At 37.7% G+C, this 72089-nt stretch overlaps 3 protein-coding genes across 3 annotated transcripts in view; 2 read left to right on the top strand and 1 right to left on the bottom strand.

Moving 5' to 3' along the window:
• The window catches only part of LOC140230202 (uncharacterized), a 71883-nt gene extending 62547 nt beyond the window's left edge, over positions 1 to 9336 (top strand). The window contains exons 2-3 of the mRNA XM_072310383.1: positions 5253 to 5475; positions 8700 to 9336. Of these exons, the coding sequence (XP_072166484.1) occupies positions 5253 to 5475; positions 8700 to 9336 (860 nt within the window). The remainder of the gene's footprint in view (positions 1 to 5252; positions 5476 to 8699) is intronic.
• A 15897-nt stretch (positions 9337 to 25233) lies between these two features.
• Positions 25234 to 40642, bottom strand: LOC140230263 (transmembrane protein 192-like). Its single transcript, XM_072310441.1, has 6 exons — positions 40513 to 40642; positions 34121 to 34267; positions 32188 to 32416; positions 31212 to 31352; positions 30661 to 30769; positions 25234 to 25387 (listed from the first exon to the last, which is right to left on the bottom strand). Exons 1-6 carry the CDS (start codon positions 40546 to 40548, stop codon positions 25234 to 25236), a joined length of 816 nt encoding a protein of 271 aa, XP_072166542.1. The 5' UTR covers positions 40549 to 40642.
• Positions 40643 to 52825: 12183 nt separating this feature from the next.
• On the top strand, positions 52826 to 71697 carry LOC140230201 (sodium-coupled monocarboxylate transporter 1-like). Its single transcript, XM_072310382.1, has 16 exons — positions 52826 to 53158; positions 57860 to 57925; positions 58698 to 58749; positions 59628 to 59695; positions 59926 to 60080; positions 61400 to 61540; positions 62170 to 62299; positions 63216 to 63304; positions 63653 to 63765; positions 64486 to 64553; positions 65279 to 65365; positions 66444 to 66655; positions 68305 to 68420; positions 69013 to 69143; positions 69676 to 69732; positions 71596 to 71697. The coding sequence occupies exons 1-16, from the start codon at positions 52826 to 52828 to the stop codon at positions 71695 to 71697; spliced, it is 1920 nt and encodes a 639-aa protein (XP_072166483.1).
• Positions 71698 to 72089: the final 392 nt, after the last annotated feature.

Genomic DNA, 72089 nt, shown 5'->3' with positions numbered 1-72089 from the left:
AATGACTCATATAATTAGGAATATATAGATTCATCGAATCCTTTTCATGTTTCTTTTTTGTATATTCTGGTTGTTGTTTTCGTTCGGTCAATTTCAATTTGTTACTCATGGAATAATAGTGCGGGTCTGTAATCTATTGCTGTACTTTTTAACCCCCGACTAATTTGTGGTAATGAATTAGATTCGCACGCCATTCCTTCAGCTAGTACCCCTGTAAAGTGGTATGAACATGATACTTAATATTGTCAGTATTGACCTTGCAGAATAAAGCTGTTCCTAGGCAATATATCTGTATCACGTCATATACCTCATTAGTTTTCCTAATCTACCCATCCCCCATTCCCTTGGTTTTGCTCATACCACATTTTTGCGTGATTGTAAGTTATGTGTGTGTGTGCGTGTATGTGCGTGTGTGTACGAAAATGTGTAGATGTGTGTTTGTGTGTTTGCTTGTTTTTAGTGTTATACGGGAATTGCATGTATCGTCAAATTGTCTAAAACCAAAACGAGATAATCACATTAACAAAAATGGCATTTTGGCCCAATTATAACAAGTGATCTCGAGTCCTATCATAAAACTATAGGCCCTGGAAGACTACACTTTGGCCCGAATTCACGAAGGTGGTACAAATAAAACCATGGTTTAAACCATGGACAAAAACCATGGAGCGCCAAGTGTCGCATGGAATAAATCGTTACGAAATCAGTCATTTTGTCGATGAAATGATTATTTTGTAATGAAATGACAACATTTTGTAACTAAATGAACATTTCGTCCGTCGACATGATAATTTCGTTAACGAAACGGTCATTTTGCCAACGAAATGACCAATTTCGTAACGAAATATTCCATGCGACACTTGGCGCTCCATGGTTTTTGTCCATGGTTTAAACCATGGTTTAATTTGTACCACCTTCGTGAATCCGGGCCTTTGAGTGATTTTTCAGATCATGCTATAAGATGTACATGATAAGACAATGTAATTCAGTTCTGAGTGAATAATTGTTGATTATTCCATTTGTTAGGGCCTATACAACTATAATAGAGGACATGTTTCTATACGTTGCGTTAGATAACCCGATTGTGTCTTCAAATCGCCTGTCATAGGTTAGATTGCAGAACTTCAACGTTAAACCAAAGGTTCTCAAAACTGTGCGTCAGTGTCAGGTTCCTTGAAGTAAAAGATAGAAATAGATAAATGAAATAAAATAGGAAAAAATAGAAATTAATGGAAAGCTTAATGTTTGTGGAATGAAGTAACCTAACTTGGCACAAATTAGCCATATTAGCCAAATTGGCCAAATTAGTAAACTTTCATTGTGACTGGGAGGTACAAACTAAGTAATTACATCAAGCAGTACAGACAATATACCTTACTACTACACCTATCCTATTCATTATGTATTTGCTTGCTTTTAAGCGGGATTTCTGGTGACGTGGGTGGTGCAGACTGCATGAAATTACATTAAATCTGTAACGTATTTTGTTTTAAATTTTTCAATTAACCTCTTGAGAAGAGATGACATATGTTGAGTACAAAAGAGTACAATAGACTGGCAGTGCAAAACAGAATGAAATGAATAATCATGTTTCGTGTTTGATGGAAGAATCAGCCTAAAAAGCAATTGGATTGATATCAAAGATCAAGGCTGATCCTCACTTAAAATGATTACAAAATCTGTTCCTTTCTCTCTCTTTCTCTCTCTCTCTCTCTCTCTCTCTCTCTCTCTCTTCATCGACGTCAGCATCATTAGATTGTTGAAAAACAAGATAGGCACTTATAGATACCCTATCGGAAGGAACAGTGTCCCACAGTGTGTTCACAGTGTGTATAGTCGACTATGTGAAAACGCTCGAATTTAATTGTGTATGGATAATTTCACACTGTGGTGTGGTTTTCAAAGAGTGCTGACACAGTAATGCTTTGTTTCACACTGTGAATTGACGACTCACTTTGTGTTCACACTGTAAAAACGTCACAATTTAACAGTGTGAGGAGATCTCACACTGTTTTCACAATGTTTTCACACTGTGGTTCTCACAATGTGGGACATTGTGTTCTTTCCAGCAGGGTAAAAAAACATCCTTTAAGAAGATAACATCATGCGTGTGCATGACATCCTCTTGTCTAAAGTGCTGTTCGAAGGACTGGTTCATTAAAAAGGGCGTTCATTACAATATTTACTCCGCTTATTAGCTGCTTATCTCTTTTCCTGTGATGTTCACGACACCTCAGCTGGATTAACCTTCAGACACGCATTCCTGTGGCCATGGCTACAAAGTGTGTTTCGTTAGAGGGTGAGAGAGTGAGAGAGAGATGGAGAGAGAGAGAGAGAGAGAGAGAGAGATTGGGAAGTATAAAGAATGAGAGAAATATTATTATAGAAAGGTTGGGAATATCATGTATTATAGATATTGTGATTATGTGTGTGTGTGTGTGTGTGTGTGTGTGCGTGTGAATATATGTTTGTGTGTGTGTCGGTGCTTTTGTGTGTGTCAGACAATCTGCTCTAAACTTGAAATGTAATGTGAAATTACTTTGTTTTGTTTGTGGTTGTTTTTCGAGCGATAGACGTAAGAGAACATAATATGGGCGTAAAAGTTTTCGACATTATCATGTAGAACTATTGTGGAAAACATGTTCTTTTACATTAAATTCATTACAAGACATTATTCTTTTGTGCGATACTCGGTCAAAGCTATAGTTAAGAGATTGAGGAAAATAAACAACTCTCTATCCTTCATACGGGCTTTAGATGCTTAAGAAGTTAAATTTGGTTATATCACCTTCTTCTGGTTTACATTCGCTTCTATTCACTAATACGATTCTGTCGGCACACGTGATAAACAGCTCTCACGTATGTCATATGGGAACAGATGAACGAAAAGATGCGCACTCGTTCATTCTATTCTTTTGTTACAATGTAAGTTTCCACATCTCAACTTCAGTTTTTGATGCTATACATGAGCTCAGCATTGGGTACGAATTTTGCGTATATACCATACATCCCTTTGTACAATTGTCTCGAATGAGCAAAAGAGGTAACACTCACTTGACGGGAACTAACCGCACATAGTATCCAGTACGGCTAACATTGGCTGAATGTATAGCCTGCAAAAATGCAGAGGCGCACACACATCGAAGAGTCATCCGAGTTGTGGATATGGGGCGCCAAAGACAGTGTAGCATGGTGTATTTCGTTTCGAAATGACTTTACTTCTGAACGAAATAGACCATGCGACACTTGGCGTCCCATAGGTGGAAGTCGGCGACAAACTGTATGGCTCAGTTAGCAGAGTTTGATGATCGAGTGTCACAATAATATTATACTTAGCAGCCATGCAACAGTCCCTTTGCAAGAATTTACAATTTATTACTGCATATTGAAGGCAAAGCCAGAGACAATAATAAGAGCGTGCCACAAAACGTTTACTCAATCATGGTATACAAAAAAACCAATTTTGGCACTACCTCTGCAGATAAGGGAGTAACACATCTTGGCCCGTGTGTGTGTGTGTATTTTTCCGTATATACAAAGATATATATATATATATATATATATATATATATATATATATATATATATACATATAAACTTTGTTTGCGAAAAGAATTAACGTCATTGTTGTCAATTTGAGACATTTTTAGTAAACCTGCAAAACAAAAACAGAGAAGAATTATGAGAAAATATGGGATGTTTTAGGTTGTATCATATAGCTTCAAGAATTATTTATTGCTACGTAACGAGTGAGGTATCATTGTAATGTTTTTATGTGCATTATTATGCGTATATATTTTATGGTGTACATTCTAAAGGTATTCTCCCTGTTAAGAACGCGGCTATACTTCTCCATTTGCAACGTTTTCCTGACGATTTCCTGGAATTTGCGATGCAATGGCAACAGGAAGCAAACTGACACGAGACCGAGAGCTGTTTCTCGGAAAACAAAATGATAAACACGCAGAGGCCGTCTTGATATTTCAAGGGTATAATCACAACTTATGTAAGCGAACGAAAATGAAACGCGGGATACAGCGATCATGTTCTGTAAGCAGATTTTCTTCACAAGCCCACCCATCATTATTGACGATGCTTCATCCCCACTTGTAATGATCTCTCCGGCTGGTTATAATTTCTCGAGAACTGATGTAATTGATTTATCTTCACTTTAACAGTGAAGATATATGATTCCTATGATGATATTGTTATGCACTCCCTGTCTTTTTTCTCATACCCACTCTGAATTGAAGGGATGGTACAGTATTGGTGGAAGTGAAAATTGGGCTTCAACTGTTTTGTGAGATACCAAGAAAACACTTATGAAAGTACAGAGTATACCATTTAAAGAGAAATTCCAAGTTTATTTGATGAAAAACGGGTTTGGAATAGCTGAAATATCCAAAAAACAAAGTAAAACAAAAAGATCGTAATAAAGTGTGGGTTCCACACTATATTAGGATCACTCTGTTTTTGAAATCTCAGTCATTTCAAAATCAATTTTCATCAAATAAACGTTGAAATCGTCATGGAATTACATGCTCTTTCATATGTCATAAGAGGTTTCTCACTATCTCACCCCCAATAATGATGAAAACCTGAATTCAAGTCTCAACCAAAACTATACGATCCCTTTAAATATCCATGAAGGTGTGATGCAAGGTATGGGTCAAATCATTCCGTGTAGGATCGTCCTTACGGAAAGGCCATAACGTTCGTCTTTTGTCCTCCAGGGATAATTCGACATGTGAATTCAACAAAGAAAGTTCATTGATATCTGACAATGCAAAGTCGTTACTAGTGTCTTCCTTGACTCATCATAAAACCCACCAATCCCCATGTAATTTCATTCAATACATTTATTCATTGTGTGTGTGTGTGTGTGTGTGTGCGTGTGTGTGTGTGTGTGTGTGTGTGTGTGATGCACTATTATTTTCATGAGTAGGCCTACAAGATAGATGATGCAAAAGAGAGAGAAAAAAAGCAGTTGATTGCTAAAGTGTTTTATATCAACATGATAACAACTGAGGGATAATGATGATTCCGGGTGATAATGGAAACAAAAATTTAATGTTGGCTCTATTGTATTTTGTAGTAACGTTCCTGAACGAAACGTTCCTGCAAATAGGTTCCAGTCATAGAGGTACAGTTATAAAGGTACATTATTCTAGGATGCTTTATAACCAGCTGCTCGACATCCTTCGTTAAAATCTCGTCTGTCATAATTACGCCCTCCATTGTTCGTTCGACAGAAGCCAGAAGCGGACAGGAGCGAACGTACTCTATCGTCATCGAAGTCGAAGACAGTTCCTCGATACTCTACGTGATGCCTGGACTCGTGGGTCTTTCGCTGTTCCTACTCGGCTTCGCCGGTTACAAACGCTGCAAGGAGCATCGAAAGAGGGATCTCCTCCTCAAGATGCAGCCACGAAATTCAGGTTACCACACGTACAGCAGAGAATCGTCACTGAGAAGGTAAGCGCTTCGTGCAATGTGTAGCTTTCAGATTGCTTACTTTAATGGAACTGACCAATACAAATGCATGTTGACTCGTATCGATCTATGATCCTCTAATGATCATCACTTAATTGATATCTCGTTAATACGGGCTATATATATATATATATATATATTTTTTTTTTTTTACTATTTCTCTTCAAATTTAATACTTGCATACTCCCGTATTAAAGAAAACCTTCGAAACTAAACCTAGATTCTGTCACTGATATCATTGTTAATCATTTTTAAACCTCTCAATATGATTAAGAAAAGACACTGGAATTCACCTTACCTTAGATTGAGTATGAATTGTATGTTGCCTTGCAATATTATTACGTTCAAAAGGGGATCCCTAACTTAGAGGATAAGCTCGTTGTTAAGTATGGGGCGCCAAGTGTCGCATGTTCTTTTTCGTTACCAAAAATAACTGTTTCGAGGCGAAATTGTTTTTCATTTCGTTGACAAGTGACGTCAATTTCGTTACGAAATTGTCATTTCGTCGACAGAATTACTGTTTCGTAAACAAAACTGTGATTTCTTTGAGAGAATTTTTTATTTCGTTGACAAAATTGTCATTTCGTGACGGACTATTTTTTCGTCAACGAAATTGACGTTGTCGATTGTCAATGAAAACACAATTTCGTCAGAGAACTGTTATTTCGTAACGAAAGAAACCATGCAACATTTAGCGCCCCATACTTAACTATGAGCCTATCCTCGTAGTTAGCTTATCTTCGATGTTAAGGATCACCGTGTGAACGTGACTAATGTTAACCATATCAATAACATAGAAGTATATAAGTTATGGTCAGTCTAGGGAAAGACACATTCCAATGTTGTTGTTGTTGTTGTTGTTGTTGTTGTTGTTGTTGTTGTTGTTGTTGTTTTTTGGTTGTTGTTGATTATGATTATAAGTCACTTACAGTGATTGACAGATGATGTCACCAGTCAGGTAGCAGAATCTTGGTTTGGAAGCTCTTTGGATCCCGGTGTAGGCGTATCAAAGCAATCGCAAACACGTAGTATAAAAATAGTTTTAGTAATCATAAAAACAAGTATACATGCATACAATTTCTACAGCGCAATTTTCCATTTTGATTAATGCTCAAGGCGCATTACCCACCATGTAATAGTAATATTATAAGATATGATATGCATGTATTAAGATTCTTATTTGTACACGCAAGTGATGTTGAGGGTATCATGAATTAAAAAAAAAAATCAACATGCATTTGCATTATAGTTCTTTCAGTTACAATAGAACCTCTACCTATTCATGAGTCCTTGAAAATGTTAAACCTCAGAGGGTTCAGACTTTCGTATGTAGGAGACCGGTATGTACGGGTGCACCGTGTCACACCTCTCTGAGAGGTGAAATATTGAACTCAACTTCTTTATCAAATTGGCTGTTATTAAACAAGAACTGAAACTAATGACAGAAGTTTCATGAAAAGAAATTAATGTAAATCACATGATGGAAAAAATGTTTTCCTAGAATGTTTAGCATCTGCAACCCACATCCTTTAACCCTATTAAGCCAAAGCTATTTTGACCCCTCGCAGACCCAAGGGGGGGGGGGGGGCACATTGTGCCCCCCCCCCCTATATAACTTTTTTATTATTTGATGTATCATCGTCATATTTGGCACGTGGGTAGAGTAACTCATACTCTACATGACCATACATTTGAACTTTCACAAGGTCACCCATGGAGGGCGCTATTAACAAAAATATAAAGAAACACATAGGAAATATTCTAAAAACATGATTTTTCGGTATAATTTCTCTATCCCCATTATATATGTCTTATTATAGACCAATCATTTTCATATTTGCCACAAATGATAAGCAAGTGGAATTTTATTGTTTTTTATGTTAGAAATTTCTCAAGGTCACCACATGGGGGCGCTATTCATATCAACATAGTGATACATTATGAGACCTGAGATGAAGTGTTTGGGATGGGAACATGTATAGTTATGACATTTCATATTTGCATAATAGTGGAATTTTGAGATTACAAATTGATAATATGATAAACTAATGATATTAGAGGCATAACTTTGGTGAAGGAATCAAAATAACTCAAAATATAAGGGCAATCTGTAGAAAATATTATTGTTTTCAATTATCTCTATTATATATATTGTTTTATGCCTTTGTCACCTAAAAACAAAGGAAATAATAAGAAAAACTTTCCAGGACCATAATTACTTCAAATTTTGCTTCTTCAACAAATTTCAGCCAAGAAACACCCATTTCATACACTGTAATGCTGTTAAATGAAATGGGAACAGAAAAAAGATGCAAAATCTGACTGACATGGTTGTCAGTTTATGGTTGCCATGGCAACCAGCAACATCAAATATAGCTAAATTATATATCATAATGTTCGCAATAAGATTTTAGGAAAAGTCACCAAATTTGGTTGAAATCGGAATAAGGACGAAGGAGTGGCAAACGAAAATCTGGTAGGGGGGCACAATGTGCCCCCCCCCCCCCCTTGGGCTTTATAGGGTTAATGTTATTACTGCTGAGTTCTTAGAGCCCTACAATAATGTGATAGAGTGCAAACAACTAATTATTTGTTTTCTTCTGCCAAAATAAAATGAGAAGTTCATTAATATCAAATTGTGTATGCAGGTCAGTGACAGCAAATTTGGTACGATGACCTCATTATCACACTTAATTTGCATATGAAAATTCACGAACATTTCAGTCTATTCATTACATGTGTGTGCTTGATTGAGTATACCATGTAGATGCAGATGCAGATACATGCAGACATCTCTTCCTTATTAAATACAAACACAGTTTAATAGAGAGAGGAGGGGGTCGGGATGGGGTGGAGGTGAGTGTGGGGTGGGGGGGGGGGGAGAAAGTGAGGTAAAGGAGGAGACAGAACAGTTACTCGTCATTAGTTTACGGAGTATACTTTCCTCCCATAAAGCTGCGGGGAGATGGCTTTGTCGCCATTATAATGGCATTGCATGCTCTTCTCTTGTCCCCTACTGTTAGTGCCTTCCTGTCTAAAGTAAACGTTCTGTTTGTTAGTTGCTCTAATGATTTGAGTGTATGAATGTCTGGATACATTAACCTGACATTTAATGTGATATACGTTGTTTCGAGAAAGATTCTTGAGAGATGATTAAATGCCATTAATCTCGGTGTCTTATCTCCACCTATATAACACCCTTCTAGATCGCAAAAGGAAACCCAAGATCCAAACGTGGAGGGCAATACTGCAGATATACGCAACAACGAAGCCGCCACGCCCAAAATCGTCGTACACAGTAACGGAGGTCATTCACCTTTCACGGAGTCGCGCAGGTTCACTGACCTGAATTCAAACTTTGGCGACGCCTCGTCGCCCTCGAGCGGCAAGAGAACGCTGCACAATCCCACGCAGATGGGCACCACGACGGCGTTGATCACGGACGGCTCGAAGACTTCGCAAATCACCGTCTACGTTCACGGCCCGCGCTCGCATTCGTTGAACACGAGGCCAGGGGCGTCGACGTCGAAATTTCCGCTGGCGGGAGAACGTTCTCGCTCATGGCATATTCCCGACCGCCATGAATACGCGCTTGGCGAAATCAATCCCGTTTTCCAACCTGACGAAGTCGACGACGAGAACGAAGGGACAGTTGGTGCGGATATCTTTCGGGAGATCGACGAAGATGACAGCGATTCTAAAGTCGGGTGTGAGTTTGATGGGGAGTTAGCCTCGTTTCCGGACGTAGAACCACGTGTTGCCGATTTACCCAGTGCCTCTGCCGTACGCAAAGACGTTACAGACGTTGGCTGTAGAGTAAGGGACATAGTGACGAAATTATGACAACGACTCCCGTATTCTTACTTGTGTGCAGCGAACCTTTCGTCTTTTGTCGGTGATTTTATAATATTGGATCTAAATTAGATTCCATGGCATGTATTCTATTCATACTACCGTAGCTTTCAATCCATGCGATTGGATAGAAGTCTTATCCACTTACTGTCAAAAATTCGTTATCTACTCCTGTGGATGTTCCTGCGCTCACAACTATTGATATTACCATCATGTTAAACTTTGAGTCAAAGCCATAGATATGCCTATTTTAACCAATGTATTGTGCACCTTTCAAATATACAAACTTATCCGCCTTGATTTGCATTTCTTTTTCTTATTCATCACCTATTCTCTTTCCCCTATAGAAACAATAGTATTTCAGCGACATTGAAGATTATATTACCTTTGTCAGCCTAGAAACATACCACTCAACATGCTCAATACGATATATCTTTAATGTGTCAAAAATTTGGATTTAACAAACGCAAACAGAAAAACTGACCAGAAATGAATGCTATTTATTAGTGGAAAGTTGGATTCCATCATCCCATTTTCTTTGCTCAATTTTCAATTTATAAAATTTGGATTTACTAAAAAAAAAATGCAATGTTTTACATGAGGTTCAAAATAAAAAATGCGTCGATTTTCCCGTAGTTGATTGCATTGTAAGTCACAATACTTGTATTGGATATTGATTGCTGCAATAACTACTTTTCCATGAAAGCCTGGTGATTTTTGCAGACACTTTTCATTTTCCCTGACCACTTTTCAAAGTCGATAAAAATAATGAAAAACGGCATTTTCTATTCATCGCGTGCAATGAGCCAAATTTATGCTGAGGGTCCACCAAAGAGAGATTAAACATCTACATGTAGTATGCTTACAATATTGATTAAAATCAATTCACCCAAGAACTACACGTCTCAATCTTGGCAAGAAAAGTCAACATGTAATTCACTATCTGATGTTTCACTACCTCGTTATTTGTTTCTGAGTGGTCCTCTCTGATTTCCTCGAAATGAATAATATAGGGTTTTAACATTTCATTTTCGATAGGAAAAACTTAGTCTTATGCCATGAAATTTAGCATAGATGTAGAACACATATCAAAGATGCTGTTTTTACCAAAAAAAAAAAAAAATATGTTCAAAATCTTTGTACCCCGCCTAGGAGGGAATTTGCTCTTGCGACTTTTGCCTGAAACCGTTGTCGCGAATCACATAATTTATAAAATGAAGCCATTGATGATTTTCTTACTTTCAACAACAGGGGGCGTTATCACCATTAGGCTCGTTGACTCAGGTTGATTTGTATGTATCGTCCATAGCTAGCTGTGTATACAGTATAAGGCAGCCACTGTCGCCATGTGTGTGTGTGTGTGTGTGTGTGTGTGTGTGTGTGTGTGTATGACGACGAAAAGCTACAAGTATTTCTCTCCCTCTTTTCTACACCCCCCCCCCCCCCCCATCGTTAGCTGATCGTCTCGACTTTCTCTTTGCGATGATCTTGAGACAGTTCAGCCGTAGTTATTGAATGTTGTGTTCACCTCGAGCATCCGGCCCGCCAAAAACTCTATGAAAACAAACGAACTCCAAAGTATCATTCGTCATAGAAGAAGGAGCACCTGCGTCTCTTTCTTGAGTAATATCACGCAAGCATTTTATTTTTCGCTCCCACATATTGACAGGCCTGCCACCTCCGCTATCATCCTAACCATCCCCTCATCCCTCTATCAGTACACACAGATAGTACACCCACGTGCACGCAAACAAACGATCAAACACTCACTCATCACAATTATACACAAACAAACATGACACGTTAATAGATAACGACAGATCTATGTTTATCCAGTTATTCATTCATTTATTTTTAATTTATTTTTTTCCGTTTCATGTTGTTGGTCCCTAACGTGGTAACTGTAATTAAAGAAGCGAATACTTGAGCCAAGTTTCACGTTTGATTCGTTCGTGTTAAATTGCTTTTATTTTTCTTGATGGGGAAGAGGTATGTTCTTCTGCGCAAGTCTTGTTATAGAGACAATATATAATTGAAATATTGAACAGTCTTAGAGGCAATAGCAGACGATCGAAGTTACCAACAAATCTCAAGCTTCGATAGGGAGATGTAGTCCAGACCGGATCAACATTTGCCACCGAGCCGTCCCATAATGCATTTGAAACAGGGCAGGACGAGGGGTTTGCGTTCACTGCCGTATCTCATTATTGTGACCCCATACGTCACAGACTTTCGAACGACATGGACAGATCTTGTGATGAGGCATGCTTTGTTGTCGTTGTAGCACGCCATCCTTGTAAGCAATGTACAAGTGACGGCATGTGTATGGAGAGCTTTTGTTACACATTGTTGAAGAATCCCTTTCATGGGTACCATCCACCCAATGTCCTTTGTTTCGAAGGTGCTGAATCCGAATTTGGATGATGCAACTCTTGCATCCTTGAGTGTTTTGAGGTATTCAGAATGGCCGCCAAAATGACCCAAAACAATCTTCAATATCTACTAACCCTCAAGGATGCAGGAGTTGCATCATCAAGATTCGGATACAGTACCTTCGAAATAGGGCAAAACTATCAAAAAATAAACCAAACAAACAAACAAGCAAACCACTGGGCGGACTGTAAAGCATGGTTAGGTCCCAAATCTGACTTTGGCTCCCATACTATATGGGGTCATCCCATGAGGCCGACACCTACGAGTCATGTGGCCCATGAGTTCGCAACTCGGCAAATAATGTCATGAGTCCAAAACCAAGCAAACAAGGCCCAAGAGGTCGATGCTAAACATAAAAGGCCCACGCGTTCGACACGAGGTAAGAACCACTCACGAGTTCGATATCTTAATCACGGGACTTAATGTGTCGGTCTCTGTGCCTTGTTTGCTTTGTAGTGTCGAACTCGTGCATGGGCCTTGTTTGTTTAGTGTCGAACTCGTGGACCATACATTGCTTAGTGTCGGCCACATGGGCTGTATGATTCTTGGGTTATATAACTCCATAGGCTGCATGCCTCATGGCCTGTATGACTCGTGGACTGTATGACTTGTGGGTGTCAAACTCGTACTCCTGACGTGCTGCGCACCCGACTATAAGTACCTGGAATTATTGTTTAACCAATAGAAAATAAAATCTCAGCTTTCAACATTTTGATACACTGTAAAGATTTGAATAATTTTGTGTTGATACAATCTAAAAATTATTTTTCGTCGCAGATGAACAGATTCCTCAGATAAGTTACGATGACAATATGTAGCATCTTTGCTGAAAAATAAGCTTAAAAATTAACATAAACATAATAATTCGTTCTTATTTTAAACAAATGACAATAAAATTTCATACACGCGAGTCTAATTTATTTGCACACCTTGTGACATCGATGATAAAGAACTTTATCTATGCATATTATGTGTGTGGGTGTGGATGTGTGTTTGTGTGTGTGTTTGTTTGTTTGTGTCGTGTTGGTCTTGACTGACCAGCACGAAACCGCATTGTCTCTTCTTCGTTCTTCACACGCCATCGCAAACGCAGAAATGATAATTGCATATATTATATTCCATTTCAAGTTTATCCCATTCAACCGTTGATTTACCAACTAAAAACAGAAATTTGCATTGCAAACCTGCTATTAATGTTCACAGAGCCATCATCACCATCAAGGACCATAAAGGAGCCTCACGTCAGAAAAAAAAAGAAGAATTGTCATAAAATACCCAAATACACACCACAACACGTTGTTTGTTCTTTCAAACCGCCTTTGTCTCAATGCGTTTATATAATCTATCAGCCTTCTACAAAATTATTTTAAGTTATATCATAGATTTCAAAGCAGAATGACTAAAAAGAAAGAAAGAGGGAATGACATCAGCTATTTTTTTTTAATTATGTAAATATTTCTCTTAACGAATCGTCTGTGAATATACCACAATACACATGCATTGTAATAAACCCAGCTGTTCAATCATGGAGCTACACTAGATGGTTAACGGGATAATCCGTTGATGACGGTTTGATTTTACTACAACACGTATTTCCCATAGACACTTGCCCGAGTAATATTCAGGACTCGTCCTCAACAGGTTCACACTATAACGTAAAAAGAAAACATAATAAAGAGAGATGTAGGTATAATAGCGTCATAATGTGCCAGTTTTACACCCCGAGTCACTCATTGATGTATCATCCCTTCATCCTGTACGTATTACAAACAAACAAACAAACAAACAAACAAACAAACAAACAAACAAACAAACCTTGTTCACGATACTCAACTACATTGCATGACTGATTTGGAACGAACGTCAGTGATGATGTCTCCAGACGGCAGGAGACCTTGTGGTAACAACGATACATGTATCGTACAGCTATATAAGAAATGGTATATACGGAAGATTTGTTATTATAATCATAATCATAATCATAATCATAATAGTAATAATAATGATAATGATGATGATGATGATGATGATGATGATTATTATTATTATTAGTAGTAGTAGTAGTCATGGTAGTAGTAGTATTTCATTATTTTATTATTTGTATTATTATTCTATCGTTATCATTATTATTATTATTATTATTATTATCATTATTATTATAACTTATTATCATAACTTACTCCACTAGATATAGAGGGAATATTATCATAAACATTACAAACATAAATAACCTGCAGTGAACATTACAAAAGGATACACTGTTATGTTACACAAAACAATAGAGGTAAAGTAAAGACATCTACAATGCCTTTAGGCAAGTGAACCTACGCATGTTTCCCCAAGGAACATACTACATACTATAGAATACATATAATTGACAGCTAGACTTGTATTGGATATAAATTTGACCACAACGTATTGTACAGTATAAGTATATAAATAACCTATGTAAATTGCAAAATAACATGGATTAAAGAGCACAGACATCTCTAAGGATATTGACATGAGACTGAAGGAACGAGGTAGGGACGGTTGGATAACGACGAATTCTAAAGTATTATAACGCTATATAGTTTAATAGGGTGTTTCACAAATTATTCATAAACACGCACCTGGGCCCCATTTCATAAAAGATGTTAGGATGGCAACTCTTGCTGGAATGGCTTCTGCCAATAGCAACAGCCAATCAGAAAGCTAGATTCTTGTCATTGTCATGACAACTGCCATTCCAGCAAGAGTTGCTATCATATCAACTTTTTATGAATCGGGGCCCTGGACTACGCGCAACAATCTAAGAAGTTTTTAACACCAATCTCAAAAACATTTGAAGCGTTTCAGCTTAAAGATAACCACCCGGCGAAAACGGCGGTCGGTGATCATGCACAACATCGTATTCCACCACGTACTGCACATCAGCGTGAGTTTCACACACGTGATCAACGACCCCGACCTCGTGCCGACCATTTCCAGCACATCCCGTGCGATGAGCGGAACCCAGATGACGTAAAAGGTGGCCGTTACCACGGCAATGGTGCGAAGGGCTTTGGTGTCCCCGCGACGCGTCTGGTAGCCATGGTAACGACGCCCAACGGTTGGAGGTCCTCCACCAGTGCTGCCGCCGTTTCCTACTGCAGCAGTTGAAGTTTTAACAAGGGCGTGGCGTGATCGGTGTTCCAGAGGGGCGGGGGCTAAGTCAATGTGACTTCGAGACGGAGACTCCGAGAGAGTGTTCGACTCGGGCTGCAGGGAAGAAGACGGTTCCTTGGTGTCGGTCATTCTACCAGGATCCACGGATGGCTTTTCAATTGGGGGCTGCTCAACGGGAGGCTTCGGAAAACGATGAAGGAATGGTTCAGAGGAATCGCAACTTTTGGAGTATGGAGCAACCTGATTTTGAGACGATGGAGAAGGCGATGACGGAGACTCGGACCTTGAAGTGGTGGTCGGCGCCACGGGGGAAGGTGCCGAAGAGGACCACGAACTCGGTGGATTTGCGGTGGAGCTCGAAGAGGTTAACGGATAAGCACCCGGGCCAACAATCATTCTCTTGGCTCTGAATGATATCCTCAGCATCTTCATGTTGAGGGTTGTTGTCATGGCAATGACCGGCATTACGAAAAGAGCATCAAGGAGGAGCCAGAATCGCCCACCTTCTACGGTGTCCTCAATATCCGAAGAATATTCACTACAAAAAGTGTGTCTGCAAAAAGATAAATAAACAAATGATAATGATGCTTATGGCAATAATGATGATGATGATGATGATGATGATAATGATGATAATGATGATAATGATGATAATGATAATAATAATAATAATAATAATAATAATAATAATAATAATAATAATAAAAATACTAATAATAATGATAATGATAACGACAATAATGACAAATAAAAAAAAAAAAAAAAAAAATGTAATAACTCAGACCTGTCCTCAGCAATAGGTACCTGGAACTGCAGGTGCACGCAAAGTCATGAGAAGACCGTTCTGACAGATTTTTCCTTTACTGCACCTTTATTTTTACGAAGCTTCGAAAGACTCAACCCTTGAATTTTATGAAACTCACCAATTTGTGCTTTCGGATTAGAACCTATTGACCAAACGTATTTTCTTTTTAGTTGCAAGTCTTTGAATACAGTAATGTTATACGACGCACAGGTAAAGGTAATTACTCTTCTTCAGAGAGTTTCAGAGAGTTATCTCTGACCTTTGACCTTTTGTAGCCTATAAAAGTTGTTTTTACATGAAAAAGTTTAATCTAGTTTCATGATATTAAGAAAAACGGCTTCAATTCGTTGTTTATCACTGTCAGACAAAGTCAAAAACAGGTGATTACAGGTTCTCTGCGTATGCGAACAGTTCATGACATTAGCTCGTGGGACAATATTGCTCCCACAATTTATGAAATATCTGATCGCATTAGTAAAAGACGGATATAAGTTCTACCCACAGGCATATGCCAAAGCCTAACCCAATCCTAACCCTCACATCAAACTAAATCTAAAACCTTATCGCAACCCTAAGCTTAACCCTAAGTCCCTGGAGAAAATAAGACAGGAGTAATTGTCGAAGGAGCAAAATGTTGTGTCACCATACGAACAGGAAGTGCGTGCTCTTCTATTAAAGCTCTATGTAATTTACGTAGGAAATGGTCCAAGTAAGCTTCTACAGTGGAGTCCCGTTGTAACGAAGTCCTCAGGACCGGCAGTTTTCTTTCGTTGTGTCGACATTTCGTTATAACCAAACAGATAAACAATAAAAGTACATAGAGTTGATCATATTGCGGCCTGATATGTTGTTTTGAACATTCCATCTTCTTCAGAAAAAAAAATGTGTTGTTTTTTTTTTTCGTTTTGTTTGATTTTTTCTGTTTTGCTTTGTTGTTTTTTTTTTTGTATTGTTTTGTTTGTAAGTGAAGTGAAAGTTATTCAACCAAGTTTTGAAGAGCCCTTCAAATGAACGTAAAGCATTAAAAGTGTGATTAAATCCATAAACAGTTGATGAATTGTCATTGCCGGACGGAAAGGCTACAGCAAAAAACAAACAAACAAACAAACAAACAAACAAAGTATTTATAGTGGATTGGTACAAAGAAAATATAAACAGAATTTCACATTTTCCTTGATGAAAAAAATAATGTACATTCTCATAAAACTGTTATTGACATTCTAATCTTCAAGATTATTACACTATTCTCACTGTCATGCCTGTGTTCTGAACGAGGCAAATCAAGTATTCCCTCGTTAGGAAAAATATGTGAAATTTTCTCTGCATTTTCTTTATTCAGCTCCACTACAGTGACGTAATGAACTTTTGTTAGCTTCCTTCTCCGGCAAATGACGGCACATGAAATTAATCAAAACTTCCGTAATAATCCTATCATCATTGACCTATCATAAGCACCGTGCGATAAGAATCATATTTTCACGTGACAAACAATGGTTATTCGGCGGATGCAAATCGGGAAAGATCTATCAATGCAATTGACTTACTGGTATCTTGCAAAGGGTCCCCGACCGATAGGTGCAAATAGGGCGAAGAAGAGTAGAGAGACTGCCGCTACGACCGCGATGACGATTCTAGCTCGCCCGATGGTGACGAGCGACGGGTAGCGAAGGGGCCTGGACACCATGAGAAACTTGTTGACGTTCATGCACCAGATGATGAGCAGGACCAGGACGAGGGGCGCCGTCAGGAAAGCCTGAGTCCACATGCAGAAGAAGTCGAAGAAGATGATCGGTCGCTCGTAGTCGTCGACTACACGGTCGATGAACAGGAAGGAGTAGATTATCGGATAGATCACGCCCACGACGAGGTTGACGGTCGTGAGCGCCTTGAAGAAGAGGAGGGTGATCTCATCGAAGCACGTCTCGCCGCAGTGGAGAACGACGAGCGCGACGCTGTTGAGCACGAGCGTGAGCACCACTTGCACGTAGCAGATCGTCAAAGCGATCACGTTCCCAGCCGAGTCGGACGACGAAGATGATGCAATGGTTGCATTTCCCTCCATTGTACTGGTCTCCATATCCATAGCGACAGCGTCTTGGTTGTACTCCCAGAATCTACCCCGCCTTTGACTTTGTAAGAGTAGTATCTTGTTATGCCGACACCGACGAGGAGAGATGATACTTTTTTTTTTTTTTTTTTTTTTTTTTTTGTCAGCAGACAGCTCGTCGGCAGAAGCAACAAGACAAGACACACGATGTCGTTGGTGATACTTTATGTATTAATGTAAACATCACGCTTGCAGTCAATAAGTGAGCTCCATCGGCGAAGAATACTGTACATACAAGCTGTAATGTCTTCCCAATTACCAGCAAGAAGAAATTTAACGGAAACCTCACACTAGGCACTTCGCTCCCCTTCAAACACACCATGTCAATATTGTCTTTATTGCCTCTGCTTCAGCGTTGGTGGGGTTCACTGATTGACAAGAACAAATACACACACAAAAAAAAACAATGTACATATCGGCAATTTCTTGCTCACAAATTCATATCATGCATGAAAGCATACCTGTTCTTTTCTCTTTTAATTTGCTCCCTTTCTTCTCTGTCTACTTCTTTTTCATTTTCTATTTCAAACTGATACCATGACCACCAGTAATAATTATTACCCTTCTAGCGAATATAATTATTTACATCAATATGAGAAGTAGGAGTAGGAGATGAAGACGAAACAGTTCTGATGATGTTTTTATCCTCATCCTTTGCCATAACTCCTGCCCCCACCCCCTTCGTCTACTTAGTACAGTTCCAATTACTTTTTTCTTTATCCATAAACAGCTCTTCAAATTCTGTTTTCACACGCGTCATTGTGTAGTTTATAATGTGATGGGAATAAATGAGAGTTGGATGTCACACTAATTGGATATTGTGGATTCTGTGTTCCACATCAATCCGGTCACAGAAGCGTTACGCATTTGCAGCTATCTTACCCCCCCCCCCCCCATCTTTCCTTAGATAATCTCGTTCCTAAAGTCTTTGAAGATATTAATCTGTCATTTATCTCATTATTGTGTTCGCTTATAAGAGATAATTGGCTAAAACACTTCAGAGTAATTACAAGATAAATATTCGACATCGGAGATAGAGCCACCGATATAAATGAGTCAATATTAATAATTGTGGGGTCATTTAGATTACGGTCATCTAACCGTAGTTTGTTAATTGTGGACGAAGCCATTTGCTTTAGCATACGGCAAGTGAACATAGTTTAACATTATATTTTATGAATTTATTGATTGACGTATGTTATGTGCGTGTATGTGTGTGTGTACATGTATGTTCGTTGTTTAACACCCCACTTCAATCCAAAACTGTTACCAACGCTATCATGTTGTGCGTTGTAGAATTGGCCAGCATTGAAGCATTGGATGTACCTTTCCTTTCTTTCCTTTTTTTTTTTTTTTTTTTTTTTTTTTTGGGGGGGGGGGGGGGTTCAAGCAGCAATCACACATTCACGCACATACTTTTTTTTTCAACACACATACACGCACACACACACAAACATTCATATCGCTCTCTCTATCTCTCATACCCTCTCTCTCCCAAAGACACACGAACAAGACAAAAATAACACATCAAAACATGTGTTTCTTGAAGGTACCTTATCACATATTCCACCATGATGCAGAAAAGAAGCACTGTGCACCAAAATTAGTGACTTTGACAGAGCATACAATGTATTTATTAAAAGAATTATGGACAATAAATAATTAACAATTTATAGATCAACAATAACAGATGCAATCATATAAAGGAGCACAAAAGTATTCCATTTCACAAACCTGTGTACAAATAGCGAGTACCATCAATTTTAACGTAGAGAAGTGAGCTGCATAGTACACCTTCATGTGGAGACTGTACAAATGTATGTGTGTAGAGATGTAAGGATGACTCATGTCAGATATCTTGCTATTTTTCTCTTAGTTTGTTTAATTGTTGTGGTTTCCATGTATTGATGGGATATTTCATGTATTTTATGTAAATATGTGTGAGTTTCTTTCACTTCCTACTTGTACACTGTTGCTGGGTTGTTTTTTTTTTTCTCATTCCATCTCCACTACAAACTAAATCTATTATTTGTTGTTGTTGTTGTTGTTGTTGTTGTTGTTGTTGTTGTTGTTGTTGTTGTTGTTGTTGCGTAGCAGTTGTAGCTTGCATGTAATCTTGCAGTGGCATTTGAAAACAAACAAATGCGTGACAAAGTGTCAAAATGAAAAATGTTACAAAATAGTTATATGTAAACCTGTTGCAAGACAGTGACCTCTAGTCAACATTCAGTATACAAAATTATCAAACTTGCCAGTAACTCGGACAAACGGTGTCTGATTTTTATTATCATCAAGGAAACGTTGGGATACGATAATGAAATGTTAGATTCTGGCTTTGGACACCACAAACCCTGCTCCATGCTAACTCATTCTTGCGTTCAATTTGCTTGACCCCTCTTTAACTCTGTTGTATTTACATTGATACTGTTCTTGTATTCTAGAGAGGGGTGATTTCAAGTCCAGTACCTATTATAATATGATCTATACATACCTTCATCTTATACAGCCTATGACAACTATGACTGTAATCAAACAGTTTCACTCGGCACACAGTAATACACAAATTCTCATTGCCTTTCAGCTTGTCAAAACACAGTACTTGTTAGTCACTGTTTTGCAGGAAGAATGAAAAAGTATTGTTCTTAAGCCTTTGCTTTTATCCACTGCTCATTGTGTGCAACTAGCCACACATAAAATAAAAAGAAATTAAAAAAAAAAAACACCTAAAAACAGACACAGGCAGAGGAGATGATGGATATAAGATAACAAGTGGTAAAATTTTTACTACAAATATCATACTCTTGATAAAATGAGGAGGAAAAAAACGTACAACAATGTATTGCACAAACTTAATGTAACAACGTGTTTACTTAAGCTTAAAAAACAGTGCTGGTATATACAGTGTACCACTACATTATAGTGATATGACATTTTAAGTGAATTCAGAGGGTCATTTGTCTACTCTCTTTCTCTCTTTGGGTCTACATCATCTGCAAACTACAGATTCTGAAGTATTAAGGACTTATTTTCACAATTTTACTTTATAGAGAATAATCATGTAAGTGTATGTTGTATGGATTTCAGTCATACGTGCTCAGTGTAATCTACACTGATTTCAGATCAGTACAACCTTTATTGAGTATAGAAAAAAAGACAAAAATATTAGGAGAATGTAAAGTAAAAATAGTCAACACATCAAATGCATTGTGATCAAGTCATATTTGCAGAATATCAAATCAAAATTAATCATGCAAATACCAATGCCAATAACCAACACAAGAATGCCATTTTTTATTTTGCAGTGTTTACACATTTCACGTGAACCCTTGCATTCCAACATTACCAGAGGTCAGGTTTCATCGTATTTTACCAATAATTCTGTAATACTAACTACAAAGACTGCATTTAGAACACATATATATTGTGTATCAGGAAAACATTCCATATTTCAAGAGGAATTGTGGCATAAAATCATTATAGCGAGCAAAAATGATTACTAATATCACCATAGTTCAAAGCTGATTAGGTATCAAGATAACAGTATACACAAATTATATGATCATTCGCGATCTCATCAAAACTCATACCCACAAAAACTTTTTAAACGAAATATGACTGCCATGCATATAAAAGCTTAATGCCTGTGGTATTAAAGATACATTGGTAATAATAGTTTGATGAGAGTATTACTGTGTGTAACCAATATCGTAAGAACAGAAGACTCTAATGCATAACTGCCAACAAGTCTGTGCTCAATATACTCTAAATCATTCTCCTGAAAATCACTACTACTGGGTTGTTTTGCATAAAAGCACACTGTAAATCTACAATAAAGAATTGATAATAAACAGACCTTTACAAGGCCATAACATATGTCACATGCTAAAATTACTAATAATCACTGATGAAAATTAATTGTTCCTACAAGTTGGCAGCTATACAAATGCATAATACTGTGTACTTTTCCAAGCCTCTGGCAGGATAAAATACAGTTAGACCTCGATTATCCGGCCTCCTTTTATCCGGGAATCTCTATAATCCGGACGCGTTCACGCAGTGAAGGACTTTTTTTTTCATCTAAAAATTGAGAAAAAACAGTGACTTTAACATCTTTTCATGGATCTATTTCACTAATTTCATAAGATGTGCATGATAGGTTTCTCAATATCTAATGAGGTAAAACATGTATGATTTTCACATAAAGATATACTTTATTTTTGTGAAGAAGGGACTACAATTTTGCGCAGGCTAGCATAGATTACACGACTGTTGCAGGGTACCCTACCTGCCTAGCTGCCAGTGCACTGGGACGGAAGCTTGGACGGCAGCTATATACATTAACATTGTGTCTCCCATATCCGGCCAATTCGCTTATCTGGATGAGCACCGGTCCCGACATGGCCGGATAATCAAGGTCGAACTGTAGGTAAAAAGAGTTTCACGAGTGCACTAGTGCATATAATTAATGTGTACTCAATAACTGTGGTCACACTGGCAAAAGATCAGGGAGTTTTAAGATCATGAAGTGTTCGCAAAGATTGCTTGTTTGTCCACTCTGACAGCCAGACTTCTCAATGTGTAATTACTAGCCGTTTAAAGGGACATTCCAGACGATTTTCATAATTTCACATCATGTAATACATAAATCGACAACTCCATGTATAGATTTGTGGAATTTATTGTGGTTCTTGAGCAGAGAAACAAAACTTTGAAAAACCTTAAACAAATTACACTGAACAAGGATGGTGACATAGGAGGTTCACATATTTCAGAAATGTAGCAGTGTAATTTCATTACAATGCCATTTGCTTCCGAGCTCACCTGTATATAATCCATGCATGCCTTCTCCTTTTGTTCTGCTTCCATGAGCCCCAACCCATGCATTCATATGGTGACTCTGCCATGCCATCATCTTTGTTCATTGCAATTTGTTCTATTTTTTGAAAATATTCTTATTCTTCATCCCATTATCACATATTCTGAAACTCTGTCCTCAGTATAACTAATTTATAGTTGTTCAAATGTAAAAAATCTGAAAATCATCCGGAGGTTTCCTTTAACTCTTTATGTGCCATGTTCACACACTTGACTCAGTTTGGCAGCATGCTACTTGTAAGTACACATATTCAGTTCAAACGCACAAACTCGTCAAAAATGAATGATGAATCACCATTCCAATTTCACTGTCATGTGTCGCTTGCATCATACATGTATGTGGTGACTGACTATCAAGCGGTGTTTCCTGCTGGATTCGCAAAATAAATTCTAAGTTTCTGTCAAAGTTTTGTGTGCAAAAGTCGTGCCTCCACGACAATGTAGCTACTGGTCATTTCATTTTGAAGAAAAACAATCATAGATGTGTCCTAGAATTTAATACATCAAAGCAAAGCTTGGCATATTCTTCACAACTTTGCTCATCCAGGGTAGTAAAAATCTATAAAAGTTACATCTAGATTTGAAAATTAGTTGTTTTCCCAAAGCACGACTACGTTGCTGTCTCAGAATAATGTGGCACACGTCAGGGGGTAGACACCATGGCACATAAAGAGAGCTTTGGAAGCACTGCCTGCAAACATATACATGTAGTGGACCGGTCATGTGATAAACTTTGTGAAGTTTCAAGTGCTAGTGTTCACACTGCCCAAAGATGAAGAAGATTGGCGGGGGTTCTGGAAATTTCCCTAATTTGAGTGGGAAGTTTCACGGAAAGTTTCACTGGAAGTCTGAGGTTATAAACTTAACCTTTGTGATCTTTAGCCAGTGTGATCGACTCCACTGGCAAAACTCTGTGATCTTCAAGACTGCAATCTTAAACTTGGCGATCTTCGGCCAATGTGATCATGGCTATCATTTCGTCTCAGAAATTCAAAGTTTCCTTGATGAAAATTGGTTTTGAAATGGCTGAGATATCCTGAAACAAAGTGGTTCCAATAAAAGGTGGGACCCACCTTTCATTGGGACCACTTTTTGTTTTAGTTTGTTTTGGATATCTCAGCCATTTCCAAACCAATTTTCATCAAATAAACTTTTAATACCTCTTTTGGAATTGCATGCTTTTTGATATTTTATAAGGGTTTTTGTATCACCTTGCAATAATTTAAAATTTGAATTTCCGATCTCAACCAAAACTATACCTTCCCTTTAATTGAAAACGATCATCAAGAAAGGGGTGTCCTCTGAAAGGTTTAATAATCACATAAAGGTGTTGTACAAGTGCCATAAAAGAGATTGTGATATCTATCTAGAACAATAAAATCTGCACTTCAACACATGAGATGTAAAGTCGATTGACAAAATTGAAAGGATTCAGCTGATTTCAGTGTGTACACAGCCCCTGATAAAGGCCTTGTGATTCAAGTTTATACTCCAAATCGCACCTCCCAATTTGGGGGGAAAAAAAGGGAACTTGTCTTTCTTCTTCAGACTACAGGTATTTCCAGTCACAGAATTACTATGGTCTCTTTCCTTATTTTAACTTAAAGAACACTATGACTGCAAGAACCCCACTTCACTCAGTATGGCTGAAATGACTACATGGAAAGCACAATTTCATCAATTTGATATTAACTTGCCACGGTAGGCACTTCCTTTCAGTCAAATTGCAGTGCAGTAAGTGTTTTACATGCGCACTGCATATAAATAAAACATGCAATCTGCTATGAATCAAAATTCAGCAGGGTTTCTGTGTAAATAATTGCATGAATTAATGCCTTTGAGTTATCAAAACTACAATACATACACACACATGCACTGATACATTGTCCCTTGATCGATAGTTAGGCAATACCTAGCCCAAGATGTACATGTAAGTTGGCTAAGCTCTGTTGATGGGGCTTGTGTTTAACATTGCGTAATGACAACATCTCACAGATTAAAAGATTTCCTAAGACGTACCACAAAGTACAATAGGCAAATACCTATGTACAGCTGTTTGTAGGACCCTAACTTACAGACCTTCTTGCCCTGATCAGTCATATGCTGGAGTCTCTGCATATCACACAGTGTAGAATCTCTTTACTTTACTTCAATGCTGAGCATTACATATAAGGTGTCTTTTCCTTTAATACACAGACGCAATAACTTTACATTCGCACAAAGCATGCCTCACAATGTTACACCATACACAGCACAGAGGCATAGAGGGCGCTATTCAGATTCGAATCAACGAAGCTGTCATCTCTTCACAAACATACAAACGTAGTAAACCAACAAAGCTTGGACAGCCGTGAAAATCTCGTCTCCGCACTTGAGTTGTAGAGGAGAGCACGGAGTTGTGTCAAACACATACCAGCATGTACCTTGGCCACAGCTCCCGTGCCGCGGAGGAGATCGTGCTACGATGCTAAGAGGAGTCGCTGTAGAATCTACCCTGTCTCCGGGGGGAGATGGCATCACTCTAGTGCACGTTGTTCATCGCGTTGCCGGACGTGGACGGATGGGTCAGCCTGGTGAGGCGGAGGATCTTCTTGCTGAGGTACGCCGTGTGCAGTCGCAGATAGTGGATCATGTCGGCTTGCTTTTCCAGCAGATTCTCCAAGTAGCCGACATCCCTGTGAGGTAAAACATCATAATTTTAAATTGTCCCAATGGAAATGAGCTGATTTTCCTATTATGTGACCGTGCACCTCAAAATGAACATAAAGTCGCATACACTGATTTTGCGTGAGGACTGAAAATAAGTGAAATGGGTCAACCTAGCCGAACTTGACTTGTTCATATTTTCTGAAAGAGCAGGTCTTCTTTTACATTATGCTAAAATTTGATATCATAAAACTGGCAGGAAAGTGTGTTTTTTAGCAGTTTATCTCGAACTTTTTTGGTAGAATAATGTGATTAGGTGTGTCTTTAAAATCCCTTTTTCATTTCTGAAAAACCTTGTCCACACTCTTCACTTTCAACTCTAATAACTTTTGAAAGGATAGCGCTACTGCTTTGAAAGTTGACATTAATTATGGACAGAATGTGTTAATGAGGCATATTTAATTTCAGTTCAATATGATAATCCCTTCATTGTTTTTACTCTGGTGGTTTACTTCCTGTTTTTTGTCCCATTCATCGCACAGCCAGCACGGTTTGGTAAAGATTAAGCGCTTGAATAGACACTGTACTTCAGAGCCTCTTTTCTCAGTTCACACTTTTCCTGAGTTTGTGCTTTCTTTCCAATATTTAGATAGGTTAGGAGAGTCAATTTGATTTTAGTTATACATCATTTTAAAGCTTAAAGTCTGCTCTTTCAGAATATGGTCTTAACTAAAAATTCATGTCTGGCGACTTTTTGTTTGTTTTGAGGTGCAGGGTCACATATTATCAACACAGGTATCCCATAGACACCTGCCAAAGTATTCTTAGTACTAGTCTTAAACAAGTAATATGCCTTATTCCAGTAATCCTGCTTTCAAAATAGGCCAATGAGAAGGAATTAACCCTAACTAGGTCGGGCTATTTAGGTAGATGAGAGAGCTGGGGGGGGGGGGGGGGACCTGGGCCGGCAGCCGTCGACCCCGCGATCGCGACGAAAATTGGCACACAAATTGCCTATGACGTAATCTAAAGTACCATGGAGTTAATTTTGTTGAAAATTATCATTTATGCCAAATTATGCTAATTTATGCATATGATGCTTGAAATCAGACAATTTGGTATAAATCACTAAATAAAGCTCAAAACAGGCACATTTTTGGTGTAAATATTCTTTTTAATGACCTTAGCAAATGTAAGAGAAAAAAATTGTGCAATCAGAAAAAAATTTCTTAAGTATTTTATTGTTTTTTTGAATTTCTTATGTATCCGTATTTCATTGTTTTTTCGACTTTGTTTTTCATTGTTTTTTCAATGAAATTTGTCCGCGACAATGTTCTGAACAAGAAAATTTGTTATGAATTGATTTTAATGAATAAAACCCCAAAATAATCATGCTTTTATGAAATTTGCCTGTAAACACAGTTTGCATTGAAATTGTACACAAATTCTCGTTTTTTAAGCAATTTTTGGTCTGACATACACGAACATATTTATGCGCAACTTCGAACCGCACGCCTGGGCATCGCAACTTTGGTGTCAAAAGATGCGCGAAACTCGAAAGAAAAAAGTCATGAAACGTTGTGGCGATAGCTTTTCGCGATAGCTTTTCGCGATAGCGATACATCGAGCGAAACGTTGGGGGGGGGGCCTCGGAGGCCCCCCCCCCCACCTAGTTAGTGTTTAAGCAAGATATGGTTACACAGCAACGTTAACCCTTTACGTGCCTACATACTTACAATTGAAGTTAAAAGCAAGAGAATATTAATCAGAGGGGTGAAGGTTGAAGTGTGAATTTTCTTCAATCGTCGCCATCTACAAATTAAATTTGTAAGAACGCAACTACTGATTTGTAATTTAACAATCACACCTCAAATGTAGTAATATACTTGCAAAATTTTTCACCATTATGCACTAATCCATCCATGAAAAACTTGAGCTAGGAGGTAAATAACAGAGGCCACTCAGGGTGTAGCAATGTACCTCAGTCAGGAAGGCCATGGTGGTACAATAGGGATAAGAAGTATTAGGTAATCTCTATTCATTGACAGTGGGTTTCCAGACAACCGTGCAAAACAGTGAAGAAGGCTGTCATGGCCCTCCAGATAGCACAGTAGGGGATAATCTCCGCTCTTTTTCTCCCTTTTTTCAGAGACTCCAACCCCAAGCATCTTCTGATCGGGAGATTCTCCCGCCTGAAACCCCTAGCAAACGGGAGACTCCGATTTGTTCCTTGCGGCCGGGGTCCTATCTAAGGCTTATTTTTCAACATACAATGATATTAAAGTAAGAAATCATTTCAAGCGGGAGACACAGAGCCAGGGCGGGAGAAATTGAATCTCAAGCGGGAGAACGGGAGATTTTGCAAAAATGGGCTTTCGGCGGGAGATCTCCCGTCGAAAACGGGAGAGTTGGAGTCTCTGTTTTTTTCTAACCCGTTGAGGACAAGTCCCGAGTACTCGAGCAAGTGTCTATTGGGAAATGTGTGTTATAGCAAAATCAGCCTGTCCTCAACGGGTTAATGGCAAGAGCTAGAGAGGATGAACATCACAGACGAAAAAATGGATTGCAAACTCACAAGAAAAAAAAAAGTGTAGGTATACTATCTGCAAATTATCCAACTCATTGCAATGATTATGGTGCTGTGTCTGTGTTTGGTTATGTGTGTAACAGACTGCATGTCACAACAGTCCTAACCTATTGAAGAAAAGAAGAATGCTGGAAACACCAGGCATTAGAGGAAACCTGGGCTCCATTTCATAAAAGATGTTAGGATAACAACTCTTGCTGGAATGGCAACTTCCAATAGCAACAGTCAATCAGGAACTTAGGAAGCTGGATTCTTGTCATTACCATCATACAATTGCCATTCCAGCAGGAGTTGCTATCATATCACCTTTTTATGAAATGGGGCCCAGGCAGACTCAGAATCAAAGTGGTTTACAGCACAAAGTGCATGCAACATATTGGTGAGAACTTTGGCAAGCGATAAAAAGAAAAGAAAAAAAAATGCATATATATCACCATCAGCACATTAGGCATGGGTTTCTGTATTACATAACCAGCATGCACTTGAGCAAAATGCCTGAAGTATACTGAACATCCCCTCCCCACGTTAATACACAAAATTAGTTATAATGACTGGCTTGGAAAAAAAATCATGACCTAAAACCTCCTTGAAAAAGCATTTTAAACACCAAGGTTAGAATGATTTTTATAATGGCTGACAATGAAAGTCATTATCTATAACAAAATGTTAAATAGATGGACTAAAAGTGTTTTGGCATTGCTACAAAGCTTAATCTTGTTTCCAGTATGTTTCCCCCTCATATACAGTGGGTGCACCAAAATTGCATGCTGCAAAGTTTTAATGCCTGCTGCTTCCTTCTCTTAACTGTTTATTCACACAGAAATTTTCACAGCAGGAGAGCATCCCCAAGGATGGTTTGCCCATGGGCAAACAGCATAAACGTTCCCTTGCCACATGGTCATGTTTATCTAAAGTGCTGACCAGTATCTGACTGAGTCACAAATGAAATATGACAAAAGAATTTATAGAACTCTTGGTTTCTCTTCCATCCTTCAGTAATTACTATCTCTCTCTCTCTCTCTCTGTTGCAAAGGAGAACAAGAGAGGAGGTGTTTAAAGGTGGCCTCACACTATGCAGTTTTTTCGATCGCAGTGCTTGCAATCTGTTGCGGTTGCCAGATCGCAATCATCGAGTCGCATAGTGTGAGCGCAACGACCACAAGGCTTGCAAAATTTCAGCCGGTCGCAAGGGTTTGTAGAGGTAACCACAGACGATCGCAAGGTTTTGAACATGTTCAAAATTTGACAGCAGCCGCAAGGAGGTCGCAAGGCTTGCGGACGCCTCCAAGTCGCAAGAAGTCACATGCGGTCGAGAACCGCGTGCGACTTCTCGAAACCGCAAGCAGTCGCAAGAAAAAACCGCATAGTGTGAGGCCACCTTAAGCCTTACAACCTTGCCATATTCATACAAGCACGAGTAAAGAGGAATGATCAGTCTATACATGCTGACACTAATAACTAAATGCCTCATTTAATCATACTCGCAACTGAATCATGACTGCTTAATTGCCTGTCACTCTCTGTACATGATAATAATCAAGCTCATAACTGCATGTACATCTCTCTAGCTAAAGCCATTATGTGGGATAGATTGCTTGTTAAGGATTAAAGGGATGGTATAGTATTTGCTGAGATGAGGATTCAGCTTTTAACTTTTTTTGCGAGACACCTAGAAACCACTTGATCAAATGTTAAAGAGAATAGAATTCTTAGAAGAATTCAAAGTTTATTTGATGAAAATTAGTTTGCATTGGCTGAGATGTCCAAAAATAAAGTAACACAGAGCAATCTTAATAAAAGGTGGGTCCCGACATTTACTAGGATCACTTTGTTTTGGATATCTTAGCCATTTAAAAACTAATTTTAATCAAATAAACTTTGAATTCCCTTAGAATTATACGCTCTTTAATATTTCAAAAGAGGTTTCGCACTATCTCACAAGAAAAAGTTGGAAACAAAACCAAAACCAAAACCAAAACTATACCATCCCTTTAAAAGATGGCGGTGTTTAACGATCGGTTTCAGTTGCCTGGAAATGATTTTGACACCAGTGTGAAGGTATCTGGGAAGTGGTACAAATCAAATGTATAACGAACTGATGCACAAATCAATGGTCAACCAAGACAAAGAGTTGGGGAAGTTGCTAGCAAGTCTCTGGCGCGAATAAAGGGAAGAAATGGCAAGCATAATTTCTATTCATGAGGATTCAACGAATACAGCATGATTATGGTAGTCAACACTCAGTGTTGACCCCACAAAAGTCGGGTGGGGGTACTTTCCACATGACTTGCTGTGCACATGTCCAAAAAGTGTCAAAAAGGGCTTGCCCTTGAACATGCATGTACAAAATGTACAGCATTGTCCAAGTTTTATCAAAAAGAGTGGTATTCTTTTTTTCTTTCTTTCACCATTTCAGGGTCCTATTTAACAAAAAGGGGTGAGTTTTCTTTTTTCTTCTTTCTTCAGCCATACAGGGGTACTACTTTACAAAATTCACAAAATTCTACATTCACTGGTACATCTATATGGAAGTGTAATGGATCAAATGCAATAAAGTCTATTTACTATCTCTTTAACTGAATTCCTGAGCCATTTTGATGTGGGTAGGAAGTACTTTGTCTGAGATTGACAACTCTCCCCTACCCCACCACCCCCCCCCCCCCCCCCAACCACGAGAATGGGATGAATATGGGATTAATCCCCTGCAATGCCCACCTGTATCCGATGTCTGGAAGAGTTGCCGAGGGCTGCGTGATGGATGTATTGAACTCCTCCTGTTCGACGTCAGGTAGGCACCGCTTTTGATTGAAGCGAATGACGAGTACTGCAGATGCAATTAGAGGTAAACAAAGTGAGCAGCAGTCATTCTTTTTGCGCAAAGTTGATTAGCTCTTAATTAATTCATTTCATTTTAATCATCCAATAAAAAAATATTACAGGTATATATATTTACATATCATTGACGAAGCATAACAAATACAATAGAGAGAGGACACCATGAAATAGTACATGATAGATAGATAAATAACCTAACATGCATGCAAAATCAAACTGACAAGAACAATCGTGGCAGAGGAGGAGATAAACCTCTTTATCTTAAAAAGGGGGGCAATTCTCTGTACCAGTTTTATCTAATGGCAGATCAAAAATGAAAAAATAATAATAATCAGCATGGCTTCAGTTCTCTTCCTTTACAATCCTTTGCACTCAAAAGAGTGCGATTGTCTTGGAAAACACCGCTACACCGCAGTGGACATTATACCAACCTGTATAGCGAAGTAGGGCACCCCCAGCCAGAACGGTCTCCAAACTGGCAATGATCTGGATGTACATCATTGGCCAGATTGTGGTGTCCACCACCTGGTCCCTCAGATAAGCACCGCTGAGAACCAAGAGTGCAACACAACCTACGTAGGGAACACAGAAGAGATGAGGAAGATGTATCAGAATGTCAATCATGGATATCAAAGTCTTGTTCAGATCATGTTACACAAGAAAAGGAGAGCCTCTTAGCTCTTTTTATGCCTAGGCACTTTCAAATTATTATAACTGTATAAACCCGTTACTCCCACAATTTTCTGAGAGCCTTCAATGCCCTAAAACAAGATTCTCTTTGGTGGTCGAAGGAGAACAGATAGGTTGGTAACCTGCCTGTGCGAAAGGGGTCAAGCAGTACATGTATCCCCTTTGCACGGTCAACTACAATTATGTGCCATCGGACAATACAAAATATCGATCTGGCGCAAGGTCACAGCACTCTATATATACAGTACTGTGTGCGAGGTATGAATAGAGCGTGCGCTGATGGGCTCAAAAAGTTTGTCATATAATTTACATTACAGCAAGCTTGGGAATTCTTTCGACAACTTTGCTGTACTTCATTTCTAGCATAACTGTGCAGAACAAAAAAATTATATTACTTTGAAAAAAAGAAAATTTCCCAAAAGTGGAAATGCACTGAGGTCTCAGAATAATGTAGTACGCATTGTAGCACACAAAGTGTTTGCTGTGTGTGATGATTACGGTGATGAAACATCTGCTCCCATGACAATTTATTTTCTTTATTTTCTTGTTTTTTTCAAGGACTTAGGGTTAGGTTGTGACAGGGTTTTAGGTTTAGTTTGATGTGAGGATTAAGATTAGAGTTTGAGGGTAGAATTTATGTTTGGCTGAGCGTGCATATCATTCATGGGAGCAACTGTCATAGGAGCAAATGTCATGAAACCAATGACATCATCGTACCAATGGATACTGTGTATAAGGGTACTCTCTTGAGCGTCTGAGTCCGGCGGTAGAACTGCAGGTAACCCATCCGCATCGAGCGGCGATGAGCGTAGTGTAAAACGCGTTCGAAGAATAGGAAGAGCAGCCACATGCAGGCCTGTATGTAGATTATGATCACAAAGCTGCAGGTTCCGTCATTCTTGAAGATCATCAATGGAATCAGGAAAACGAGGGTTTCCCAAGCTATCTGGATCGTAGCAGCGAAGGTATGCATAAGGGATAGGAGGATGAGAACGTTAATAACTACTGTTTTTCATTTACAAATTTTATGCCAACATTATGAAAACACTTAGGCACTTATATTGTAGCTTGACTTAGTACCAAGTTTGTGTGTGTTTTTCTTTTTTGTTTATTTGTTTGTTTTTCTGGTTATTAAGTAATCCATCCAAATGTCCATCTTCATTTTAATACACATCCATGGGCAGTATATTACTTTTGAACTCTAGAGTATCATTATCTATACAAGTTGAGAGGACATTATAGTTACTGCTTTATGATTTTAACTCTAAGGCACAGAAGAAAACAGCTCCAATCAACTGTGACCACTCAGTAAAAAGCCCATGAAATGTCGGAGATTAGGATGCACTGGAGAGACAAAGTTATGTCATTTGGGTTGGCCTTTTCAGATATTTCAAATTTGTCCTAAACTTTCTCAACCTATACTGTCAAAATTTGGCGGCTTAAAACAAAACCAAATTGAGATATTGGAAGTTTTTCTGGACCATTTTCTTTCTTCTTTTTTTTTCAGACAAGCGCTGCTTTCAATGTGAATTGAAACATGTTTTCATTGATAGTTCTGCACAGCAAGCTTGAAGGACCCTAACTGACAGACTCTTTTCTCCCTTGTCTATGAATCTGCACTCCTCTCTCTAAATTCAGTCACTTTTTCAATGGGTCAGGATGGGCCAATTCTTAACCCTAACTAGGCCGGGGGGGGGGCCTCCGAGGCCCCCCCCTCGACGTTCCGTGCGATGTATCGCTAACGCGAAAAGCTATCGCCACGACGTTTCATGACTTTTTTCTTTCAAGTCTCCCGCATCTTTTGACACCAAATTTGCGATGCCCGGGCGCGCGGTTTCGAAGTTGCGCATAAATATGTATGTGCATGTCAGACCAAAAATTGCTCAAAAACGTGAATTTGTGTACAATTTCAATGCAAACTGTGCTTACAGGCAAATTTCACAAAAGCATGATTATTTGGGGGTTTTATTGATTAAAATCAATTATTAATATATTTTCTTGTTCGGAACAATGTCGCAAACAAGTTTCATCGAAAAAACAATGAAAAACATAAAGTCGAAAAAACAAAGAAATACATAAGAAATTCAAAAAACAATAAAATACTTCAGAATTTTTTTCTGATGGCACAATTTTTTTCTCTTATATTTGCTCAGGACACTAAAAAGAATATTTACACAAAAAATGTGCCCATTTTGAGCTTTATTTAGTGATTTATACCAAATTGTCTGATTTCATGCATCATCATGCATAAATTAGCATAATTTAGCATAAATGATTATTTTTTTTTTAATTTAACTTCATGGTACTTTAGATTACATCATAGGCAATGTGTGTGCCAATTTTCGTCGCGATCGCGTGGTCGACGGCCGAGATCTGGAGGGGGGGCCTGGGAGGCCCCCCCCGGCTCTATGATCTTCCTAAATAGCCCGGCCTAGTTAGGGTTAAAGGCTACACATCATTTAAAAGCTTAGAACTTACTCTTTCAAACTGTGTAGAAAAGTGGCATTTCATTTTGGTTTACTTTTTTTGTGGGTTTAAAGTTGGGTGGTCACAATTGTGAATTTCTGAAAGGTATCTTGTCCTTGTTATCAATGCAGAAGTCAGCAATGAAATCCAGCAAAAGCGATGAGAATTCCTGCCGAGTGTTTACCAGGATAATAATCTGTATCACGGCTGCCCACGCTGTCCGGAGCGGCATGAATCGTGGGGAGTCATCCGACGTCAGCCCATTGCCGATCAGCTCTTCTTCGTCATTTGCAAAGTTGGATGCAGAGCCCTCATTGGCAAAGAAGTATCCCTGTCATGTACAGACAAAAAGAAACAATCGAAATCAGGCTGAATCCAGACAATACTGTAGCCATAAAATCTCAACAGACTGGTTCCCATTTCCTACAAAGTGTTCTCTGTTGCAACACGCACTCATTTTCACTTTACTGTGCATTCGAGACTACTGTACTGTCACTGGTACAGTTTCTCTCTAGCTACGCAACATCTGGGGGGTGATTCATCAAGTTAGTCAGCGCTGACAAGTTGTCAGTCTCTGACAATAACCATAACAGTCAGTGACCAAAGCATCTCAGCCAATCAAAACCAAGGATATTGCTGAAATTGTCAGAGACCGACAACTTGTCCGCGCTGACTAAATTGATGAAACACCCCCCTGAAAGTGACTTCGCACGACTACACTTGTAAGTGCAAGTATAATTACACTTCTTGTTCATGTCGAGCAAATTTTGGACATGGACGAGTTCTTTCTGTCCAGGGTGCAACATAACTTTTTGTTACCACTTGCCCGGTTGGGCAAGCAGATTTTCAAACTGTTGCAGAACACTTGCCCGAAAATGAATTTTACTTGCCTGCAAAGAAAGTCAAAAAATATAAGAAAAATATACTGAAAAATCACTTGTAAAGCCAAGGGCTTGATAAAAAAAAAAACCCAATCATTTGAATAAACAGCACATGTGGGGAGTAACAAACTTTGGTTCGATAGAGTGTCGGTGATGGATTGGTGGGATTTTTCACGTAGTGTTGGGAAGTAAAGATGGCTTCAAAACTTTTTTGCTTGCCCAATTCGGGCAAGCATTTTTCCCCATTGTTCCAAAACACTTGCCCGACTTTGATTTTTTTACTTGCCCCAGGAAATCAGGCAAATGCTTGTGTAGCACCCTGCTGTTCCCTCACAATAATTTTGCCATGTACCCCTGTGCACTACCCTACCCTTGTTAGCATTCATGTATGTACGTACACCTGCATACACACACACACACGCACACACACACACACACACACACACACAGTAGTGTTGGGGCAAGTGTTACTGGCATCCTAATTAGGGTAGGGTAGTGCATTGTAGAGTGATATGGCAAATTAGTGGGGGGGGGGTTATCTAAAGTCTTCCCTTCAGATGTGGCAAACATAAACAGGGACAGACCTCTCTAGAATTAGAAAAGCAGAAGATATTCAACTAATTCTAAATGGGCAATTCCACGGTAACTGACGTTACGCGTAAGGATTTTCATGAAATTGTTTTTGTTGTAGTTTTGTGAATGAAAGCACCTGGGGCTTGTAATTAGCATTGATGAATGAGTTCATGAGAATGAAGAAATAGGTGGAAAGTTTTTCTCTCAAACTGCATTTCTTACCACATAGCAAGTGAAAATGTGTTGGTAACTGACGTTATGGAAAAAGGACATGGGAAATTATGGTGTAGATTTAAATGGAAATATCTCATGTCCCTGACTTCTAAACTTGATGTGTTTTATATGGCAAACTAGAGGTTCTTAGGAACAGGTGTGCAAAATAATGTGCACTTTAGATATTTCCTTAATTAGCACCATGCCAATTTCAGTGAAGGCATGACGGTAACTGACGTTACGTAACTGACGTTACGCTTACATTTGCCATAGGGTTTACACATGGAAAATCATGATTAGGAATACATGTAGTTTTGTGATATTTTATAATTCTGACCTTTCAGAGTGATTTGCTTGATATGGAATCATACCTTGGTTCATCAATTACAAATACCCAAATGAAATGAAACATTAGTCCATTTTCTTTGTGTTTAATGAAAACTTAAAGGGAAACATGTCAGTAACTGACGTTACACATACTTTTGCTATGGGGTTTACAAAGAACTAATTTATTTAACAGGTTATTATGCTGCTGCAGTATACCAGTAACAATCCCAGGCATTTACTTAGCAACAAATCAAAACAAAATCTAAAGACACAAATGGGGTGGGGCCCTTAGAGGGCAAGCTCCCCCCCCCCCCATGCCATAGCACAGTTGAGCAAAAATAATGTAAATGCACCAGAGGATATTTCTTGACATTTGTCTTAAGATTGAATGCTTATTCAAGAGTTATGATTACACAGAGCCATTTAGATTCAGCAGTTCCAAGTATGAATATTGACATAACTAAGGTTTTTGTTTTTATTTTGTTTTTATTTTTTATTTTTTTAATGAACAGGAAAGTTTCTATCTAGAGTACCTCACCCCTAATGCCCTGCAGTACTACACAAAACACAGATATTTTTGTGTGTGAAAAAAAAAATATCTTTCAGGTCATGGGGAAAAAACACATTCAAATAAAAATATTCATATGTATGAAATCTACTGTGATATATTCTTTCTTCTTTTCTTTATTTTACTCCTTCACCCTCAAGGCATTGTTAGGGCCACAAATAACAAAATGATCTCCATTATCAATAATGATTTAAATGAATAGTGTTACACTTTTAATAATTTTAATAATAATTTTTTCTGTGAAGAAGAAGCATACTTTTTTTGGTCAGAAGGGCATTATTTGTTTATTCCTTGCTTGAAGGAATGTAATTGTTTTTCTTTTCCTTTTCACTGGTATATCAAGGCTTGCAAATACATCCCAGATACCAAGAAATAGGACTTTGCAATGAAAGAATTCTAAGATCAATATAAACGAATCTTCCTGTTCATAATTATCATGTATTACAAAAATGTCCCTGCATGAATGAAATAAAGTAATCAACAAATATGAACAGTTTTTTTTTTATTTTACCCTAGAATCACCTCTCACTTTGAGCAACATTAGTGTTAAACGTTGAGCAACACCAGTGTTAGTTTCAAACAGTAATGACAGTACATGCCTTATGTCAGGCCTGCTTATGTACCATTTCAAGATGTGCCATATTAACTAAACCAAACATTTAAGTGCAAGCGAAGATTATCTCTTCCTGCATTTGCCTTGAGGTAGAAACTTCACTAAGCTTCCAGAAAAAAAGAAAAATGCTAGCAAAAGTAGTCATTAGTAAAGATTATAAAACTGTTGGTATACAGCTGTACACAAGCTTTTTAATAGAAAAAGGTGGGTACATTGTACCATGCAACCACATCATTGATTAGGCCTACAAATTTGGTAGCTTTATCATCCCGTAGGACTGTGAATGTACTGTATAGTAATTTGAGTGCATTATATATTGCATGTGGTTAACCTAAACTTCCAGATGATTTAACCTTAAACTTGTGCTGAACCGAAAATCAAAAGCTCAAGCCCCCTCCACCAAAACAAAATATGATAAATAAATAGATTTAAGATTAAATGAACAAAAAAAAATGTATCCATGGACATACAGTGTACCATGGTGACAACATCATTCCCTATCAAAGGGATTGCTGCTCTTTGTTGATAACCTTTGACTTCCCAGATGTATTGAAATGGCCTAAAGTAAAAAAAAAAATGCCTAAGTTACAATTACTGTCATGGTAACTGATGTTACATACTGGCATATGACGTTTCGGTAACTGACGTTACACATTTTGATGTGTTCATTTGACTATCCAGTATGCAAAGTATCCTTATTTTCTGGTGTTGAAAGGAAGGCATATGGGCATACAAATCCTAAGTTACATCATACAGCTCACTTTCTTTTACGAATAAAGTTAGAAATTCCTTGTTTTTGGTAACTGACGTTACATCCATCATTGTCAAACTAATTAAAAGTTTTTTATAAAATTCTTTAAAGCAACCAGCTTTTTCTTTCTATCATGTGGTAAAAGACTTGTCTGGTAACTGCATACATATAAAAGATTGTTGTTTAGAGTACTAGTAAAGTGGATATACAGAGGGTAAATTATGTGACAATACACTCTTTCTTACCATTGAGTTATAGGCATATTTTGGCAGCCATTTTGAAAATCAAAATGGTCGCTTTTATTGAAAAACATAATGATTCTTAAAACTTCAACTCAAGTATTGTCTGAAAATGTATGGTGTTTGAAACAAATATCATTTTGAATTTTCGGCATCTGTGTCCTACATACCGTGGAATTGCCCAAATGGGGAAATAATGAATAAAAAGGGAACACAAACAAATGAACAAACAAACAAACAAACAAATGACAGTTCTGGTAGGAAAGGACAGTACACTTACTCAGTAAACCAGAAAAATGTGCAAATGAAAACGAGCAAATTAGCATGTCTGGCACTTAGTATTTTGAGTAGTAATGTACGTACAAGTAGCTGTAGTGGGATTGGGTTTTACGTTTTGGGGACAGTCAGCCTGGACTTCCCCCTCCTCTGTACTGTACAATGGTACTTTAAAGGTACTAGCCCACATTTGCAAACCCATGAAAATCAAAACTGCATAAAACAGGTCCAATATGACTTCAAGTACAAGTTATAACAGTAACATACCTCACCTGTCGCTCTTTGTCTATACCATTCGATAAAAGAGAGAAAATCATCGTTTTAAAATCAATTTTCAAACCGGGTCAACCCGACCCAAAATCGAATTACGAGCGCGGGCTATAGCTACGTACATTGTACATGTAACACGTACGTGGACCGGAGCTAGCGAGCGTTATACGCATGCATACGGATTACGGTGCATTTTCATTTATTTTTATGAAAGTAATGGACTAATTGGAACGAAATTTTGCACAGGTGTTACTGCAATCATACCCAAACTCCATGCTAACTATGAGACCAATTGCTGCAGGTTTACAAATGTGGGCTAATACCTTTAAAACCTTAACCAGACCCGGACTGTGACTTTATTTAACCCGATTGCGGGGTCACATGACTGACACATTCGACCATGTCAGGTGATTATGCACCCCTCCATGACCTTGACCGACACTTGATGGACTGGACTGAGATTTGCCACACACAGATGTGTACCCATGAAACCCTGGGAAAATCTGTGGGCATCAGGCACATCAGGCCGCTGGTGTACAGTGTAGTTGGTGAAGTATCTATTCCCGAAAAGTGGGAATGACTCCCACTTTAGCAATGTACTTTCATATTTATGTGGATTTAACTCAAATTCTGAATATTCAAAATACAAAGAGGAAAGAAAAAAATCACAAGAAAATTTGAAATAATTGATAGGTCTATCTTATTTCCAATCACTCCGTTAATTTGAACCAAATCGGCTCACAGGAAACACTGATATCAATGTCAAATTTCATGATGTCAATCAAAACAACTACCTCTTTGAGAGTCTGTCTGTCACTCAGTGCAGTGTCTGTCTTTGTGAGTTTGTGTGTGCTCTATGACTATGAACTACATTTCTCAATCGACTGTCAACGTCAGTATCAATCAGCACTTCCCATTATCTGACTTGGTTCAAAATTAGCCCGACCAGATGCTGTGCTTTGCACGGCGTCCCCTTGTTGCACAAGAATATTAGTTAAAGTGAGACTGAGTGATTTGAAAAACAAAAACAAACAAAAAAACAAACTTGAATTAAGGGTGCATTGCATTTGAGCGCTCTAAATCGAACCAGAGCGAACTGAACCAAAGCGTACCATACCGAACTTTGCCAGATTTGAAGCGTTCGAGCGCTCTGTCGAGAAAGCGCACCTCACGAGTTATTTTTAGAAAAGGTCACACATTTTTTTTTTTTTTTTTTAGGAAGAATGTCATTCACCTGGTGCTTGAACTACTTACAGCTGTCCCGAACAAAGAGAATGATGTTTTTGCATTGTGACATATGCACATGATGCGCGCATGCTTTACAATTACAGCGAACGTTTGGTACGCTAAAGTTTTGGTACGCTTTTGGAGCACATCGGGATCAGGAAGTGGTCCACTTTTGGCTCGGTACAATACGGTACGGTACAGTTCGCTTTAGAAGAGCGCTCGAACGCACCCAAATTAAGCTAGACTAATTAGATCTAGCGTGTAGCATCTATTAACAATTTAGTTTAATTTCCTCGTGTGAGTTTGGGAATTCGAGATATGACATGGATTCGAAAGTACAGTAGCACTAGTACGGTAGTAGGCCTAGTGTCATCTTCCCTCAGTATCACGGTACCCGCAAAAAGTATGATAAAGGGGTACACGTAGGTAGCACTTTGTAGTGGTACCGTAGGCCTACACTACAGCAGCCGCGCCGTCGCACCCGCACGTACACGCTACAGCACGGCTGTCAGGAAATAATACGACAGAGCCAACACAGATATGGGGGTCTGGGACTATTAGCGGCGACGACGAAGTGCCGGAAAGACTTTTGAGCGAGCAAAAATCACTATAAAGCCACACCTCAGTGTTTCACTTACCCCTTGCCTTGTACTGTCATGGTCGAGGCTCACCATCTCTCTTTGAAATAGATTCCAGTGCCCTGAAAATGACTGAAACTGTCGTCTTTTCAGTTTCCGGTACGTGCCGTGTAACTTCACCCGTACATTCGTTTCATTATCCAGTCGTGAAATTGTCACATGATCATACAATCAATCACATGTGTGTGATTGACGGCCGATTACGATATTGTACATTCGATTACGATACACATTCAGTAGAATATCGTACCATAATATAGGTATAAAGCGCATCACTTTGGGGCGAAACTTTAATAAAATGATTTTTAAATGTGCTGTGATGAGCGTTACCACATAAAGTCTAAACAGAGACATTTTCAGGCTAAGGGAAAGGCAGATAAATGATAATTGCTATTTTCTTTCTCTCCCTCTCCCTCCCCCACCAGCTCTCTGAAAAATAAAGTATATTCGTTGTTTCTGAGTAAAATTATAATGTTCATGATAATCGTATTGAGGACATGTATAACTAATTATGTTCTGCTTTTTCTTACAGGCTTAGAAATTATTTCTCTACTAAAACTTTGTAGTAGGGCCTACCAATTTATTGCTTTATTTGAATCCAGTGTACTATGATTGAAATATTGTGCTTTGCATTGATTGTGTGTGTGTTGTTGTTTTTTTTTTTTATAGATGTATTACTTGAAACGAACGATCCTTAAAAAATAAAATAAAAAGTATCAATGTTCAGTCTGCAAAGGACAATTTTTGTTCTTGTCCATACACGTGTATTTTTCTTCGTCTTCTTCTTCTTTTCATTATTATACGGCATTGTATTGCACAAATATTAGAGAAAGGGGGACAATCTCAGTGGAGACAGGCAATATGTCAATATTAATTGGCTTTTCTCCTCTCCATGGAATTCATCGTTCTGTTCCAGGTGCAACTTTATGGGCACTTTTTTTTTTCGGGGGGGGGGGGGATTGTGTGTGTGTAAAGATTGAGAAGAGGAGCGCGCGTACAACAAATAACCTAAACACAGAGAAAAAGAAAATAAAAAATACACTTATACAGTTATTTAGCAAATTCTTCTCTAATGCAGGTTTGGGGGTCGGATAAGCCACATGCTGTTAGCGGATGAACCATTGTCGTTCTGGCAATAATAACAATATGTATGAGTCAATATTATTTATAATAACAATAATACGGTTTGAAAAATATTAGAAAATTATACATTGCGTGTATTAAGAAAGGAACACATACACCTGCAAATCCAGGGGAAAAAAAAAAGACATTCAACAACCAGTTGCAATGCATTGAGAATTAAAATACCAGCTGTTACCTCGCCAACAATGTCTTTAAAGAAGGAAGAGTATAATGAACACAGTGACAGAATTTGAGAGCGCTAACAGCTGGGCTCAAATGGATAGATACGGTTAGATAGATAGGTAGATAGATAGATAGATAGATAGATAGACAGATAGATAGATAGAGAGAGATACATACATAGGGCCTACAAACATACATAAAGATTGTGATATAGAGGAGGCAGATTTCGGGATTAAGAAGAATTGCAATAGGGGTATTGTGTTTGTGTGTGTGTGTGTGTGTGTGTGTGCGTGTGTGTGTGTGTGTGTGTGTGTGTGTGTGCGTGTGTGTGTGTGTGTGTGTGTGTGTGTGTTTGTGTGTGTGTGTGTGTGTGTGTGTGTGTGTGTGTGTGCGTGTGTGTGTGTGTGTGTGTGTGTGTGTGTGAAAATGACTAAGTAGAGGGTGTCTCACAACGCTAAACCCATCGACAAGATCCACACCTGTTCTCATGAATACCTAATTCGATGAATGAATGAATCCCTTTCAACAATGACACAAATAGATTGAGGTGAGGTGCGACGTGTTGGAAGACAGTGACTTACCCCCTCTCAAGCTCGTCAATCTAATTTCATATCAGCATTACACTACAGACATGCTCCACGAGATTTAAAGAGACAATCTTCAGCGTTACCTCTTCATTACGGTCTGCTGAACTCACCACACGAGGTGCAAAGGGCGGAGGGGGAGAGGAGAATGAACAGAATGAAATCTCAAAGGAACTTGGAAGCGTGACCATCTTTGGCACCAGCCCTCAACCCCCTAGCTTCGATAACATTGTCGTCGTCCGTGGCAACAGTATCGCATAATAATAAATGTAAAAGATAAATATTTCTCGTGAAGCTCTGTTATTCGTGGATATTAACATTGTAAAAACTGCTGTCGGCTTTTGTGTTTGTGTTTATGATTCCTGTGTTTAAATCCATTTTAGTTATTTTTAAGTCGCATTGTGCCCTTAAACTGATGTTTAACCCAAACCGCCACCAAAAAAAAAAGAAAAGAAAAGAAAAAAAAAAAGAAAACGAGGGGGAGAAGATTTTGCTTTGTGGAGGTTAACCTCGAAATCCATGCACGTCCTGTGTTGATCCTGATTAATATCATTGTATAATATCAAACAAAAGTTCAATGGTACGGTAAAAGAGTGTGATTAAAAGCGTACAAAAAAAAAGGAAGACTTCATTTTCATTTCATTTTATATCATTTAGTTCATTCTCATTTATCTTCCAACAAAACACAACACAAGGTAAATCAAAAATTAAATCATAAGCCTATATACATTAAAGAGTATGACAAATCAACGGTAATCAACAAACCATGGGCGTAAATCCCGGGGGGGGGGATGGGGGGGGGGGATATATCCCCCCTGAAATGGAGGAGGGGGGATGGCCTGTACAATCATCCCCCCTGAATTTTGAGGGGAAAAAATGGAGGAAGCAGAAATGTGATTGTATCAATTTTGGCATATTGCATGACGTTTGTACGCCGGCCTTCAGACAGGTAACAGAGCTGAACAGTATTCTATCTTGTAGGAAAATGTATAATTTTCTCAAGCGCTCGCTCGCTTCGCTCGCTCGCGAAGAAAGTAACATCGACATACACTGTAAGGTATGGCTCAGGCGTTGACAACGTCAAATAGTATAGGTCTACATATAAACATGCTATGACGCGAGTAACTGGGGACCATCTGCAAAATATGTACGAAAACATACAAACAAACAATAACAACAACTTTATCGCCATAATTGAACCCCCTCCATTTCCTGAATCATTCCTTAGAAACGACAGTGACTGATGACTCAGTCAGGATACATCTATGGGCATACCAAGGGAAGATCAGGGACGTCGAATCTATGGGGGGGGGCAAAGGGGCATTTGCCCCGCCCCAAAGGAAGTGTTTAGACAGACAAATCATTTATCCCCCAAGCAATTCCCGAGATGAGGACAAATCTCGAACTTTCTTAATGGAAAATTGTCCAAATATCGCCAGAACTATGCACCAGATCGTTGTATTGCAATCATGAACATGCAAAAGGTCCGCTATACAGGAAGGGATAAACTTTGTACACTTTTGACATAGACGTATATTCCCTAATTTATCAAAGAGTGTGCAGCAGATCTTCCACTTAACAAAAGCAACCTAATATGTATAGAGGCGTCGATGGGGGGGGGGGATGGTTCTCAAATAAAAGTGGCACAAACAAAAGCGAAAAAAATAGCTACAAACGGCAGTTTTTGGAGTGTAAAATGTTATAATTTTAAAGCTCGCTCGCTCCGCTCGCTCGCATTTAACCGCTATGCCATTCTCCTGATGTTGCTGCCAGTAATTGCCGGCAGTTGCACTCGGTGTGCCCCCTAAATTTACAAAGCGAAAAAGTATAGCTACAAACGGCAGTTTTTAGACTGTAAAATGTCAAAATTTTCAAGCTCGCTCGCTCCGCTCGCTCGCATTCAATCGCTATGCCATTCTCGTGATGTTGCTGCAAGTGATTGTGAGCAGGTGCGCCCCCCTTAATTTCCAAAGCGAAAAATATAGCTACAAACGGCAGTTTGGGGACTGTAAAATGTCAAATTTTTGAAGCTCGCTCGCTTCGCTCGCTCGCATTTAATTATTATTCCATTCTCCTGATGTTGCTGCCAGTAATTGCCAGCAGGTTACGCCCGGTGCGCCCCCTTAATTTCCAAAGCGAAAAATATAGCTACAAACGGCAGTTTTTGGACTGTCAAATGTCAAAATTTTGAAGCTCGCTCGCTTCGCTCGCTCGCATTTAATCATTATGCCATTCTCCTGATGTTGCTGCCAGTAATTGCCAACAGTTTTTGCCCGGTGCGCCCCCTTAATTCCAAAGCGAAAAAATACAGCCACAAACGACAGTTTTGGGGGCTGGAAAATATCAAAATTTTCAAGCTCATTCGCTTCGCTCGCTCGCATTTAATCATTATGCCATTCTCCTGATGTTGCTGCCAGTAATTGCCAGCAGTTTTCGCCCGGTGCGCCCCCCCCCCCCCCCCTTAATTTCCAAAGCGAAAAATTACTAGTACAGCCACAAAGGACATGTGGGACTGTAAAATAATTTCCAAAAGCGAAAAAATACAGCCACAAACGGCAGTCTTTGGACTGTAAAATGTCAAAATTTTCAAGCTCGCTCTCCCCGCTCGCTCGCATTTAACTGCTATGCCATTCTCCTGATGTTGCTGCCAGTAATTGCCAGCAGTTGCGCCTGATGCGGCCCCCCTTAATTTCCAAAGCGAAAAAGTATAGCTACAAACGGCAGTTTTTAGACGGTAAAATGTCAAAATTTTCATGCTCGCTCGCTCCGCTCCCTCGCATTTTATCGCTATGCCATTCTCGTGATGTTGCTGCCAGTGATTGACAGCAGTTGCGCCTGGTGTGCCCCCCTTAATTTCCAAAGCGAAGAATATAGCTACAAACGGCAGTTTTTGGACTGAAAAATGTCAAAATTTTCAACGCAAAGAGATTTCACCGTAGGAGGGGGAAACCCCCCTACCATACCCTCCCCCCTCGCTTGATTCGTTCCCTCACATAACCGCTCCTCCTGAGATCAAATCCTGACTACGCCGATGATAGGCCCCATTATTTAGTAGGCCTTCACAGTGATGTCGCACAGCAAGAGCTGAAAAACCACGATTTTGTCATTCAATAATATATTGTGAATATTTCATTTTCTTAGTGTTTTTTTAAAGAAAAGAAAACAAAATTTTCACCACAAGTGAGCACCAGATCGCTGAATTTCAGGTCTGAAAATGCAAAATCTTCCTCGTGTGGGAGAAGGATACCCCCCCCCCCCCCATACACACCCTTCCCCCGTTCGGTCGTTCCGCTCCCTCTCACAGATATTTCAAAAAAAAAATGTTTTCATACTTTTAAGGTCTGATTTTCCGCCGAAAGTCGTCTGACAAGCAAAAAAAAAAAAGCAAGAAGAACAAAAAGTCTTTATGTTGTTGCTGCCACTTTTCTCCCACTTTATATTTCATGCAAAAGAGTGGGGCATCCGATCCCTGTAAAGTGTGTGTGTGGGGGGGGGGGGGGAGGGGGGCACAAAGCTTCTCCCCCACCCCCCCCCCAAAAAAAAGGCTGCGCCGGTCCTGTTATGGGCCTGTAATCGTGGTGATGGTGACCATCCCCCCCCCCACTCCTTAGTATGGATTTACGCCGTTGCAACAAACTAATAAAGATATGCACACATACTGATATTACAAAGTTATGTTTAGAGGGGAAAAAGAGAGCTGAGAGGTCCATTAAAAAAAAAAAAAAGCATTGCTTGTAGATTGTGGACCACTCAAAAATTTCTTCAAAAATACTTGTTATAATTACGAGTACATAATACATAATACAAAAAAAAATAAAACAAAATAAAACAAACAACACAGAGACACAAAAAAATGACATAACTAGTAGAACTGAGGGGGATACGATTGAAAGGAATCGGGAAAAAAAATTAAAGGAAGAAAGGAAAGGCAGAAAGAGAGAGAATGCCTACACGCTGAACAAGAGAAACGGAAGAGGGGATTGAGGAAGTATTTCGAAAAGCTGGTGACTGCACGCATGCAGTGGAAAAAAATATGGAAATAAAATGCCGAATTTTATTACTTAATAATGCCGTTTTTCATTGTATAAGGATGAATTCAATGACTGACAATGAAACTTAGGTTTGCTGTAACCTATATAGGTAATGAAAAAAAAAAAACCACAACAACATCCCAGCCAGAATAAAAAAAAAAAAAAGATTTCAAATTACGCTTGAAAGAGTATAACGATGGAGATTTTTTTGTTTCAGAACTTAATGGATTCCCAAATTTATGGCCGGTGCATATAAATATGTTCTGAGCTAATAAGGTTCTCAACTTAGAGGGGTAGATGGAACTCATTACACCGCCCAGTAGGATAATCATGAAAGCATTGATTTCATGGAAACATTGAATTAATTGAATTATCTGTGTCTTATATTTCTACTGATTTACTAAAAAGCATATACTTAGTTTTCTGAAGATTGAGAGATAATTTATAAGCTTTTATCCATTGAGTAACTTTTTTTCAATTCAGAGTTGACGGTGTCCATACGAGAGTAACTGGGTTTTGATGAGAAAAGAAAACATTATTGAATCATCAGCAAAAAGTATAAATGAGAGTATGTCAGATGATTTGATATAAACAATGAAAAGTAAAGGACTTAATATACTACCCTGATTGCCTGAGGTACGCCACATTTAAAACTTGAGTTATTCTCGTTCAGAGGTACATATTGTTTTCGGTTTTGCAGGTAACTCCTGAACCACTCCAATGCTTTCCCCCGGCTTTGAAAGTTCAAAGTTTCACATAATTTTCAAAGGAGTAATAAGCAGTCAAAGTCGATGTTATCTAGCTGAGATCACGATGCCACCCATTCGTATATGCACAGTATTATTTTTCTCATTCCATTTTTCCTCAAAGCTTGACGGGAAATAGGTAAAGAACAATATGTTTCTTTTGTAGAAATGTATGTAAAGTTTTCGCAGCTTTATGACTGCCAGTGACGGCAGCGTTGCTCTTTATCATTATCCAAAATAATAGAAAGAACAAAAATGTTGTGTATTTGGAACAAGTAGAAAAGCAGTGATGTCTCTGACTTCAGCGTTATTGAATGACTTGATGCAGTACAAGTAATATTGTGGTTGCAAACCCTTTACTCATTTTTAGTGAAACCAGGGGTAAAGTTTAAACTTTCACAATTGTCATCATTAAACGCCCGCTTTTCTGAGGTATACCCTTACAGTTGTTGTTGTTTTTTTTTTTTTTTTGATAAATGAATTTAGACGACAACGGTCAACTAGGCAACTCTACAATATCCGCTGGTGATTGATAAATTATAATATAATTGTTAGTATACTTCTCCATGCTACCGTCGGATATCGACGGTCTTATCAATGTGTTTTTATACCATCGTTTTCTTTGTTGTATTTCATCTTTTATCATACAACTTAGTTATTGATGTATATTTTCAAAAAAAATGATAAAAATGAGGGTACAGCTTTTTCGAAATCATTCTTTATTAATAAAGTATCAAACGAAAATGTACACATGATTTACATCGAATAAGAAATTGAAATCATCGCTAATGAAACCTCTTCAGTCAAATGTCTCACTCAATCAAAATCTATTTATCTATCTCTCTCTCTCTCTCTCTCTCTCTCTCTATATATATATATATATATATATATATATTATATATATAATAGATATATGTATATATATATATATATATATATATATATATGATAATATATAAATTCAATTCATTTCAGTTCAATTTATTCATATTTATATTTCTCGATGAAAAAAAATACATCAATGATATAACAAAATTGAATGTAGATTGTGGACCACTCAAAAATTTCTTCAAAAATACTTGTTATAATTACGAGTACATATTAAATACATAATACAAAAAAAAATAAGACAAAATAAAACAAACAACACAGAGACACAAAAAAAATGACATAACTAGTAGAACTGAGGGGGATACGATTGAAAGGAATCGGGGAAAAAAAACAAATTAAAGGAAGAAAGGAAAGGCAGAAAGAGAGAGAATGCCTACACGCTGAACAAGAGAAACGGAAGAGGGGATTGAGGAAGTATTTCGAAAAGCTGGTGACTGCACGCATGCAGTGGGAAAAAAAATATGGAAATAAAATGCCGAATTTCATTACTTAATAATGCCGTTTTTCATTGTATAAGGATGAATAAATGACTGATAATGAAACTTAGGTTTGCTGTAACCTATATAGGCAATGAAAAAGAATCTTATCCAGAATTAAAAAAAAAAAAAAAAGATTTCAAATTACGTTTGAAAGAATATAACGATGGAGAATTTTACATTTCAGAACTTAAAGGTCCAGTTTACCTTTGGGAACAGTGATTTTAAAAATGTTCAAGATATAATATTTGATGCATATGTGTAGGTCTGTTGTATCACAAAACATCCTACCATATAACTTTTTCGCAATAAAGCCTAAAATATAGGGAGATATCAGTATTTTTCTCAATAAACCGTAACTGCAGACGGTTTATTCTGGAAGCATTGTTATTATAACTATTGTTCATATTTTGTGTATTTAACAATACTTAAAATCGATTATACGGACTCAAATTTTTTACAGTGGTTGTTTCTATCCCTAACTCACATTTCAGAACTATTTTAAAGCACTAATGCTGGGTTTTTGTTTCATCTGCAAATGGTAAATTATGCCTTTAATGGATTCCAAAATTTATGGCCGGTGCATATAAAATATGTTCTGAGCTAATAAGGTTCTCAAGAGGGGTAGATGGAACTCATTACACCGCCCAGTAGGATAATCATGAAAGCATTGATTTCATGGAAACATTGAATTAATTGAATTATCTGTGTCTTATATTTCTATTGATTTACTAAAAAGCATATTCTTAGTTTTCTGAAGATTGAGAGATAATTTATTAGCTTTTATCCATTGAGTCACTTTTTCATTCAGAGTTGACGGTGCCCATACGAGAGTAACTGGGTTTTGATGAGATAAGAAACATTATTGAATCATTAGCAAAAAGTATAAATGAGAGTATGTCATATGATTTGATATAAACAATGAAAAGTAAAGGACTTAATAATATTGATATACTACCCTGATTGCCTGAGGGACGCCACATTTATTTAAAAATTGAGTTATTCTCGTTCAGAGGTACATATTGTTTTCGGTTTTGCAGGTAACTCCTGAACCACTCCAATGCTTTCCCCCGGCTTTGAAAGTTCAAGTTTCACAAAATTTCAAAGGAGTAATAATCAGTTAAAGTCGATGTTATCTAGCTGAGATCACGATGCCACCCATTCGTATATGCACAGTATTATTTTTCTCATTCCATTTTTCCTCGAAGCTTGACGGGAAATAGGTAAAGAACAATATGTTTCTTTGTAGAAATGTATGTAAAGTTTTCGCAGCTCTATGACTGCCAGTGACGGCAGCGTTGCTCTTTATCATTATCCAAAATAATAGAAAGAACAAAAATGTTGTGTATTTGGAACAAGTAGAAAAGCAGTGATGTCTCTGACTTCAGCGTTATTGAACGACTTGATGCAGTACAAGTAACTATTGTGGTTGCAAACCCTTTACTCATTTTTAGTGAAACCAGGGGTAAAGTTTAAACTTTCACAATTGTCATCATTAAACGCCCGCTTTTCTGAGGTATACCCTTACAGTTGTTGTTGTTGTTGTTGTTGTTGTTGTTGTTGTTTTTTTTTTTTTTTTGATAAATGAATTTAGACGACAACGGTCAACTAGGCAACTCTACAATATCCGCTGGTGATTGATAAATTATAATATAGTTGTTAGTATACTTCTCCATGCTACCGTCGGATATCGACGGTCTTATCAATGTGTTTTTATACCATCGTTTTCTTTGTTGTATTTCATCTTTTATTATACAACTTAGTTATTGATGTATACTTTAAAAAAAATGATAAAAAATGAGGTACAACCTTTTCGAAATCATTCTTTATCAATAAAGTATTAAACGAAAATGTACACATGATTTACATCTAATAAGAAATTGAAATCATCGTTAATGAAACTTAACCTCTTCAGTCAAATGTCTCACTCAATCAAAAAAAAAAAAAAGAAAAGATGGAAAGGAATAAAAGGCACATGAGCGCCTGTATAAAAAAAAAGTATATATATATATATATATGAAGAAATAACGTCTTAAGTTATGCTTTGCTCATTAATCATGTTGATAATAAGATTCATCATCACAGCACTAATCCACACACGAGTCTACGATTATTTGTTTCCTTCACCTTCTGAAGACTTTCACAATTTATGAGACTCGTGCCTTCCAAAGATTAGTTGGATTGCGACCACGAGATCCAGCAGTTCGTAGCGTTTTCTTTATATATATATATATATATATATATATATATATATATATATATATATATATATATATATACATACATATATATGTAATATATATATATATATATATATATATATATATATATATATATATCAATATATATATATATATATATATATATATATATATATATATATACATTTATATATACATTTCCTGCTTTCAGAGGGGTGAAAAATTTGAAGGAGGTTTACCTGAAGATACCCGTAAAGATGGTGACTTTGCCCGTCATTCTTGTGAAGATACAATCATCATCAAAGAACTAAAAATTTTGGTTCCATCTCAGCAATGTTAAGTCAAAAGTGTTCTATTTTCTGTTGCAGCATGGAAAAGCTCCAACAGCCAATAAACGCATGTAGTGACTGAGATGTGGAGGTGGGCCATGTATAAAATGCGGAGACTCGAATGGCGGCTATTATTATACTACCGGTATTATGAATCATTGTGCGCGACCTAACTGATTTGAAGATGCACCGAAGCAAGAAGACAAAAAGTAGAAACGTAAACACATATAGGAAACAAACGCTAATTATAGTGCCCTACCGTGCACTGTGTAGGTAACAATGAAGTTCAGTCATGGACCAGCTGAACCCAAATCACACTATAATGTACTAAATAATTGATATAGTGTTATTCCAAGGAGGTACTAGGCGAGCCTAGTACCTACCTCCTTGATTATTCATTGCGTACGCTGTGCACTTTGCTATACGAACGCAAGCGGTCCTCAGAAAAAAAAAAAATGAACAACATTAATCTGAGAAAGTTCTCAGTGCCTTTCACATATCCTATATAGGAGAATGAAACCCAGATTGCATATTAGATGTGGTTTGAGTGAATGCAGCAATAGTAATAGAACTGTGTATACTGTGTATACGATTCTAGAGTAATTGGTGTGTATTTATTGTGTGTTAATGTGTGTTATTCTGTGTATACGATTCTAGAGTTATTGGTGTTAACATGTGTTCGACGGTATAGTCCAAAAAAGGATCAGACGCCTGGTAATTTTGCTATCATTGATTGAATGCTATCAAATGTTTGTTTTGTGATGTCAAGATGTATATGTCATATAATTTATGAAAAAGCACAATGTTTTTTTTGAACTGATCAATAAAATCCAGAAATACCAAAAAAAAAAATAATATTAATAGAACACATTCTTGAGGAAAATCGGAAAGCTCGTTTCAAAATTATGAATGTTTTAAAGTTCCAGTGCCTCAAGCATTGCTGGGTGAAAAGACTATAATATTTCGTGACATCACGCATGGACAAAAAGAAAACATAAAGAGAATTCAACACGCACACACTTTCCTTTTTCTATGGAAAATGGCAATGCACCTGACTTCCTTCGGACAGAAAAGGGGGTGGGGTGTTTTCTTACTCTTAATGTCTGTATCATGAGGAGAGAATATGTACTTCTCATCTGGAAAAAAAAAATATATATATCTTTTTTTTTTCTCCCTCTCTTTGTATTCTTCATATCATCTAAGCTTGAACGAAATGTTGTAGTCTTATCATTCGGTGATGCCGGCACTAAAACTTGAAAAATTCACTAGAACGGACTGTCCGACTTTCCTCACTTGACTTCACTAATGTGTTCTGCTATAAATATTGCCGCATTCACTCAATCCATCCTAATATGTGAGTCTTCCATACACTGAGCTGATTATCTAGACATGACGTGAAAATGTGGAGCCAGGGCAGCGTGTAGCGAAGAAGATCAGTGAGCCATTATTTTTGTTTGTTTTGCAACAAAACTGTGCCTTTCGTGTATTGGTATGTGCTCCTCCGGTAGACTTTAGACAGAGGGGGTGCCCCCCCCCCCCCTCTCTCTCCTCCCCCCCCCCCCCCCCTCTCTCCATAGTTTATTCATTGTTCTTCGTCGCTCGTCTTTTTCGTTTCTTCAAAACAAAACCTTGTCGTCGTTGCGCGCACGCCAGCGGATGACACTCACCCAGTGTTGTGGAGCTGAAGTTCGTTTCGAGTGTTTACACTTTAATCGAGAAGGGTATAAATTGGTGATTCGTCGCTGCCGACATGGCGGGGACGTTTGGCGTCGTGGACTACGTGGTCCTTGCCGTGATGCTTGGTATCTCGGCCGCTATCGGGATCTTCTACGCCTGCACTGGGGGAAAGCAGGCAACGGCCGCCGAGTTTCTCCTGGCGGATCGGAAGGCGAACCCGCTCGCCGTCGCCTTTTCGCTGGTAGCCAGCTACATTTCTGCCATCACGGTTATAGGCACTCCCGCCGAGGTTTATTTCTACGGATCAATGTACTGGATCTTCGCGTTCGCTTTCATTGGTGCTGGACTCATAACCAACGCATTCCTGCCGGTCTTTATGAAATTGAATATCACTAGTGCAAATGAGGTAATAATATTTCATCTTTATCCTTTAATAGTGGATTACTTTCGCGCGCTCTTTCCTCCTGTGAAACCTGGGATATTATTATTTAACAATATGTATTTTGATTTGAAGATCCCCAAAATGATTAATCTTAAATTGTTATCGAAATATGCAATGCAGTTCAATCGAAACAAAACAGGACATAGTTTGTTTGTTTGTTTGTTTGTTTGTTTGTTTTTGTTACACACATAAAATTTCCTTGTTTTAATGATATATGCCTACTGGTAAAGGCCTAAATAATGACACTTAGAAAAATTAGCATAATTTCAATTCTCAGTCTGCATCATTGGGAGGGGGTGGATAAGATTTCAGCAAAATGAGCTGGAATTTGTCATCCTATTTTGGCTTGTGTAAAAAAAAAATGTATATATAGTATATTATATATATATATATATATATATATATATATATAGATACCTGTATAGGGCCTACATACATACAGTTGTATTATAGTTATATATATATATATATATATATATATATATATAGAGAGAGAGAGAGAGAGAGAGAGAGAGAGAGAGGGGGAGGCCTATATATATTTCATATATACTGTAGTGTCTATGTTAATCCATGGAATATACATTGAAATGTAATGCAAACAGGCACAAACAGCTAACACAGGTATAGTAAAACCTATTTTCTGATGTTACAAATCATGTACATAATGATACAACATGATTGTGTATAAGTTTATAATAACCATAAAAACCCGGTGAGCAAAGGAATTAGCAAAGGTCAATTTTGTGGCATTGATTTTTTTAATTTTTTATTCATCTTTTTTTTTTTAATGGCGGTATTCACGCTAACATCATTTAGGATTATTGCACTAGAGACGTGACTGATGATTGGTCGTTGATATCTGTAAGATTTACCGGTTTTTTTTTCTTTAGTTTTTTTGTTTGTTTTTTGTTTTCTTTTGTTTTCTTTTGTGTTGTTTTTTGTTTTTGTTTCATTCTTGTTTTTTGTTGTTGTTTTTTGTTTTTGTGGGTTGTTGTTGTTGTTGTTTGTTTTTTTTGCAAACGGTGATGCCTTGTTATGTCGCTTTTTGGTCTTTGTCAAAGCTTCGCTTGGTAACTGCATTTGACAGTAAACTGATACGTGAGATAATTGTAACCAACGCGGGAGTTTCATACAGTACGGATCGTGGGAGCGTTGTCACTGCATGTTATGTGTACTGTCAGTATTTGAAACTTATTCGCCATGCATACTTTATAGGGTTACCCACTTAGCTATTTCTCCTCTTTTCAAATCTCTCTCCCTTTCATTTATGATGACGCTATTTTCGTTCGGTTTTGTTTCTCTTTTTGGACACAAAAAATGTCCCCTCATACTTGACGCCACGAAGTGGAACTTCTTCACTGATATTTCTTTCTCTTTTATTTTTTTTTTCTCAAACGGAATGAGAACAAAAGACAGAAGATCAAGCCCCCTTGTTGGGTTTCGGCATTCCTATGTATTCCGTTCTCATTTCTCGTCAATAGCTCCGGAGGAACTCCCTCATTTTCACCTATGTGGTCCACGGCGGACAATGGATGATATCTTCGGCAAACATGGTCCCTGGCTCTGCCATCCTCGCCACCCCCCCCCCCCTCCCTTTTTTAATTCTCCCTGCTGACACAGTGGCACACGGCCAACAAAATTCAACAGCACACATCACCTATTCACATACATACATTTTTTTTTTCAAAGTAAGTCTTTGCTGATTCAGTAAACATTCCCCGAGGATCCCATTCGTGCCAATTAGGTATGGCTACTGATGGGTTGTCATGTTTCTAGCGCCCGAGAACTATGGCTTTGTTTACAAATAGGCTTCTTGACTCATTTCTTTTGATGTGTAACTGATTTACGACAGGGCATAACAAACTTTAGTTCTTACTGTATATTTTATGTATTCTGACTATGATCGTGACAATGTAAAGGACCTGTACGATAAATTGAGTTTATGTCCTTTTTCGGATCTCACTCACATCTAAGGATGGTGTACACCGTAAAACCACCCAAGAGCTCAAGGTACTTGTATACATAGCACGCCAGTTCCTATACTCGTCAACTTAACATAATATCACGTAAAGAATGGTCGTTTATCCGTGTAAAGTAAATGAGGCCTATTGTAGATAAAAAGACGCCGCTTGCCACTACTGTGCACAGCAGAACATATAGTATTCACAGATAATGTATGGCAGCTATTGCAAACGGTTTCACGCCTCAAACAAGTCGCTTCTTCAGTCCTGAAATATAATTATATACTGATCACTCCACGAGAAGATATAATATATTCGTCCCGTAGAGTGATCAGTATGTATAGTTCAGGATATTATCTTACTATGACACACGGAACACTATGTTATACAGAGGAGTAGCATATAGATTGGCACCTATTTATACAATGACATTGGTTATACCAGGTAAAAGTAGCTGTCAATCTCTTAACAGTATCAGCTCACATTTGATACGCTGTTTTTGTCATTACTGGAAGAGACCGAGAAAGCAACAGACCTTTAGAACTAAACGATAGTGATAGTAATAGGAGATGTAATCGGCTTGTCTTTTGTAATAGCTTCTTTCTACTGTTCTGTCCCCGTGTCTTTCAGTGTACAAGCCTGAAGGACGACCCCCTTGTATTACCCTTCATTGTCATTGGCTGTAGCTCCCCTAAGAAACCGTTCAGCGTTTACAATTCAGTTTTAGCGCGGCATGATGGAGTATACTTAAGGTTCTTTATCCTCTCACTATTTGCTGAGCTATTGTCATCCTCTACTTTAACTCTCACCTTTGCACTTTCTCAGCACTCCTATTCATGCTCTTTATGCCCCCCCCCCCCCCCCACACACACACACACACGAGCAGATAATATACACACACAGTCCTTATAAGCCTGTACGATACTTCAGGTCCCACACGACAGGCATAAATACTGTCCGGATAAATCGATGACCATTATACGCTTACAAAGTATATGTTTACATCGACGCGTTTTTGTACTACTTACACAACACTGTCAAAAAAGTTTTTGCCCAGCAAACCTAAGATTACAGTTATAAAAGTGGGCGTATTCGAAGGCAGTGGCTCTTTTACAAAGGCTAATTTAATGGTTTAATCTTTTGTTTGTTCGTAGTAATAAAAGCGAACTTGCCAGTTAAATTCTGATGCTTTTCAGCATGGATGAATGAAAACAGTATAGTTCTCATTAGGCAGACGGAAAACTTGACTTTGCACAGTTCGTGCGTCCCTTTATAGCAACTCGGAAAATTAGATTCCCCCGCGTAAGCTGGTATGATTGTAGAGGTATACAGGCAATTCAGACCTTTCCTCAGAATGCTAAAATCAGGAACTTTTTACGCAGATTGTCATGAATATGTATAATGCAAATCAGTGTAACATGTTCAACCCACGTGGGGCAGAAAAGCTGCGAGAGCTCTAGGTGCAGTTGCTGTTACTCCAAAGAAAGTTTGGTGGTGATCTGCTTGGTGTCAGTGAGGATGATATGTGTGACATGTTGTCGACAGCCACCATCTCTTTCCTAGAGCCCATAACATGCGGGAAACAATGCTACATATTACCAGGGAATTTATTTAGACTCCGGGAAAAAATCCAAACGTATTGCTGGTACAAGAGAGGAAAGTATAATTGAGTGGCATGGGATATTTTTTTTTTCCATTTTTTTAAACTCAGCTGTGTAATACCATAATATTTCATAGACGATGTTAAAGAGATTATATCATAGTACGCCCTATCGGTTGAGGTGAGATGAGGATTTCATCTTTTTGCGAGATACTTAGAAACCACTTTCTGAAAAGTTAAAAGAACATGCAATTCCAAGAGGAATTCAATGTCTATTTGACGAAAATCGATTTTTGAAGTAGCTGAGATATTCAAAAAACAAAGTAGAACAAAACGATCCTAATAAAAATTAGGTCCCACTTTGTATTAGGATCGCTTTGTTTTGGATATCTCAGCCATTTTAAAACCAATTTTCATCAAATAAACTTTGAATTCCTCTTAGAATTATATGCTCTGATAATTTCATTATGGGGTTCTCATTATAAAAAAAAAAAAAAAAAATCATCATCAACAAGCTTTGGAAACCTGAAGCCTCATCTCATCTACCGGAACTGTACCATCCCGTTAAGAGATGTTTATGAGATCAAAAACTGTACAGTTCTGATTGGTTTTAGATGCCTTGTTCTCAAAAGTGTCGTCAGACTTTCAAGGTTTGCTCGCTTGTCACTCTGCTCCTGTCAGATCTACAATATATTCTAGATTAGACACCGTATAGATGACAATGCACTTATGATATGGTAGCACATTATTAGTGTGGATTGCAAAAAACAACAACAAACAAACCAAAAAACAAACAAACAAACAAATGATATTTACCTCCTACAAGTGTAATGTACTCCTTCAAAGTTTCCCTTTGTTTTGTTTCGTCAAAAATTGTGCGAGAAAAAGTACTGAAGAAGCCATAACAAAATATATGAAATGAAATTATCATTATCATTATCATGACTATTGTTGTCAATAACAATGTCTTTAGTTGGTGAAACTCAATGATTATAGAAAAGACTAGAGTCTGAACTTTGCTTTGGCTATGTAAATGTAAGTAAATATAAAATGATAATCATTATCACTATTATTGTTGCTGTTGTTGTTGTTTCTCCATTTCAGTACTTACAGCTGCGGTTTGGTCACGTGGCAAGGTTAATCGGCACGATCATCACCTTCATCACATCGGTAATTTTTTTTTTGTTGCTTTAGTTGTTGTTGTTGATGTTGATGTTGATGTTGTCGTCGTCGTGGTGGTTGCAGTTGTCTTTGTAATGCCGAAATTAGGCTTCTGCACTTGCTCGTCTTTTGGCTTACATAATAGTACTTAAAGGGGATGGCTAGTAACTGATCAGTGGGAATCAGTGGGAATGCTGAGGGATGGTTGTTCCAATCATTTTAGGATTCATTTATAATCATATCTATTGTTGTGTGAAAATTATTTGCTTCAGAATGGTCTCATATTCAAGTAAATGTGCAGTTTAATGTTTCGAGGTTAGCATGCCTGTACAGTGACGGGGCATTAAACTGCACATTACTTGAACATGAGACCGTTCTGAAGCAAATAATTTTCACACAACAATAGATATATAATGTACTCTTAAGATGTCAATGAATCCCACAAAAATTCGAACAATCATTTCCCCTGCATTCCCACTGATTCCCACTAATCAGTGACTATATAGCCATCCCCTTTAACAAACGTAAACTGAAGGAAACTGACCAGAAATGAATAATATAATAATTATTTCCCACTAATAATATTACTTATAGCATGAAATCTGAACCACTCTGTATATACTGTGCTACCCTACACATTTGAAATGGAAGTATATCGTGACTTACACTAAATGCTACCCTACACACTTGAAATGGAAGTATATCGTGACTTACACTAAATGCTACACGCAGTGTCGTGACCTGGACATGTTTTTCTTCGTTTCTTTCTTTCCTCATGCAGATTTTTTACATGGCAATAGTAATCTATGCCCCTGCGTTGGCTCTAAACCAAGGTATGTTTCGGCTTCAGCTCAACTCAATTATCACGTCTACATTCCATGTTTAGTTTTAATGTAGTGGCAAAAAGGTACAAAAGTAGATTCCATATAGGCTCATTCCACGAGCTAGATGTCCACGAGTCATACAGCCCATACCAAGAGATAGACAGTAGAAATAAAACAGGCCCATGAACTCGACATTACGCAAAAACAAAGAAGAAAGAAAGAGCTCGACACTATAATTATAGGTAGATTGATTCCCGTTATGTAAATGCCTATAGATCGTGAGCCTTACATGAGTAGTGTCTTATAACCCTTGGGCCGTATACAGCTCGTGGACCAATGTCACCTGGGGGCATTTCATGAAGCGTTTTGTAAGATATTTCATCTGACAAACTGTTAAAAGCTACTCAAATCCTTGCATCTGACTGGCTGAGAGCAAATTTGTCCGAGAAAGTTGTCGGACAAAATACTTCATGAAATGCCCCCCCCCCCCCCAGATGTCAAGATCGTGGCCTTGCTTGACTATTTCCTAGGCTAGCTATGACCATGTGAGTTGTATAACTCGTGTGCAATATTATTATGACTATGTGAGTTGTATAACTCGTTTGCAATATGACTCGTGAGCTGTACGACTTGTGGACTGTACGACTATTATATAGTGGGCTGTGTGACACGTGGATTTCGTGCACCTACTACATAAGCTTAAAGTCAACTTGTTTGTATGTTTGTTTGTTTGTTATGTTTTTTGCCAACTCGCCGGAGAGAGTTGGGAAACATGTTTTCGCTTTGTTCTCATGCTAACACTTCTTTGTTTGGTTACTTTAAAGTCGCAATGACCATAATTAGCAGTATCCATCATGGTTTTAATATTGTTCTTTGCTTTCCTGCAGTGACTGGGGTGAACCTATGGGGCTGCGTTGTGGCTACTGGAGTCGTTTGTACATTCTACACCACGATCGTGAGTTATAAAAGACCCCCCCCCCCCCCGTATTAGTTGCAGACAACCCTCACAAATTGAATCTTTACCCCACTCTCTTTTTTTTCGAGGTAGTTGATTTCTTTTCAAGTAATCTATTAATGAATACCTACATCATAGCCTCTACCCTTTCAGTATAGGAGAGTCACATTTTTGACATTCTATGAGGCATTTTGTTTGGCTACCTTTTGTGTGTGTGTGTGTGATCGCAGGGTGGTATGAAAGCCGTGATCGTCACTGATGTCTTCCAAATGCTGGTGATGATCGCCGGACTTCTCGCAGTGCTGGCTAAGGGAGCCGTAGAGCTCGGAGGACTTGGCGAGGTGTGGAGGATATGCGAGGAAGGAGGCAGAATCGACTTCTGGAAGTGAGTTAGTTTTACAGCAAGTATAAAGAACTATTTCTGTCTCTCCCTTACTCCTCTCTATGTCTATCTGCCTGTCTGTCTATCTGTCTATATCTGTTTATATATCTATATCTATACCTATGCATTAGGCCCTATATCTATCTATATATATATGTATATATATATATATATATATATATATATATATATATATATATATATATCTGTTTATTAAGTATATCTGTCTTTCTGTTTTTATGTCTATATCTGTCTAGCTGTCTGTCTGTCTGTCTGTCTGTCTGTCTATCTATGTCTTTATACCTATTATATTCATATCTATCTGAATGTCTCTATTAAGTATAATGATCTATCTATCTCTTTATATGTCTATATCTGGCTATCTATCCAACTTTCTGTCTGTCCGTCTATCTATCTTTATCTATCTGTATTATCTATCCATCTATCTATCTGTTTATCTTCATCTATCGATCTATATCTCATCAACTTTGTCTATCTCTCTCTCTCACACACATCCTCTATCTTTATCTCTTTTTCTTTTCTGACTGTTCTTGCCTCTTAATTGTTGAAGTAACTTTATTGTATGTATTATAATCTGTGTGTATATACCGCATGTCAATGAGCGGAAATGTCAAAATGATATGAAGAAAAAAGAATATGAACAAAAACCGATAAGTCCATATTTGCCAAATGGAGATATTTGCGATTAAAGGTCAAGAAAATAAAGAGAATGATAAGAAAATTTTTGCTTCTTTTGACCATAACTGCAAAAATGTGCCTTTATAATGTAGTGACCAATATAACATTTAAAAGGTATTATTTTGTACTTTATGACAGAAACTGTACTTAAAAATCTTCAAAAATGGACTTATCTGTTTTTGCAAACAAACTCTTCATATCTTCTTGTTTCGCTACAGGAAAAGAAGTATAAGAGCGGTTTTTTTTTTTGGTTTTTTTTTTTTGTTTTTTTTTTCTGTTACTCTCGATAGTGTATACTGGCATGATCTATACAGTATGTACAAAAGAAACCAATGGCCCGCGACGGCTGAGATTAAATAAACTGAATGACAATGAGTAATAATAACTATGGTCAGTGTTGAGTATACTTTGTTAACCATTTTTGTGGATTGTTAATTTATTTGTTGATTCTCTTTTCATTTTGCTTGTTTTTTTCTAAACGTAGGCCTATACTTTTGCTTGGTGTCTATTGTTGCTGGGGTTCCTGATAAGTCATATGCTGTGAAATTAAAGGTATTAACGTTGTATCCCGCCCTGTTTCTTACCCCTATCCCTGTGCCAAACAAACAAACCAACAAACATAGTTTCAATCCAGATCCGACAGTGAGGCACACTTTCTGGACGATCACTGTGGGTGGATCGTTCCTGTGGGGCTCCATCTACGGCGTGTCTCAGGCACAGGTCATGCGGTACCTGTCATGCGGACGTCTGAGGTCGGCCCGAATGTAAGTCTCGCGGCTACAATGTGTGCTAACGTCATTACTCGAGGGAGTTTCATTTCATTATTATCATTTTACATCATCTGAATTCTTTCTTCCCCCTTTTTCCTTTTTTCCCCGAAAAACTTGAAACCTAAGAGTTGAATGCGTTAAATAAATACAGTTGTATATCAAACGTGATTGGCAGGCCGAGTTATCTTATCATCTTTCTTACTTGAGCTGCAGATCTTTTTTTTTTTTTTTTTTTTTTTTTTTTTTTTTTTTTACAATTAGTGAGCAAGTAACGCTCATGACTATTGTTCATGATCGTTTCCAAAATCCATGTGATCCTCCCAAGTTCTCATCATCAGTTGAAAAGTCTTCAAAATTTGATAACCTGTGGTACTTAAACAGTAAATACAATAGTTAGAGAGTGGAAACTTATGCGAATCTTCGAACTCTCGTTCATCCAGAAATCATCCCTCATTTTTATTTTTATGTGTATTTTTTTTTGTGCTTGATTTTTACCCTCATCAGTCCTATACCACTGTCTAATATCCGAATTATGAATGATCGTGATTAGCCTAAATAGAAAATAGAATATTGTTTTTCGTATATCACTAGGTTTTACAATAATAATATTCCTGTCTTCACAGCGCCCTCGGTCTTGCCATCATTGGTATGATCGTGGTTGTCTCTCTGGCCTGCCTAGCCGGTCTTGTCATGTACGCTTACTACGCCGACTGCGATCCTCTCTTTTCTGGCCGCGTGAGGGCGCCTGATCAGGTAATATACAGAATAAAACAGTGACAATTCTATCTTCCCTGCTGATTTGTTGCTGTTGTTTAAAAAGAAAAAAAAAGAGGAAAAATAGACCCTATTAAAGATAATTTGCCCCAGACAATACTGACATTAAATCAGACTATAATAAATCGTAAACATATCAAACATTAGTATTAGATGTACAATAATGTTTCCACGAGGGAGCTCATAATGAATGTCTCCTCGAAGGAGCACGTAATCATGATCTTTCCTGTAATAACTCAGTAATGTAATTGACTGATGATTACAGTGACAACTATTATGAAAACACGGCACACGCAGCGAGAATAAAGATACTTTAAATGAACAACCAAAATCAATTTCGGCTAACTTTCAGCTAACTCGTCTCAGTTACCAATTACATGTCTAAGTTTTTTAGTTAGTACTTTTTAATTTTTTGTTGTATAGTACTTTACAAGTTTTCAAGGAATAACTCCAGTGGTATCCCCACATTCATATCTTTAAGCAATTTGAGGCCATAGAAGGATATCGCCTCATGGCTTTTCTTTTGGTTCGTACAGAAGAAAGAAAGAAAGAAAGAAAGAAAGAAAGAAAGAAAGAAAGAAGAAAGGAGGAAAGAATATTAATCATCGTTGAGGTATGTGGTGCAACACATCCTCTTAATTGGATCCCCTTCTGAGGCATAACGGTTATTGAAAGTGGTGCAACCCTACAATAACTCCGTGTGAAAAATTCATTCTCTTTTCTTTCTTTCTTTTTTGGTGTATTTTTTTACACACTAAACAGATAAGTCAATTGTATTCGCTTCACAGAGTCTATTTCATGATGTTTCAAGAGTCTATAGTTGGAATGTCTAGTAATCTTAAGCAAAAATTATTCATTGTTTCTTTCTTCTTTTTTTTTTATTCTTCTGTTGCAGCTGGTTCCGTTCATGGTGGTGGATTTGTACGGCAGCACGCCGGGACTTTCCGGTCTCTTCACGGCTGGAGTAGTGAGCGCCGCATTGAGGTGGGTTTCTTACTGTGCAAGATTATGATTATGCCATCAATGATTATAATTCATATCCATGCCTGTAATGTTGAAAGTATTCTGAAATCGTAAATTATGTCCTATTTTTTTTGTAGGTTTTTGTGTATTTATTTCTGTATTTATTTATTTGCACATTTGCTTATTTATTTACAATATAGATTTATTATATACAATCCGAGACGTTCAAAATCCACTACATGTATCTTCATTGAGGTGCAATTTATCAATTCATCAGTAAAGAGTGTCTATAGCTATCAATGCTGAATAGAATATACTCATTTATTTTCTGTTTGTATATTTTTGTATATTTTTATCTATACACGTTAGTACCGTGTCATCGGGATTGAACGCCCTGACGGCTGTCACTTCTGAAGATGTGATTAAGAAGCTGTTCCCGAACATGTCGCCGAGAACGTACAGCATTGTTAACAAGGTTGTCGGTGAGCCTGCATGCAAATCGCTCTTCCTTACTATTCGTTATAGCGTTGTTCGTTACTCACTGCGGCTCGCTGAAAGAAAGAAAATAATATGTATTTACATGTGTTAGGACTTAACTACCTCGTTTCTTCATCATTAAGTATCGTGAAGAAGAAATGAGGTCACGAATTATTCTTAGAATATTTATGTTGCTATTAATAAGAAACTACTTCCACAAGAGTTCAGAAGAGAAAGTAAATCAACAACAAAAAACAACAACTCCGTCTTACAGAATAAAAAAAGAAATTAACTTAATCTTTACAATACAAAAGCAAATCACATTCAACTTTATTTGTAGGCCCATAAGTGATAAACATGTTCACTTCCTTATTTGCAAAAGCAAACAAACACAAGATTTCAAGCAAACAAAATACCCACATATTTAGCTCGTGGTGGTGAAAACGAAATTACTATAATGTGCATGAATTTCTCTGAAAACGCCAGAAATTACGATGTTTACCTTTTACCAGTCAGTAACAATTAGTCACATCCATCAAACAAGAAGTGGATGCAGTATGGCCAAACAACACTCTTGCTCCATGAACGTGATGAATGAGTTAATTATGTGACGATAATAATTCTGATATCTTGGAGAGTGACTCACATTACATTATTGCACGATTACACGTCAGTTTGGGTAAATTGTCTAATTACTTTGTTTCTTTCATTTTTTTTTTTTATAGCTGTGGTATACGGAGCTCTCTGCATGGCACTTACGTACGTAGCATCAATATTGGGAAACATTCTACAGGTAAAAACGACCGCAGTGTTATTATCGTATTCACATCAATGTCAGATATTGAGAATGAAAGCTTGATATAACCATGCAGACAAGAGATAGATAAATATGTTGAAAAACAGTGAGCTCTTCATGGTTGAGTTTATTTGTGTTTGTTTGTTTTGTTAGCTTTTGCCTTGCAAGCATTCAAACGTCTGTGAACGTATTCTTCGTTTTTTTATTTCTCTCTCTCTCTCTCTCTCTCTTTTTTTTTTGTACATAAATTATGATTAATCTGATGTAACTCGCATCTTCTGCCACTAGGCCATTGCAGTCTGGGGACTGTTTCATAAAGACTTACGATTTATTGTACGCTCGAGTTATCAAGAGTAACTCATTGAATTGAGCGCAAGATCAATATTGACCGTGTTGACTGCAAATCTATTTCATAAAGATACTTAAGTTGATTTCTACCACATTATTTTTATTCCCTAGCAGATGAAGGTTGTTTTTCTGAATCTTACGATCAATTAATCTTTACAAAATTTCCAGGATTTCGATGGCATAATCTTATCAAATTCGATCCAAAACCGTCACGTTCCTTTTGATAACCTATAGCAATAATTTATGCAGACTAGTTTTCATGTTCATTACCACTCCCTGTGTATAGTATATTATAATCTGCAGTTTATCCATCTTGTTCGAAACCATCTAAATGATATCTTCAATGTCCCCAACATTTTCGTCCACACGTATAGCTGGCGCTGAGTTTCGGTGGAATGTTCGGTGGACCTGCGCTGGGACTTTTCACGCTTGGCATGTTCTTTCCTTGGGCAAACAATGTGGTAAGAAACTCTCTAAAAAAATTCACTCTTGAAGGAGCGAATACAAAAAAAGAGTGAGTTTAGATTGAAATTGGAGTGAATTTTGAGTGAAAATTTTCATTTTTACTCGTTTTGGAGTGACGTCAGGAATCACTCCAAAATCTTCGAGTGATCCCTCAGGTCACTCCAAAATGAGTGAAAATGAACATTTTCACTCGAAATTCACTCCAATTTGTATTCACTCCTTCAAGTGTGAACATTTTCACTCGATTGTTTTTAGAGAGTAAGAAACTCAAATAGGGAGAGAGAGAGGGGGAGGGGAGAAAAAAATGAAGACATTGAGAGAGGTCTGACATAGATGAAGTAAAAGCATGTAGGAGGACGATTTCTAATGGGAAATGAAAGTGAGAGAAATCATTCTTTATACTTTTTTCTTTTTGTTTTAATGGGGCCAATTCTGCAATAATTTCCTAACACGTAACATAACGTAAAGTGAACGCACAAAATTTTGTACCATATGAGGTTATATGAATGATAGGCCATACTTACGTGTTTTTTTTTTTTTTTTTTTTTTTTTTTTTTTTTTTTTTTTTTTTTTTACAAATCCCTGCATAATTGACGCGATATACTGCACTTTTAGTATCAAAACACCATTATTTGAATCATAAATCATTATTTTGATCTGGTCTTTACCATCTCTTTTTCATAGAGCAAGCTGAGATTGTCAATTCTGACAGGTAAAACGAGGTGCTCACATCAAAAAAAAAAAAAAAAAAAAAAAGGTTTTCAGTTGAAAAACATAACCTTACGGCACTCACACTTCAAGATCTCTATCTAGTTTAGGCCTATTTCTATTGAGAGCCGCTTACGTATACTTCCGGGTTAAAAAATGTGTGGGGGCCCAAAGTGATGACACCTTATGTATTTCTTTGTATGGTGCACAAAAAGTGTGGCTGGCCGAACCCCCACGGCCCCCACGGCTCCGCCGGCCATGTATAGTAGTATTATAAAAATCATCATTATTATCTTTGGGGTAATTTGTTGTTAATGACTTTACAAGTGATTCTGTTTGCATGTTTTTCGCTTCGCAATTTCTCAGGGCAGCATAATAGGGATTCTCGTTGGTCAAGTCTGGTCCCTGTGGGTTGGGGTTGGGGCGTGGATAGAAGATTTGCCACCGCAGATCCTTCCGCTGACAATATCCGGCTGTCCCCTGCCCCCTCCTCCTGTTGTTGCGAACACCACGATGGACCCTGTGATGACGACGATGATGACCACGTGGATGTCAACGACCTGTCAGAGCATGGCATCGCCGATGACCATGGCACAAACAACTGCCCCGTCCAGGTTAGTACTCGGTTTATTGGGGACGATTTTGTAATGACGAAAATGATTACGATAGTAAAAAGAAATCAATAAAGATAATGATTTTATTGATAATCATTGCAATTTCTCATAGTAAGAACGACAAAGATGATTATGCTGACGAATACTTCGATTAAATTTCAATTTCAGTTTATATTCATATTTCTTGGTGAAAAAAAACCCATCAAATATAACGATATGAAATAAAATATTACATATCAAGCTAGGGAGCATAATATAACACTGCAAACATATAGAACATAGGGGTGCTGTTCGTTATTCCGAAGGTTCGTTAATCCGAAACACACAAATTCCCTATACCTAGAGGTTCGTTAATCCGAACATTTGTGGCCTTATTCCGAAGGTTCGTTAATCCGAAAATGAAATAGGGTTCGCTATTCCGAAGGCTCGTTTATCCGAGAATGAAAAGGGGTTCGTTATTCCGAAGGTTCGTTAATCCGAAAAGGAAATACGGTTCGCTACTCCGAAGGTTCGTTGATCCGAAATGATATAGGGTCCGTAACGAACCTTCGGAATAACGAGATTTTTGTTTCATTTTCGGATTAACGAACCTTCGGAATAACGAATCTTCGGAAAAACGAACCTTCGGAATAACGAACCTTCGGACTAAAGAACCTTCAGAATAACGAGCTGTAACCAGAATATAGTGGTCAATAAGTTGAAATCTTAGAATAAAGATGTTAAAAAAATATGATGGAGCCTACTTGAAGCAAGCTTGTCGAGCATAGGTCCCAGTATAAAGTAAGTCCTTGTGCTCAAAGCGTGGTGCATAATATGTTGCTCAGTGTTTTATTCAATTCAATTCAAGTGATTTTATTATTTTCCACATAAAGTAATACAAGGCGATATACATAACGCTTACATGAGTACATAATATTTTAAGGAACTTTGAATCACATGAATTTCAACAAAACATGGAAACAAGAATATCAACTTTGTTCTTAGATGAATAGTTTTTTTTTTTTTTCCTTTATTCATGATGGACCACGGACTTGCACAAATTGACAAAGAATGTTTTACGGCATCTAAAAACCGTATACAAAGCGATGTACGATGGCCCTTATAAGGTACCGTTTACCAATAGGAGCAGTGATTTAAAACAACTGCTCGAGTTATCACATTTGATGCATCACACAGGTCAGTCGTATCACAAAGCATCCTAAGCACAGATATTTTGCAATAAAGTCTGAAATATAAAGAGATACCACTATTTTTTCTCAATAAAACATAACTGTAGACTATCTATTCTAGAAACAATCTTATTAAAACTATTGTCCACATTTTTTGCTTTATTTAACAACAATATCATCAAGCCTTGATTATACGGATTATAACTTTCTTGCATTGGTTGTTTCTATCCTTAAATCAAATTTAGAACTCTTTATTAAGCGCAGCTAGCGCTGGGATTCTGTTTCATCTGCAATAATGGCAAATTATGCCTTTAGGATGTTACTATTGTTGCACCAGATGAGACACTGACATTCTTTGAGTTGAAAATATTAGCGCAGGACAAATAAAACAAAGTTCATACAGCTGATATTCCTATGACCTTTGACCCGCAACTTTCTGAACAGCGGTGCTGGTTGGACGTCGCCCGTTGCCGAACTGTACACGCTGTCCTACGCCTGGCTGGCCGGGAGCTCATGGCTCATCACAGTCATTGTAGGCATGCTCGCCAGCCTCATTACAGGTACATACATTTTCGATCCATCACAGTTACAAAGTCTAAATCTATCTAAAATGTTTTTCAATTTGCACACAATGTATGAGGAGTTGAGTTAAAATTGACAAAGTATACAATTTAAAAAGAGTAAAATAAAAGAAAGTCCATCATCAGATGAGCTAAATAAGGCATTTCCACCAATATCTTCATTGTATATGTTCTTGAAGTTATGATTGAAACTGTCTTTTCTCATTTATTTTCTTTATTTGAACAACTTCTATCGCAAATATCAACTTAAAAAGGATGGTGATTTTTTTTTTTTTTTTTTTTTTGGGGGGGGGGGGGGGGGGACGCGGGGAGGGGTGATTTGTGGCCGCTATACGTGAAACAGAATAAGAGGCCGCAGCTATGAAGAGTCTATAATGCAGTAATTTCGGGTTGGGATTTTTTCAATGACCGCTATAAGCAGGTGGCCGCTATAGACAGGTTGCTGCTAAGACAGGTTTGACTGTTATACAGAAAGAAAGTCAAGAGAATGTGGTCATGATAAAATAGTTAAGCAGCCAAAACAGGGACAAATTCTAAGTTCTGAATTCTATAATCGTTTAATCGGTAACAGGTGTCAACGACCCCCGCAAGATGAATCCCGCCCTCATCAGTCCGATTGCCGACAGACTGTTTTGTTGTCTGCCAGAATCATGGAAAGGACCAATGAGATGCCGTGTTGGGGAACTCTACGACGCGAAGGCGGTATGACACTTGCTTGAATTATTGATTTAATGCAAAACCACATTTGACGTAATAGATGTTACACATCAATGTTTGACCCTTTAATAGTTGCTAACTGTTTGTTAGTTTGGATGGGTGTATTTCTTCTTTTTTCCTCACTTCAATGCGAAAAAGATTGTGTATTGATTACGTATAAAAAAGAACAATGTTTCTGACATATTTTTATCGATGCAAAGTACAAATGCAAGCATATATAATAAACTTGACTTTTTTTTTTGTCAAAATTGGTTGTGATGGCAACAAAATGTATCCAGATGATAGTGTACTCTTTAAAATCTTACATAAGGATTGAACGTGTTTTAGAGAAATCTCTTTAAGAGTGTTTGTTGTGACGTATTTACTCCTGAACTTTTCTTTTTCAGTGAAAATTCGGGAGAGAGAAAAACAAAACAAAACTCAGACATGAAGATAGGTTATGTGTATTTCGGTTCTTCCTCAATTATATTATGTCATAACCCTTCCTCCACCTTTTTATTTTTCTTTTCTTTTAAAGGCTGATTTAGTTGACGGAGAAGCCATGAAGGTGACAGACAATGGCAATGGAATTGCAGTGAGTAATCAAACAGTTAAATCTCGTACGTGAATTGCATAATGACATAGTTAATGGAATGAACAGCTAGCACGAGAGAGACACAAATTAGATATTTATTCACTATTCTTTTACTGAATGAAAGAATAACGAATGAATTTATGTATGCTTAAGATTATAGATACACACTGTGAGAGAGAGAGAGAGAGAGAGAGAGAGAGACGTAGGGGGGAGGGGAATACTCGTCCTCTTGTTATTTGATTTGAAATTTAAAAAAAAAGTCATTTTTCGCCCATTACAGTTAATGCTGAACTAAAGCAGTTTTATATCGATATCAAACATTAATAACCGCTTTGTAAAATAAAATATCAAAATACCCTGAAATCATTCCCTATCCTATATTACTATCCCTACCAAGGATCATTTATTTATACATATATATATATATATATATATATTCAATTCAATAATCAATAGTTTATTATATATGTATATATATATATATATATATATATATATGAAGTTACAGATTAACTGATCTATACACACGTTATTAAGTGCAAAAGTAATATCAGTCATTTATTATCTTCATTATCGGCTTGCGGTTTGTTTGTTTGTTTGTTTTTTTCTCTCTCTTTCCTATTTAAATAGTCACCTTATGCAGTTGATGACGACGAAAGGAAAAAGGACGCCGGAGAAAATTTCGAAATGTCAGAAACCAAGGTTTGACGATGAGATTTTATGATATCATTTGTCCTTAAACGGGGTGGCTAGTTACTGATCAGTGGGAATTAGTGGGAATGCTGGAGGATGAGTGTTCCAATCCTTGTGGGATTCATTTAAGAGTACATTATATAATTATCTATTGTTGTGTGAAAATTATTTGCTTCAGAATGGTTTCATATTCAAGTAATGTGCAGTTTAATGTTTCCAGGTTAGCGTGCCTGGTCAGTGACGGGGCATTAATCTGCACATTACTTGAATATGAGACCGTTCTGAAGCAAATAATTTTCACAAAACAGTATATATATATTATGTACTCTAATGAATCCCACAAGGATTGGAACAATCATCCCTCAGCATTCCCACTGATTCCCACTAATCGGTTATTAGCCATCCCCTTTAACAATGATCATGATCGGTAATGTTTTCAGTAATTGACATTCCACTCCTCACTGTACAAATCTCCTTGGAGAAATATAAAAAGCACATTTTTTTTTTTTTTGTTACACAAGTTTATACACACAGTGAATTTAGAATTTAGATTCTACTAACGAGCTAATCAGTTACAAAACAAAATTGATAATAACACTTGGTTGAACTTTCTTCCTCTATTTCAAGGATATTCATTCATAACGTTTATCTTAACACTTTTAAAACATTTCTGTAATTCTTCTAGATATACAATATGAACATTGCATGCATTGTGATATAAATACGATTTTAATTTGGTAGACATATTGATTGCAACCTGACGTCATCACTTTTGTATTTGTTCAGATATCGTGATTTCCGTGATTACTAAAATTTTGATATTACTTTTGCACTTATCAGCGTGTTCACAGATCAGTTAACCTGTAACTTCATTAACTTTATGTGATGAGTATACGTATTCTCATCATCACGCATTCATGGTCAGCATACATTGTAATATAGCTTTCTAACAATGCACCCAACTATACTAATTTGACTTATTTAATCGATTAACAAATTGAAATGAATGGTGAACCGACAAAGGTATAATATACATGCAGTAGAACGTCAGGTGAAATTAGTCTCAGGCACTTCGAATCTCATATCGAAATGAGTTATACGACAGACATTAAAGGAAAAATAAACGCCACTCTCCATCACGATAGTTGACCTTTGACCCCGGTCTTGCAGTCTAATCTTCAGAGCTACGACAAAACCATTTGGGAGGCAGGGAACGCTAACGCTGGCGGAAACCAAACGCTGAACCTGGAGTCCAGTGACACAAAGTTGTAGGAACATTTTTCAGGGAGTGTGAGTACACAAGCTTCTTTTTGATAGGATTCAAGCCCATTTCAATCCATTTCATCCAAGTCGTTAAACAACTTCGGTTATATTGGAGTATTATATAACAAAGAAAGTGTGATTCCATTTGCTTATCGAGTGGTATGATGTTTCATGTGAGAACAAGATTGCTCTTACACGATTTAAAACTTTGACTTCGAGGAACAAAGACTAATGACAAGGAAACGAAAGTGAAAACTGACTATGATTATCCTCATTTTGTCAAAGGTTAGCATTACTAGAATTTAGATCACAGCACGATATACCTTCGACATACACACATACAAGCACAGACAGACAGACATACACAAATACACACACACACACACATTCTATTAATTTGA

Source organism: Diadema setosum, chromosome 6 (genome assembly GCF_964275005.1).
Source record: "Diadema setosum chromosome 6, eeDiaSeto1, whole genome shotgun sequence".
Lineage (NCBI taxonomy): Eukaryota > Metazoa > Echinodermata > Echinoidea > Diadematoida > Diadematidae > Diadema > Diadema setosum.
This window is presented reverse-complemented; position numbering and strand designations above follow the sequence as displayed.

Coding starts and splice junctions, on each gene's coding strand:
- LOC140230263 (XM_072310441.1), bottom strand. CDS start 40,548: ATGGTGAGCCTCGACCATGACAGTACAAGGCAAGGG. Junction 34,268..40,512: donor ATGACAGTACAAGGCAAGGG/GTAAGTGAAACA, acceptor TGTACATGACAG/GGATACTTCTTTGCCAATGA. Junction 25,388..30,660: donor CTTCCAGACATCGGATACAG/GTGGGCATTGCA, acceptor TTTACCTCACAG/GGATGTCGGCTACTTGGAGA.
- LOC140230201 (XM_072310382.1), top strand. CDS start 52,826: ATGGCGGGGACGTTTGGCGTCGTGGACTACGTGGTCCTTGCCGTGATG. Junction 64,554..65,278: donor TATTGGGAAACATTCTACAG/GTAAAAACGACC, acceptor CCACACGTATAG/CTGGCGCTGAGTTTCGGTGG. Junction 65,366..66,443: donor TTCCTTGGGCAAACAATGTG/GTAAGAAACTCT, acceptor GCAATTTCTCAG/GGCAGCATAATAGGGATTCT.